The sequence below is a fragment of the Triticum aestivum genome, chromosome 3D (assembly GCF_018294505.1).
Source record: "Triticum aestivum cultivar Chinese Spring chromosome 3D, IWGSC CS RefSeq v2.1, whole genome shotgun sequence".
Lineage (NCBI taxonomy): Eukaryota > Viridiplantae > Streptophyta > Magnoliopsida > Poales > Poaceae > Triticum > Triticum aestivum.
In genome coordinates this window covers 46,259,798-46,331,886 of record NC_057802.1, presented here as the reverse complement: position 1 = coordinate 46,331,886, position 72,089 = coordinate 46,259,798, and the positions used below count along the sequence as shown (strand labels likewise).

At 44.7% G+C, this 72,089-nt stretch overlaps 2 protein-coding genes across 2 annotated transcripts; one reads left to right on the top strand and one right to left on the bottom strand.

Moving 5' to 3' along the window:
• Positions 1 to 39,456: 39,456 nt before the first annotated feature.
• Positions 39,457 to 39,984, top strand: LOC123074052 (putative cytochrome c oxidase subunit 5C-4). The gene has a single exon (XM_044497000.1). It carries the CDS (start codon positions 39,508 to 39,510, stop codon positions 39,751 to 39,753), a length of 246 nt encoding a protein of 81 aa, XP_044352935.1. The 5' UTR covers positions 39,457 to 39,507; the 3' UTR covers positions 39,754 to 39,984.
• Positions 39,985 to 40,736: 752 nt separating this feature from the next.
• Positions 40,737 to 41,798, bottom strand: LOC123074051 (uncharacterized). Its single transcript, XM_044496999.1, has one exon. The coding sequence runs from the start codon at positions 41,195 to 41,197 to the stop codon at positions 40,901 to 40,903; it is 297 nt and encodes a 98-aa protein (XP_044352934.1). The 5' UTR covers positions 41,198 to 41,798; the 3' UTR covers positions 40,737 to 40,900.
• Between the last annotated feature and the right edge of the window lie 30,291 nt (positions 41,799 to 72,089).

The window sequence follows — 72,089 nt, the reverse complement described above, 5'->3', positions numbered from 1 at the left end:
CACGGAACTGGAGGAAGAACTCAAGGCTACTCGCGAAGATTATATGGAGGAAATTGTCGTACTAGTGGAGAAGAATGACGACCTGACAAGGAAGCTAGGAGTTTTCATGGAGACCCCGCGCCAGGAGGAGAAGATGACGATTCCACTTGCCCGGAGAACTACATCATCATCGACGACACCGACTCGGATCCTGACGATAGCGATGATGACTATGTTCAGGAAGCTGGAGCAGATACCATGGAGTCTTCGACCGATCAATTTTTCTATTCGACCACCATAGCAGTAGTAGTATTCTACCATGTATATAGTATAGTCCAAGCACTTTTGTAACGATAGTTCTAGACCAATTGTATGCCCTTGTTTGATTGATTGAGTGAAATGTTTGTGTTTGTCTCATGTGCATATGGGTAGTGTTTTCCCCCTAGACCTCATTCTATTCTGTTTTCTCATCTCTTCTAAACTCAGCAGATGCCTCCGAGACGCGACAATGGATTTGCTTTCCCACCGGAGCTCACTCAGTTGATCCAGTAGAAGAATGCATTGATGTAGATACTAGTCCAGAATCAGAACCAAGGGAACAACAACAACAACCCACCACCACCACCACCAGTTGATCAATTAGCCCATTTTCTTAGGCTGAATCCGCCGATGTTCTCTAGTAGCACCGAGCCGATTGTTGCAGATGATTGGCTCCGCAAGATTGAAAGGGAGTTGACTACTGCAGGATGCACAGATGCGGAGAGAGTGCGTTTTGCCGCACATCAGCTTGATGGACCCGCAACATCATGGTGGGAGAATTTTATAGTCACTTACCCCATTGACACTGTGACATGGGACCAGTTCCAGCAGGCTTTTCGCACTGCCCATGTATCAGCAGGAGCTATGGCCATGAAGAAGCGTTAGTTTCGCAACTTACGCCAAGGAGGGCGCACTGTTGGTCAGTATGTGGATGGATTTAGTAAGCTAGCACGTTATGCCCCAGATGACGTCGCTACTGATGCAGCTAAGAAGGAGAAGTTTCTGGAAGGACTGAATGATGAGCTGAGCATGCAGTTGATGGTGGCAAATTTCAATAACTACCAGGAGTTGGTAGATCGAGCTCTCATGCTTGAAGGGAAGCAGCAACAGATTGACAGCCGCAAGAGGAAGTATGGACAAGGGAAGTATAATTCTGGAGCTCATCAGAGACCCCATTTCACCCCGAACTCGGGAGAACTTGTTCATAACCATGGAGGCCACACTCATAATGGAGGAAGTACGCACAACCATAGTGGCTCCAAGAATGGGAATGGTAATGGAGGAAGCAGCGGACAGAACCGTTCCAACCCGGCAACACCCGCCAACAAAGATCTAAGCCATGTTACTTGCTACAAGTGCCAGAAGACCGGACATTACGCCAATGAGTGTCCTGAAGCTAAGAATGGGAACGGCAATGGAAGCTCTGGGAAGAAGCCCAACCCTTTCAATAGGGGACAAGTGAACCACGTTAACGTGGAGGAGGTTGAAGCCCAACCAGATGCAGTAATAGGTAAGTTTTTGGTTAAGTCATTTACTGCAGTTGTTCTTTTCGATACTGGTGCATCGCATTCATACATATCAAGGGGATTTGTGGATAAGTATAAGTTGCCCACTGTCGGGGATCGTTGCAGAAATTAAAATTTTCTACGCATCACCAAGATCAATCTACGGAGTTTACTAGAAACGAGAGGGGAGTGCATCTTCATACCTTTGAAGATCGCGATGCGGAAGCGTTGCAAGAACGCGGTTGGAGGAGTCGTACACGTAGCGATTCAGATCGCGGCAGAATCCGATCCAAGCACCGAACAACGGTACCTCCGTGTTCAACACACGTGCAGCCCGGTGACGTCTCCCGCGCCTTGATCCAGCAAGGAGGAGGGAGAGGTTGAGGAAGAAAGCTCCAACAGCAGCATGACGGCGTGGTGGTGGTGGAGTGGCAGTTCTCCGGCAGGGCTTTGCCAAGCTCACGCGGAGGGGGAGAGGAGTTCGGGAGGGGAGGGGCTGCACCTTGGATGTGGTGCTGCTGCCCTCCCACCCCCTCTATTTATAGGGGCAAGGGAGAGGGGGGCCGGCCCCCTCCAGATGGATCTAGAGGGGGGGCGGCGTCCAAGGGGGAAGGCTTGCCCCCCAAGCCAAGGGGGGCGCCCCCTCCAGGGTTTCCCCCAACCCTAGGCGCATGGGCCCTAGGGGGGTTTGGCGCCCAGCCCACCTAGGGGCTGGTTCCCCTCTATATTCAGCCCATAGGGCCCTCCGGGGCAGGTGGACCCTCCCGGTGGACCCCCGGAACCCTTTCGGTGGTCCCGGTACAGTACTGATATACCCCCGAACACTTCCGGCGACCGAATAAGGACTTCCCATATATAAATCTTCGTCTCCGGACCATTCCGGAACTCCTCGTGACGTCCAGGATCTCATCCGGGACTCCGAACAACATTCGGTAATCACATACAAACCTTCCTTATAACCCTAGCATCATCGAACCTTAAGTGTGTAGACCCTACGGGTTCGGGAATCATGCAGACATGACCGAGACACCTCTCTAGCCAATAACCAACAGCGGGATCTGGATACCCATGTTGGCTCCCACACGTTCCACGATGATCTCATCGGATGAACCACGATGTCGAGGATTCAAGCAATCCCGTATACAATTCCCTTTGTCAATCGGTACGTTACTTGCCCGAGATTCGATCGTCGGTATCCCAATACCTCGTTCAATCTCGTTACCGGCAAGTCACTTTACTCGTTCCGTAATGCATGATTCCGTGACCAACTACTTGGTCACATTAAGCTCATTATGATGATGCATTACCGAGTGGGCCCAGAGATACCTCTCCGTCATACGGAGTGACAAATCCCAGTCTCGATCCGTGCCAACCCAACAGACACTTTCGGAGATACCTGTAGTGCACCTTTATAGCCACCCAGTTACGTTGTGACGTTTGGTACACCCAAAGCATTCCTATGGCATCCGGGAGTTGCACGATCTCATGGTCTAAGGAAATGATACTTGACATTAGAAAAGCTTTAGCAAATGAACCACACGATCTAGTGCTATGCTTAGGATTGGGTCTTGTCCATCACATCATTCTCCTAATGATGTGATCCCGTTATCAATGACATCCAATGTCCATGGTCAGGAAACCGTAACCATCTATTGATCAGCGAGCTAGTCAACTAGAGGCTCACTAGGGACATGTTGTGGTCTATGTATTCACACATGTATTGCGATTTCCGGATAACACAATTATAGCATGAACAATAGACAATTATCATGAACAAGGAAATATAATAATAACCATTTTATTATTGCCTCTAGGGCATATTCCCAACAGTCTCCCACTTGCACTAGAGTCAATAATCTAGTTACATTGTGATGAATCGAACACCCATAGAGTTCTGGTGTTGATCATGTTTAGCTCGTGGAAGAGGTTTAGTCGAGTCAATAATCTAGTTACATTGTGATGAATCGAACACCCATAGAGTTCTGGTGTTGATCATGTTTAGCTCGTGGAAGAGGTTTAGTCAACGGATCTGCGACATTCAGGTCCGTATGCACTTTACAAATATCTATGTCTCCATCTTGAACATTTTCACGAATGGAGTTGAAGCGACGCTTGATATGCCTGGTCTTCTTGTGAAACCTGGGCTCCCTGTCCAGGGCAATAGCTCCAGTGTTGTCACAGAAGAGAGTCATTGGGCCCGACGCATTGGGAATAACTCCTAGGTCGGTAATGAACTCCTTCATCCAGATTGCTTCATGCGCTGCCTCCAAGGCTGCCATGTACTCCGCTTCACATGTAGATCCCGCCACGACGCTTTGCTTGCAACTGCACAGCTGACTGCCCCACCATTCAAAATATATATGTATCTGGTTTGTGACTTAGAGTCATCCAGATCTGTGTCGAAGCTAGCGTCGACGTAACCCTTTACGACGAGCTCTTCGTCACCTCCATAAACGAGAAACATATCCTTAGTCCTTTTCAGGTACTTCAGGATATTCTTGACCGCTGTCCAGTGTTTCATGCCGGGATTACTTTGGTACCTTCTTACCAAACTTACGGCAAGGTTTACATCAGGTCTGGTACACAGCATGGCATACATAATAGACCATATGGCCGAGGCATAGGGGATGACACTCATCTTTTCTCTATCTTCTACTGTGGTCAGGCATTGAGCCGTGCTCAATCTCACACCTTGCAATACAGGCAAGAACCCCTTCTTGGACTGATCCATATTGAACTTCTTCAATATCTTGTCAAGGTACGTGCTTTGTGAAAGACCAATGAGGCGTCTCGATCTATCTCTATAGATCTTGATGCCTAATATATAAGCAGCTTCTCCAAGATCCTTCATTGAAAAACACTTATTCAAGTAGGCCTTTATGCTTTCCAAGAATTCTATATCATTTCCCATCAATAGTATGTCATCCACATATAATATGAGAAACGCTACAGAGCTCCCACTCACTTTCTTGTAAACACATGCTTCTCCATAAGTCTGCGTAAACCCAAACGCTTTGATCATCTCATCAAAGCGAATGTTCCAACTCCGAGATGCTTGCACCAGCCCATAGATTGAGCGTTGGAGCTTGCACACCTTGTCAGCATTCTTAGGATCGACAAAACCTTCTGGCTGCATCATATACAATTCTTCCTTAAGGAAACCATTAAGGAATGCCGTTTTGACGTCCATTTGCCATATCTCATAATCATAGAATGCGGCCATTGCTAACATGATTCGGATGAACTTTAGCTTCGCTACGGGTGAGAAGGTCTCATCGTAGTCAACCCCTTGAACGTGCCGATAACCCTTAGCGACAAGTCGAGCTTTATACATGGTAACATTACCATCCGCGTCCGTCTTCTTCTTAAAGATCCATTTATTTTCTATGGCTCGCCGATCATCGGGCAAGTCAGTCAAAGTCCATACTTTGTTTTCATACATGGATCCTATCTCGGATTTCATGGCTTCAAGCCATTTGTCGGAATCCGGGCCCGCCATCGCTTCTTCATAGTTCGAAGGTTCACCGTTGTCTAACAACATGATTTCCAGGACAGGGTTGCCGTACCACTCTGGTGCGGAACGTGTCCTTGTGGACCTACGAAGTTCAGTGGTAACTTGATCATGGTCGTCATCATAAACCTCCTCTCTAGTCGGTGCAGGCACCACAGAAACATTTTCTTGCGCTGCGCTACTCTCTGGTTCGAGAAGAGTCATCTCATCAAGTTCCACTTTCCTCCCACTTACTTCTTTCGAGAGAAACTCTTTCTCCAGAAAGGACCCGTTCTTGGCAATGAAGATCTTGCCTTCGGATCTGAGGTAGAAGGTATACCCAATGGTTTCCTTCGGGTATCCTATGAAGACGCATTTTTCCGATTTGGGTTCGAGCTTTTCAGGTTGAAGTTTCTTGACATAAGCATCGCATCCCCAAACTTTTAGAAACGATAGCTTAGGTTTCTTCCCAAACCATAATTCATACGGTGTCGTCTCAACGGATTTCGACGGAGCCCTATTTAAAGTGAATGCGGTAGTCTCTAAAGCATATCCCCAAAATGATAGCGGTAGGTCGGTAAGAGACATCATAGATCGCACCATGTCCAACAGAGTGCGATTACGACGTTCGGACACACCATTACGCTGAGGTGTTCCAGGCGGCGTGAGTTGTGAAACAATTCCACATTTCCTTAAGTGCGTGCCAAATTCATGACTCAAATATTCTCCCCCACGATCTGATCGTAAGAACTTTATTTTCCTATCACGATGATTCTCAACCTCACTCTGAAATTCCTTGAACTTTTCAAAGGTCTCAGACTTGCGTTTCATCAAGTAGACATACCCATATCTACTTAAGTCATCAGTGAGGGTGAGAACATAACGATAGCCACTGCGAGCCTCAACGCTCATTGGACCGCACACATCAGTATGTATGATTTCCAATAAGTTGGTTGCTCGCTCCATTGTTCCGGAGAATGGAGTCTTGGTCATTTTGCCCATCAGGCATGGTTCGCACGTGTCAAATGATTCATAATCAAGAGACTCCTAAAGTCCATCTGCATGGAGTTTCTTCATGTGTTTGACACCAATGTGACCAAGGCGGCAGTGCCACAAGTATGTGGGACTATCATTATCAACCTTACATTTCTTGGCATTCACACTATGAATATGTGTAACATCATGTTCGAGATTCATTAAGAATAAACCATTGACCAGCGGGGCATGACCATAAAACACATCTCTCATATAAATAGAACAACCATTATTCTCGGATTTAAATGAGTAGCCATCTCGCATTAAACGAGATCCAGATACAATGTTCATGCTCAAAGCTGGCACTAAATAACAATTATTGAGGTTTAAAACTAATCCCGTAGGTAAATATAGAGGTAGCGTGTCGACGGCGATCACATCGACCTTGGAACCATTTCCGACGCGCATCGTCACCTCGTTCTTCGCCAGTCTCCGCTTATTCCGCAGCTCCTGTTTTGAGTTACAAATATGAGCAACCGCACCGGTATCAAATACCCAGGAGCTACTACAAGTACTGGTAAGGTACACATCAATAACATGTATATCACATATACCTTTGGTGTTGCCGGCCTTCTTGTCCGCTAAGTACTTGGGGCAGTTCCGCTTCCAGTGACCGTTTCCCTTGCAATAAAAGCACTCAGTCTCAGGCTTGGGTCCATTCTTTGTCTTCTTCCCGGCAGCTTGCTTACCAGGCGCGGCAACTCCCTTGCCGTCTTTCTTGAAGCTCTTTTTACCCTTGCCTTTCTTGAACTTAGTGGTTTTATTCACCATCAACACTTGATGTTCCTTTTTGATCTCCACCTCCGCTGATTTCAGCATCGAATATACCTCAGGAATGGTATTTTCCATCCCCTGCATATTGAAGTTCATCACAAAGCTCTTGTAGCTAGGTGGGAGCGACTGAAGGATTCTGTCAACGACCGCGTCATCCGGGAGATTAACTCCCAGCTGAGACAAGCGGTTGTGCAACCCAGACATTTTGAGTATGTGTTCGCTGACGGAACTATTCTCCTCCATCTTACAACTGTAGAACTTGTCGGAGACTTCATATCTCTCGACCCGGGCATGAGCTTGGAAAACCATTTTTAGCTCTTGGAACATCTCATATGCTCTGTGCTGCTCGAAACGCTTTTGGAGCCCCGGTTCTAAGCTGTAAAGCATGCCGCACTGAACCAGGGAGTAATCATCAACACGTGTTTGCCAGGCGTTCATAATGTCTTGGTTTGCTGGGACGGGTGCTTCACCTAGTGGTGCTTCTAGGACATATGCTTTCTTGGCAGCTATGAGGATGATCCTCAAGTTCCGGACCCAGTCCGTATAGTTGCTACCATCGTCTTTCAGCTTGGTTTTCTCTAGGAACGCGTTGAAGTTGAGGTTGACATTAGCGTGGGCCATTTGATCTACAAGACATATTGTAAAAGTTTTAGACTAAGTTCATGATAATTAAGTTCATCTAATCAAATTATTAATGAACTCCCACTCAGACAGACATCCCTCTAGTCATCTAAGTGATACATGATCCAAGTCAACTAGGCCGTGTCCGATCATCACGTGAGACGGACTAGTCATCATCGGTGAACATCTTCATGTTGATCGTATCTGCTATACGACTCATGCTCGACCTTTCGGTCTCTTGTGTTCCGAGACCATGTATGTACATGCTAGGCTCGTCAAGTCAACCTAAGTGTATTGTGTGTGTAAATCTGGCTTACACCCGTTGTATGCGAACGTTAGAACCTATCACACCTGATCATCACGTGGTGCTTCGGAACAACGAACCTTCACAACGGTGCACAGTTAGGGGGAACACTTTCTTGAAATTTTAGCGAGGGATCATCTTATTTATGCTACCGTCGTTCTAAGCAAATAAGATGTAAAACATGATAAACATCACATGCAATCAAATAGTGACATGATATGGCCAATATCATTTTGCTCCTTTTGATCTCCATCTTCGGGGCGCCATGATCAACATCGTCACCGGCAATCTCCATCATCGTGTCTTCATGAAGTTGTCTCGCCAACTATTACTTCTACTACTATGGCTAACGGTTAGCAATAAAGTAAAGTAATTACATGACGTTCCAGTTGACACGCAGGTCATAAATAAATTAAGACAACTCCTATGGCTCCTGCCGGTTGTCATACTCATCGACATGCAAGTCGTGATTCCTATTACAAGAACATGATCAATCTCATACATCACATATATCATTCATCACATCCTTCTGGCCATATCACATCACATGACACTTGCTGCAAAAACAAGTTAGACGTCCTCTAATTGTTGTTGCAAATTTTTTACGTGGCTGCTATAGGTTTCTAGCAAGAACGTTTCTTACCTACGCCAAAATCACAATGTGATATGCCAATTTCTATTTACCCTTCATAAGGACCCTTTTCATCGAATCCGATCCGACTAAAGTGGGAGAGACAGACACCCGCTAGCCACCTTATGCAACTAGTGCATGTCAGTTGGTGGAACCTGTCTCACATAAGCGTACGTGTAAGGTCGGTCCGGGCGCTTCATCCCACGATGCCGCCGAATCAAGATAAGACTAGTAACGGCAAGTAAATTGACAAAATCGACGCCCACAACAACTTCTGTTCTACTCGTGCATAGAAACTACGCATAGACCTAGCTCATGATGCCACTGTTGGGGATCGTTGCAGAAATTAAAATTTTCTACGCATCACCAAGATCAATCTATGGAGTTTACTAGCAACGAGAGGGGAGTGCATCTTCATACCTTTGAAGATCGTGATGCGGAAGCGTTGCAAGAATGCGGTTGGAGGAGTCGTGCATGTAGCGATTCAGATCGCGGCAGAATCCGATCCAAGCACCGAACAACGGTACCTCCGCGTTCAACACACGTGCAGCCCGGTGACATCTCCCGCGCCTTGATCCGGCAAGGAGGAGGGAGAGGTTGAGGAAGAAGGCTCCAACAGCAACACAGCGACATGGTGGTGGTGGAGTGGCAGTTCTCTGGCAGGGCTTCGCCAAGCTCACGCGGAGGAGGAAAGGAGTTGGGGAGGGGAGGGGCTGCGCTTGGATGTGGTGCTGCTGCCCTCCCACCCCCCCTAGTTATAGGGGCAAGGGAGAGGGGGGCCGGCCCCCTCCAGATGGATCTAGAGGGGGGGGGGCGGCGGCCAAGGGGGAAGGCTTGCCCCCCAAGCCAAGGGGGGTGCCCCCTCCAGGGTTTCCCCCAACCCTAGGCGCATGGGCCCTAGGGGGGTTTGGTGCCCAGCCCACCTAGGGGCTGGTTCCCCTCTATATTCAGCCCATAGGGCCCTCCGGGGCAGGTGGACCCTCCCGGTGGACCCCCGGAACCCTTTCGGTGGTCCCGGTACAATACCGATATACCCCCGAACACTTCCGGCGATCGAATAAGGACTTCCCATATATAAATCTTCGTCTCCGGACCATTACAGAACTCCTCGTGACATCCGGGATCTCATCTGGGACTCCGAACAACATTCGGTAATCACATACAAACCTTCCTTATAACCCTAGCGTCATCGAACCTTAAGTGTGTAGACCCTACGGGTTCGGGAATCATGCAGACATGACCGAGACACCTCTCTAGCCAATAACCAACAGCGGGATCTGGATACCCATGTTGGCTCCCACACGTTCCACGATGATCTCATCAGATGAACCACGATGTCGAGGATTCAAGCAATCCCGTATACAATTCCCTTTGTCAATCGGTACGTTACTTGCCCGAGATTCGATCGTCGGTATCCCAATACCTCGTTCAATCTCGTTACCAGCAAGTCACTTTACTCGTTCAGTAATGCATGATCCCGTGACCAACTACTTGGTCACATTGAGCTCATTATGATGATGCATTACCGAGTGGGCCCAGAGATACCTCTCCGTCATACGAAGTGACAAATCCCAGTCTCGATCCGTGCCAACCCAACAGACACTTTCGGAGATACCTGTAGTGCACCTTTATAGCCACCCAGTTACGTTGTGACGTTTGGTACACCCAAAGCATTCCTACGGCATCCGGGAGTTGCACGATCTCATGGTATAAGGAAATGATACTTGACATTAGAAAAGCTTTAGCAAACGAACTACACGATCTAGTGCTATGCTTAGGATTGGGTCTTGTCCATCACATCATTCTCCTAATGATGTGATCCCGTTATCAATGACATCCAATGTCCATGGTCAGGAAACCGTAACCATCTATTGATCAACGAGCTAGTCAACTAGAGGCTCACTAGGGACATGTTGTGGTCTATGTATTCACACATGTATTACGATTTCCGGATAACACAATTATAGCATGAACAATAGACAATTATCATGAACAAGGAAATATATTAATAACCATTTTATTATTGCCTCTAGGGCATATTTCCAACACCCACTAGAGTTCTTAAGACACCCATGCTAGTAACCTCACCCGGAGCAGAGTATATGACAAGCCATGGATGTTTTCAGATGCCATTGACCATAGGTAGGCATGTTTTCCCCTCAAATCTGATAATTTTGGAGTCACAAGGTTTGGATGTGATTCTGGGTATGGATTGGCTATCGATGTATGGAGGAAACATCGATTGCGCCAGTAAGACGATTTTGCTCACCACCCCAGAAGGAAGAAGAATCAAGTATGTATCCCGGCATGTTCCGAATAGGACTCACGTAAATTCCTTATCAGGAGTTGTACAGGAGGAAGTACCAGTGGTGAAGGATTTTCCGGATGTATTTCCAGAAGAATTGCCAGGCATGCCACCGGATAGAGACATTGAGTTTTTTATTAAGCTTTTGCCAGGCACAGGGCCAATATCTAAGAGACCGTACAGAATGCCCGCAAAGGATTTGGAGGAAATTAAGAAGCAGATTAAGGAGTTACTGGATAAAGGTTATATTCGCCCAAGTTCGTCACCTTGGGGATCCCTAGTACTTCTAGTGGAGAAGAAGGATGGATCGTTATGGATGGTAGTTGATTATCGAGGATTGAATGAGGTGACGATCAAGAACAAGTACCCACTGCCGATGATCAATTATTTGTTTGATCAGCTGCAAGGAGCTAAAGTGTTTTCCAAGATCGATCTGCGATCAGGGTGCCACCAGCTGAAGATTCGAGAGCAGGATATACCCAAGACAGCTTTTACCACGAGGTACGGGCTATATGAGTATACAGTTATGTCTTTTGGCCTGACTAACGCACCTGCCTATTTTATGAACATGATGAACAAGGTGTTTATGGAGTTTTTGGATAAGTTCGTCGTGGTGTTCATTGATGACATTCTGGTCTACTCGAAGAATGAAGAAGAACATAAGGAACATTTGCGTTTAGTACTTGGTAAGCTCAGAGAACATCAACTATACGCCAAGTTCAGCAAGCGTGAGTTTTGGCTGAAGGAAGTTGGATTTCTTGGACATGTTATATCCGGAGAAGGAATGGCAGTAGACCCCACCAAGGTTGTCACTGTGACAAATTGGGAGTCACCCATGACAGTTGGAGAGATCCGGAGTTTTCTTGGACTCGCAGGATACTACCGGAGGTTCATTGAGAATTTCTCAAAGATTGCGAAGCCCATGATGGAGTTGTTGAAGAAGGACACTAAATTCAAATGGATTGAGGAATGTGAGGCCAGTTTTCAAGAGTTGAAGAGACGCTTGGTTACGTCACCAGTGTTGATTCTGCCAGATCAACGCAAGGATTATGAAGTGTATTGCGACGCTTCTCGTCGAGGACTTGGAGCCATACTTATGCAGGAGGGAAGAGTTGTTTCATATGCCTCACGACAACTTAAACCCCATGAGTTAAATTATGCTACGCCTGATTTGGAGTTAGCAGCCGTAGTGCATGCATTGAAGACATGGAGAGATTTTCTCATCGGAAACCATTGTGAGGTATACACGGATCACAAGAGTTTGAAGTATATCTTCACGCAGAAGGAGTTGAATCTCAGGCAGAGGAGATGGTTAGAGCTCATTAAGGATTATGATATGAGATTGCATTATCATCCCGGAAAGGCTAACGTAGTAGCCGATGCGTTGAGCCGCAAAAGTCATGTCAACACACTCATAACCGGAGAGTTACCTAAGGAGTTAGCAGAGGATCTTCGCGAGCTATGTTTGGAGATAGTTCCGAGAGGATATGTAGCAGCTTTGGAGATTCAATCTACTTTAATGGATAAGATCAGAGAAGCTCAGAAGACGGACAAGGAGATTGCCGAAATAAAGGAAAGAATGAGTAAAGGAAAGGCTAAGGGATTTCGTGAGGATGAGCACGATACCTTATGGTTTGAGGACCGCGTATATGTGCCAAATGATCAGGAGATCAGGAAGTTTATTCTGCAAGAGGCCCATGATTCGCCATATTCGATTCACCCAGGAAATACCAAGATGTATCTGGATTTGAAGGATAGTTTCTGGTGGACCGGAATGAAGAAGGATATTGCAGAGTATGTAGCAGTTTGTGATGTATGTCAGAGAGTGAAGGCAGAGCATCAGAAACCAGCAGGATTGCTACAACCATTGCCGATACCCGAAAGGAAGTGGGATAAGTTAGGCATGGATTTTATCACGGGATTACCCAGGACTCGTTCAGGCTATGACTCGATATGGGTTGTAGTCGATCGTTTGACGGAAGTAGCTCACTTCATCCCAGTGAAGACGGCTTACACCAGTGCTAAGTTGGCAAAGATATACATGACCAGGATCGTATGTCTGCATGGAGTCCCGAGGACCATTGTATCAGATAGAGGAACCCAGTTTACTTCAAAGTTTTGGAATCAGTTGCATGAAACTTTGGGAACCAGGCTAGAGTTCAGTACAACTTTTCACCTGCAGACGGATGGACAGACTAAAAGAGTCAATCAGATTCTGGAGGACATGTTGAGAGCTTGTGCGCTAGACTATGTAGGAGATATGCCCTAGAGGCAATAATAAATGTTATTGATTATCTCCCTGTTCATAATTATGTTTATGTTCCATGCTATAACTGTTGTGGTTCCCGAGCCCGTATATCCATAAAGGCTCTGGGGAGAACCCATATGCACGTGTGGAATAATAAACGGTAAAATGTATTCCTAGTCGTGCCTCTAAGACTAGCTCAAGTGTTGCATGATGATTATGGTTTCCCAATCATGGGCATGTCTATGCCAAGCAACTTTGAGGGCACAATGTCAGGAAGGACATTTGTGTTGAATCGACCCGAATTGATGTTATGCTATGAGATACATTCGTCACAAGTTAATGGTTTATAACACAGAGATAGTTAATGTTTGCATAATTCCTTAGACCATGAGAGTATCGAGTTTCTTCATGCTTGCTTCATGAACTTTGGGGTTTGTTAAACGTCATCCGTAACTGGATGGCTATTACGGCGGCTTACGGGTTCATGGAAAAGTGTGTCAAGTAACTTGATAGCTCAAGATTGGGATTTGCTCCTCCGACGATGGAGAGATATCTCTGGGCCCTCTCGGTGTTACGGTATCCATCATCGTCTGGCCAGACACTTTGTGATTTGATCACGGGGATGCAGGAACACGATAACGAGAAACGAGAACAATACCGGTAACGAGGTAACTAGCATAGTGGACAAGTTGTTGATCCACGGGAATGCCAACATGTCTCACCTCGGGTATTTGTAACATATCGCGAAGCAACAGGAATAGCACACGGCAACTGGAGGTTCACTCGAATATTTATTTGTGTGGGTATAGGGGTCAATATGGGTGTCCACGGCTCCGATGTTGATCATTGATCGGAAGGGGTTCCAGTCATGTCTATACTTCACCGAACCTATAGGGTCACACGCTTAAGGGTCATCTATCTGCTGAATACTAGACAAGGAGTCTGAGAGAAAATCACCGAAAAAGTTTCGGACACCGAAAAGTTTCGGACAGCGGAAAAGTTCCGCAGAGAGAGGTCACCGGATGAGTTTCGGTGAAACCGAAAAAGTTGTTTCGGGGTATGCCATTAAGTCAAAATGGTTTCGGCACATGCCTGATAATTCTTGGAGGGTGCCAGAATCATTCTGGAAACTTTTTGGAATTTTCAGAAATAAAAACCGAAAATGTTTCGGAGCTGCCGGTACCGCTTTGGCTGTTTTTCGCAGATGAAATTCACTAATCTGAAATTGTTTCAGAACGAATCCAAAATCATTTTAGTGGGTACTGGAATTATTCTAAGACCCACAGAAATATTTTCGGATTTAGTGGACGCGAAAAATTGTCTTCATGAATAGTGAAAACGCATTCTTGTTTGCTTTTCGCAGATGAAAATCACTAAACCGAAATTGTTTCGGAACGCGTTGAAAATTATTTTAGTGGGTACTGGAAATGTTCTGAGCCCACATAAATATTTTCAGTTCGAACGGACGCTGAAAAATGTCGTCATGAATAGTGAAAGTGCTTTTTGCTTGGCTTCTTGGAGAAGCCACCTTGAGGGCCTTTTTGGTATTTCCCCCCTTGGCTTCTTGGAGAAGCCACCCTTGGGCTTGGCCTATAAATAGGGGTGGAGGGGGCTGCCTAAAGGATCATCCCTTCTCACATACAAGTGCCATGCATGATCTGGCTTCTCTCTCCCTCCCAGCGAAATAGTTTCGTAGAGCCGAAAGGCTGTCTGGGTTCCGGTGGGAACTAGTTCTGGACGGCGAAGCCCTGCCGGATAGATGACACCGTATGTGTGCAACTCTGTAGAGAGATCGTAGTTTCGGTCTTAGTTCGTGAGTGCCTCCCGAAGGGCTGTCCGTGTGACCGTCCGAGTTTCGAAGGTCCTCCCGAAGGGCTGTCCGAGTGACCGTTCGAGTTTCGAAGGTCCTCCCGAAGGGCTGTCCGCGACACCGTCCGGGGGACTGTTCGACCGCCTCCCGGAGGGCTGTCTGAGGAGCAGATGAGGGTATACATCCTCGCGGTTGGGAGGTTGTAAATCCTAGCTGCGGGGATCTGCACCGCCGATCGTCATCGACTCTACTTCCCGCTGCGCTACGAGTCGGTAACGAAAAAGATCAAACCTTGTATGCAGTCTCCATAGTGGTCCTGGGCTGGTGCGTAGGTCAGAATATTTTTGTTTTCTGCTGCGTTACCCTACAGTGGCATCATGAGCCGTGCTATGCGTAGATGCAGGTTGCGATCTAGAATACATAGAGATGTATGGGTATTGCATAATATAATTAGGTAGTAGATGAGATCTATTGCTGAAAATTATTTATGCGGGTGACAGATGAAATCTGTTACCCGATGTTCTTGTTGCTTCCCTAGAATTTGCGTTTGCTCAATCTCGAGACAGCATGGTGGAATTTGACAAAGTTCTGGCAATCCGTGATCTTGATTGATCATGGAAGTGCTATCAGTTCTTTGGGTTCTGCCGTAGTCAAAAGAAAGATGAAATTCGCAGACGACAGGGCAATGCAGATATGATCTGCACGGGGGTCATGCGTATGACGAAGTTTAGTATGGGGTTCGAGATTTTATTGTCTCGTGCTTCATACACCCTGCAAAGTTAATCTAGCGACATGAACTATCATACTTGATGATGAACGTTGGTCGCTGCGGTTTAAGTCAAAACCTTAGAAGCCACGTAAAATAAATTTTGCATAAACCGATTAGAGGCGTCTAACTTGGTTTTGCAGGATGTGCATGTGATGTGGTATAGCAGTGCTCATACTAATTCGATTATGTATGAGATGACTATATGATGTAATTTGATTAACATGACCTGCGTGTCATGATTCGGCATGATGGCTGGAGCCATATGATTGCACTTTAATGACCTGCGTGTCAACCTTTAGTAATGCATTATTTTGTTAGCTATAGAGATAGCAATATTATCTGGTGCATCGACAAGGTGGTGGCAATCTTCGCGAAGGTGAACACCGACACGAATGCCGAAGACGAAGAAATGAAAGACTTCTCCGTCAGAAAGGGCTATACCATATCATGCTATTATGAATTGCCTGAGATGTTTATCCCTTATGATGCACCCTTCTTGATTGCGCGGTAGTCGCTTTTATTAGGGTGATCTCTCACAAAAATACCAAGTAGTTAGTGTTCTCCCAAGTGTAGCACCGTCACGGCACCTATCTTTTCGGGGTGCGCCGTGTCACACGGGTACGAACGATTAGAGAAGTGTGAGGCGGGTGAGTTGAGACCTCGCAGCGAGATCACTTGGTTGTCTTGACGTTCAGGCATGACCGTCATGAGCTCGGAACACACGCATCGAAAGATGAACAAGAGTCACATAGAGATGTGATTGGCAAGTTGGCCTACCGGTTGAGATTTTTCGTCATCAGTGGTGTTACACCAATGGCGAACAATTGAAATGTGGGTCTTGTATCACTCACAATCAATTTTGAGAGATATTGATTTGAGTGGGAGCGCACTGTTGAATTAACATGTTTAATTCTTAGTGCAATTAATTATGAACATTGTCTAAGTGTTATATGCAAAATAGTTGTAGAATAATGGCTCGCGTTTCCATCTTCCCTATTAAAATTGAATAGCTGTTAAATATCTGGTTAAAACTTTACGGTTGGTAACGTAATGTGAGGATCGTCCTCAAGAGTGCCGAGAAGGACTTTGTCCTATCGCATGCTTTCGGTATTATCCCGCTAATGCTATGGATCATACGACTCTCGTCCTTCGATCCAAAAGCTATAATTCCGTTTCAGTCAAGTGCAATATGTTTGCTTCCATGAGACCCGAACTTCGAAAGTTTGGATAGTTATGTGATAATCATGGAATCTGAAAATCATTTTCAGAGACAGACAAAAGCTAAAAGATATGAGATATCCAAAGCAATGTTTGTTTGCAAACTATTAGTAAAAGTGTTTACTATGCATTGGACTGATAAAAGAGGGATCCAGGAGAACGCCTACCATATGATGAAAGGTGAATAAAACAACAACTTAAAGAGAAAGGAAGTGTCCGAAGGGTGTTAGTAAGACTTTCACGCCTAGGAAGTCCGGGGCTAATGCCACTCTTAAGTTGGGTGCTTCTTTTGAGAGTAGGAGAAATACTAAAAGTTAAACTGTTAGAAGTATAAAGGCAAAAGGAAAGAAGACTGGAATATCCAGCTCATGTATGAATGTCATACAAGTTTTTGATGTATAGAAGGCTGGTCAAAGATATAGTTCTTGCGAATTATGGTTAAACATGTTAATCACTAATTCTTGGGTATTGTGAGTTAATCACAAAAATGCCCGCTCGATTGCATTTTGTTGCAACTCGATGTAAGAACTACTATGGCCTGAAAGACTAGCCAGGAATGAGGTTGAGATACACACATGGAACATAGTAAATGTTACTATACCTTCCATCGGTGTATTACCCATGTATTTACTTTCATAATTCATTTTAGAGTTTCACAACTCTAGCCCTTTGCATAAGGTATCTTGCAAGAAGGTTGTTCATAAGAGAACTTTTCATGTTCGGTGTTATGAATAACATAAGGGCCATACTTTCATTATGAATGAGATGTATGTTATGAATATTGATTAATACATTACCTCTGGGTTTACCTTCATAATTCATTTTAGAGTTTCATACACTCTAGCCATTGCACAATGTTTGTTGCAAAAGAGTTGTTCATAAAAACAACAATTGTTGTTAAGTATTATGAATAACATGAAGGGCCATGCTTCCATCCAAGATGGATGTATGTTATGAATATTGATGGTAATATAATACATCCATAACACTGACGCTAAATGTCGCAAGACTATGAGAATACCACACATGTGTGGCACTGTATTTGGTCACATTGGAGAAACCCGCATGGAAAAATTCCATTATGATGGATTTTGAAGTCGTTTGATTTTGAATCATCTGACACTTGCAACTTTTCTCCGAAAAGTGAAGTGACTGAAATACCGTTCACAGGCCATAAGGAACGAGCAACAAACTTATTGGTGATCATACATTTTGATGTGTGTAGTTCAATAAATGTTGTTGCAAGTAGTGGATTTATATATCTTCAGAAATGACTCAAGTAGATATATGGATATTTGCTTGATGAGACGTAAGTCTGGATCTTTTGAAATCATTCGAAAGGTTTTCAAAAATGAAGTAGAAGTTATTGTAACAAGAAAATTATGTTTCTGCAATTTGATTGCACAAAGGAATATTTGAGTTACATGTTTAGCGAATGTCTGATGAGTTGTGAAAGGGGTTTCATAACTTGCACCTCCCGGAACACCACTGCAAGTGAAAAGTCCGTGGAGATGTAATCTAACCATTTATGACATGGTAAGGTCAAAGATGACATAAATAAATTTGCCATTATCCTTTTTAAAGTGATGCTTTAGAGACTGCGGCTTTTACACTGAAAAGAGCTACATCGGGTCTGTTGAAATGAAGCCATGGTATGGTACGCCCAACCATGTTATATCTTTTCTTAACATTTGGAATATGGGGCTTGTGTAAAAGGTTACAAACCTATTCCAAATCAGACAAGTGCTACTTTGTAGGTTATACCAAAATGTTGGGTATTCCTCCCTCACTATACCGAGGCAAATAGTTTTGCCGCGAAACGGTGTGCTTTTAAAGAGAATGGTTCTTTCAAAAAGGTGAGTGGGAGAATAGTGCAACTCGACGAGATAAACAGTATCTTCATCAGATCAAAGGAAAGAGACCTTGGAAGTAATTCCAGAGTTTCCTACTGCGACTGATACGGAAGTCTCTACAATAAAATGTATGAACTTCGGTCGAACTTGCAGCTGAACCACGTAGGCAAGGCTCGTGCAAACCTCTCAGGTGCGCAAACGAGATATTGTTGTTAAACAACATTATACCTACGATACACAAGGAAGCGTTGATGGGCCCTGACTCCAGAATTGGCTAAATGCCAATACAACCCGAGTTAGTTTCCATATAAGTGATTCAAGATTAAAACCTTGATACACCTTTCGGAAGACTTAGAGTCTAACGAATATTTATGGAACTTAAAACTGATACGGATAAAAATGTTTTATCCATAAAGCTCGACTTGTTGAAATAACAAGTTCAAGAGTTGACTACGATGAGGTTGTTTTCATCGTAGCGATGCTTAAAGTCGGTTCGGGTTGAACTAGCAATTAATACATATTTCAATCATGAGATATGAAACATGGATGACAATAGGATTTCCATCTGATGGAAATGAAACCAAGGACTTGCATGTGTTACAGTCCAAGGCATTTTGTCTATCCAGAGGATGCTAGTAAGGGTGCAAACTTTAGAGTTCCAGCGATGGACAGAAGAGAGCAAAATGGAGTTGGAATCTTCGTGCTTTGATGAAATGGTCAAAGGGGTTTGACTTCATCAATGGGTAACGAAGATGCTTGTAATTCAAGAAAGTAAGTGGGAGCGTAATAATATTTCTAAAAACCTTGTGTGCTTGACACATTGTTAATTGGAAATAAATTTCTTGACACGAATTAGGACTTCATTTGAAAATAGTTTATTGATGAAGTGCTTAGGCTAAATAGCCTCAATATTAGGCATAATGATCTATGGAGATAGATTTACCTAATAGGGCTAAGCAATGAATACATATTGACAAGGTGCTAAAACCTTTTAGCATTTAAAACCGCCAGGGAGTGATTCTTGCCGGAGTCACATGGAAGAGTTTTTTGCAAGACTCGGTGTCCCAAAACACTGATGAGCAAAATACATGATGCAGATTCCACACACTTTTGTGTATGGATTAATCATGTATTCCATGGTATGTAAAACAACCAGATACGTCCGATACTCCCAAGGTGTTGCGAGTATGGATACCAAAGTGATCAAATTACTGATCATGGGACAACAGTGAAAGATGTCACAGAGTACTAGAGTAAGTACTGATGACATGGTTTTCTCGCAAGCAAGATCATGAAGAGTTCTTTGTAAAATGTTACATCGATACAGTCTTCATCTTTTCTCCATGCGATTTTCGATTTAACTTGAGGGTTTTGTGTAACACACAATGTGGTGGCACAGTTAGTTGGAATTTGTTCAAACTAGTTACTGTGGCGAATTCTATAACAAGGGCTAAGTATGTTGACGCTTTAGAAGCGACAAAGAAGATGTTGAATCATATAGTTCATTCATGAACTTAGTATGGTTCCAAGATGGCTTTTGACAATGGGACACTACTGCAGATAGTTGCTCCATAACTCAGTCTGAGGAATCCAGGTTCGACCTGTGATTCACATACATACAAAGCCAAGTCCACACAAAATATGAATTTTGTGAAAACGTGAAAACGCGAGGACATGCAAAGATACACAAGGAGCTGAAGTCGCCAGATCCGTTGGACATCAGGCTATACCACAAGCGAAGCATATTTACACCAGTGTGCCACAGGTGTGAAGTGCATTAGCATAAGCTAGATTATTGACTCTAGTGCAAGTGGGAGTCTGTAGGAGATATGCCCTAGAGGCAATAATAAATGTTATTGATTATCTCCCTGTTCATAATTATGTTTATGTTCCATGCTATAACTGTTGTGGTTCCCGAGCCCGTATATCCATAAAGGCTCTGGGGAGAACCCATATGCACGTGTGGAATAATAAACGGTAAAATGTATTCCTAGTCGTGCCTCTAAGACTAGCTCAAGTGTTGCATGATGATTATGTTTTCCCAATCATGGGCATGTCTATGCCAAGCAACTTTGAGGGCACAATGTCAGGAAGGACATTTGTGTTGAATCGACCCGAATTGATGTTATGCTATGAGATACATTCGTCACAAGTTAATGGTTTATAACACAGAGATAGTTAATGTTTGCATAATTCCTTAGACCATGAGAGTATCGAGTTTCTTCATGCTTGCTTCATGAACTTTGGGGTTTGTTAAACGTCATCCGTAACTGGATGGCTATTACGGCGGCTTACGGGTTCATGGGAAAGTGTGTCAAGTAACTTGATAGCTCAAGATTGGGATTTGCTCCTCCGACGATGGAGAGATATCTCTGGGCCCTCTCGGTGTTACGGTATCCATCATCGTCTGGCCAGACACTTTGTGATTTGATCACGGGGATGCCGGAACACGATAACGAGAAACGAGAACAATACCGGTAACGAGGTAACTAGCATAGTGGACAAGTTGTTGATCCACGGGAATGCCAACATGTCTCACCTCGGGTATTTGTAACATATCGCGAAGCAACAGGAATAGCACACGGCAACTGGAGGTTCACTCGAATATTTATTTGTGTGGGTATAGGGGTCAATATGGGTGTCCACGGCTCCGATGTTGATCATTGATCGGAAGGGGTTCCAGGTCATGTCTATACTTCACCGAACCTATAGGGTCACACGCTTAAGGGTCATCTATCTGCTGAATACTAGACAAGGAGTCTGAGAGAAAATCACCGAAAAAGTTTCGGACACCGAAAAGTTTCGGACAGCGGAAAAGTTCCGCAGAGAGAGGTCACCGGATGAGTTTCGGTGAAACCGAAAAAGTTGTTTCGGGGTATGCCATTAAGTCAAAATGGTTTCGGCACATGCCTGATAATTCTTGGAGGGTGCCAGAATCATTCTGGAAACTTTTTGGAATTTTCAGAAATAAAAACCGAAAATGTTTCGGAGCTGCCGGTACCGCTTTGGCTGTTTTTCGCAGATGAAATTCACTAATCTGAAATTGTTTCAGAACGAATCCAAAATCATTTTAGTGGGTACTGGAATTATTCTAAGACCCACAGAAATATTTTCGGATTTAGTGGACGCGAAAAATTGTCTTCATGAATAGTGAAAACGCATTCTTGTTTGCTTTTCGCAGATGAAAATCACTAAACCGAAATTGTTTCGGAACGCGTTGAAAATTATTTTAGTGGGTACTGGAAATGTTCTGAGCCCACATAAATATTTTCAGTTCGAACGGACGCTGAAAAATGTCGTCATGAATAGTGAAAGTGCTTTTTGCTTGGCTTCTTGGAGAAGCCACCTTGAGGGCCTTTTTGGTATTTCCCCCCTTGGCTTCTTGGAGAAGCCACCCTTGGGCTTGGCCTATAAATAGGGGTGGAGGGGGCTGCCTAAAGGATCATCCCTTCTCACATACAAGTGCCATGCATGATCTGGCTTCTCTCTCCCTCCCAGCGAAATAGTTTCGTAGAGCCGAAAGGCTGTCTGGGTTCCGGTGGGAACTAGTTCTGGACAGCGAAGCCCTGCCGGATGGATGACACCGTATGTGTGCAACTCTGTAGAGAGATCGTAGTTTCGGTCTTAGTTCGTGAGTGCCTCCCGAAGGGCTATCCGTGTGACCGTCCGAGTTTCGAAGGTCCTCCCGAAGGGCTGTCCGAGTGACCGTTCGAGTTTCGAAGGTCCTCCCGAAGGGCTGTCCGCGACACCGTCCGGGGGACTGTTCGACCGCCTCCCGGAGGGCTGTCTGAGGAGCAGATGAGGGTATACATCCTCGCGGTTGGGAGGTTGTAAATCCTATCTGCGGGGATCTGCACCGCCAATCGTCATCGACTCTACTTCCCGCTGCGCTACGAGTCGGTAACGAAAAAGATCAAACCTTGTATGCAGTCTCCATAGTGGTCCTGGGCTGGTGCGTAGGTCAGAATATTTTTGTTTTCTGCTGCGTTACCCTACAGACTATGGATCTAGTTGGGACGATAGTTTGCCGTATGCGGAGTTCTCATACAACAACAGCTACCAAGCTAGTTTGAAGATGGCCCCTTTCGAAGCACTGTATGAAAGGAGGTGCAGAACACCGTTGTTGTGGGACGAAGTTGGAGACCGACAGTTGTCTGGACCAGATTTGATTAAAGAGTCTGAAGAGAAGGTTAAGCTGATTCGCGATAGACTCAAGGTAGCCCAGTCCAGGCAGAAGAGCTATGCGGATTCTAAACGCAAGGAGACAGTTTACGAAGTTGGAGACAGAGTGTATCTTCGTGTATCCCCACTTCGAGGAGTAAAGCGCTTTGGAGTTAAGGGAAAGTTAGCGCCACGTTTTGTGGGACCATACAAAGTTTTGGAACGTATGGGAGAAGTTGCTTACAAGTTGGAATTACCCGAAGGATTGTCAGGAGTTCACGATGTGTTCCACGTTTCTCAGTTGAAGAAGTGCCACGCGGAGATGGTTGATATTCCTCTGAGAGATACAGTGCCGCTGGAAGCGATACAGTTGGATAGCGATTTGACCTATGAGGAGAAGCCAGTCAAGATACTCGAGTTTGCTAGCCGAGTCACACGCAGCAGAGTAATCAAGTTCTGCAAAGTTCAGTGGAGTCACCATACTGAAGATGAAGCCACCTGGGAGCGAGAGGAAGACCTACGGAAAGATCACCCACACCTATTTTCTAGCCAACCCGAATCTTGTGGGCGAGATTCATCTTAACGGGGGTAGGTTTGTAACATCCCAAATTTTCAATTTGGAATGTTATACATTAGATCATCATTGCATATCGTATTTTTTTGCATTTTGGTTGATCCTAGAAATTCTACGCAACTCAAGGACCCGCGGAGAGTATTTGGGGATTTCATTATTTTCATATTCGAATTTTTCTCGAATTTTGAAAAGAGGATCGTTTGATTTTTATTATTTTCTCTTCGAATATTTCTTTTATAAAAATAAAGAGAGAGGATAAAATGACTTCCTCAAAATAAAGAAATATCTGAGATTTAATATTAAAATCAAATAAGATTTTTATTTGGAATTTTATCACTATTTTATTTGAATTAGGAAAATATGCGTTTTTCAAAATTGCATTTTAGGCCCAAATAAATGTTCACCTTTTCCGGCCTATTTTTAGAGGACAGGGAAAATTTATTTCAGGATTTTTGGAGTCCGTTTAGTATTTCTTTCCTTTCTTTTTCTGCACGTCGGAATTATTTAAAAAAAAAGTCAAACCGACTCCGGCCGTACCCGAGCGGGACTCCGCCCGGGGGGGCTTTATAAGCCGCCGCCCCGAGCCGCCCGAGGCCCAGCCCAGCCGCACCAGCGCCCCAAACCCTAACCCACGCCGCGCCGCCGCCGCAAGCCGCCGCCATTCACCGACCCGCCGGAGGTAGTCGCCGCCGCCGCCTCGGTTTTCGCGAGAGAACCGACGTTTTTTTTCTAAACCTAGATCCGTGTTTTTTAGATCCGGTTCGGTTTATTTTTTTCGGTTTAGTTATTTAGCGAACACCCGTTCATTAGTTCGTTTTAACGAATGGTTTTCACCGTTTAGCCGCAGACAGCGAACGTTCGTTCGTTAGCCTGTTCGTCAGTTTTTCTTTTTCTCGGATTTTTCCGCGATTATTTTCGATCGCGATTTCTGATCCGATTTTCGTTCTGGTATAACTTTTCGCTCATTTATTGGAATCAGGCGATTCAAGCGCCTAGAGTTTCGTCTCGAAACCCTCCTTTTGTTTAACCAACTTAAACAAGATTTTGCTACTGTAAAATTCGACTTTAGTCCAGATTAGTAAACGAAGCTTGTTTCTTTCGCTGTTTGAGTTTTGTTGCTTTGTTTGATTTGATTCTTTTTGCAAACCGGAGTTCTTAAGTTGAACTTTCTGGTTAGATCTCTTATTTGAGTTTTACCCATGCCCTTGCTTGATTGCTTATTGTATGCTTGTTTGTTTGCGATAGAGTACCCGGAGTGCGAAGTGTGCTACTACGAGTCTCTAGGTTTCGCGGATCATCAGCAAGGCAAGTAACACTTTGATCATACCTCTTTCATACCCAGTTTTACTGCATTAGATCAATCATCAAACAATTGCATGGCTAGGATCTGAATTAAATTATGGGATTGGGAAGTAGATGAGGTAGTACCTATTCACCTGTTTATTATCAAACCCTGGGAGTTACTTCTACGTTGATTATATTGCTATGCTATGCTCGTAGACGTGGTTTGGGTTTGAGAGTATTCATGACAGATGTGAGATTGTTAATTAATGGTTAACTTAAGGTGGCAACTTAAATACATAGCTGGGTGGATATTCCCTGTATTTTTTTGGAAATCCCGGGGTACCGTGTGATTCTCCTATGGACTGCCACCCAGGCTCAAAGGGATCATAAGATTATTCATGCTAGAAACTTCCGTGTGCAACCACATGCCATTATGGGCTCTGGCATAGTTGAGTAAGTTGTGGGAAACCTTTCCATGATGGGCTAGCAGATGTAGGGGATTGTAGGTGTACCGGCCTATCTATCGGTTAAGGGGACCTCTTCGGGACTGTGTCTCGGTCATCCGTTTCTCAAACATCTTGTAGTGCGAGAAATCAAACGGAGGAGATCGAGTCTTGTGGGGAAAAGTGCACAAACCTCTGCAGAGTGTACAAACTAATCATGGTTAGCCGTGTCCCCGGTTATGGACATCTTGAGTATCTGGTTCTTGGATTATCATGTGGATCTCATCACTCTTAATTATAAAAGTTGATTGGGTTATTGATTACTTTTAATTGGGATTGAGATGGGGTTTACCATTCTCAATGTTTAACAACCACCATGATAGTTAAATAAAATATATTCCTTTGTCGTAGGGAAAAATTGGCTTTTCGCAAAACATATTAACCATATAGCCTCCACCAGCCATATATGCATGTAGTGATAGCTTTATTCTGTTCATTACTCTCTTGTGTTACATTGCCAGCATATTCCATGTGCTGACCCGTTTTCGGGCTGCAACGTATCATGTTGCAGACTTTTCAGACGACGAGTAAGGAGCCTTAGGTCGTGGTCTTTCACTCAGTGATGCCGTTGGAGTTGATGGACTCACTTTATCTTCCAAGCCTTCCGCTGTTATCGTATTAGATGGCCTTAAGCCATATTTATTGTAAGAAGTTCTCTTTTGAGACATTCGATGTAATAAGTGTGTGATTGCTACTCTGTTATAAATCCTTCAAGTACTGTGCGTGTTAGCATTACCGATCCAGGGATGACACTGATGCACAGAGATCAGACTGTTTGAGGTCTGGTCGCTACAAATACCTTGTGCGCTATCAAACGTCACAACGTAACTGGGTGATCATAAAGATACTCTACAGGTATCTCCGAAGGTGTTGAGTTGGCATAGATCAAGATTAGGATTTGTCACTCCAAGTATCGGAGAAGTATCTCTGGGCCCTCTCGGTAATACACATCATAAGCTTGCAAGCAAACGACTAAGGAGTTAGTCACGAGGTGATGTATTACGGAACGAGTAAAGAGACTTGCCGGTAACGAGATTTAACTAGGTATGAAGATACTAATACGTCTCCAACGTATCTATAATTTTTGATTGCTCCATGCTATATTATCTACTGTTTTTGGACATTATTGGGCTTTATTATTCACTTTTATATTATTTTTGGGACTAACCTATTAGCCGGAGGCCCAGCCCAGAATTGCTGGTTTTGCCTATTTCAGAGTTTCGCAGAAAAGGAATATCAAACGGAGTCCAAACGGAATGAAACCTTCGGGAACGTGATTTTCAGAACGAACAAGATCCAGGAGACTTGGACCCTACGTCAAGAAATAAAAGAAGAGGCCACGAGGTAGGGGGGCGCGCCTACCCCCCCAGGGCGCGCCCTCCACCCTCGTGGGCCCCCTGTTGCTCCACCGATGTACTCCTTCCTCCTATATATACCTACGTACCCCCAAACGATCAGATACGGAGCCAAAAACCTAATTCCACCGCCGCAACCTTCTGTACCCACGAGATCCCATCTTGGGGCCTGTTCCGGAGCTCCGCCGGAGAGGTCATCAATCACGGAGGGCTTCTACATCATCACCATAGCCCCTCCGATGAAGTGTGAGTAGTTTACCTCAGACCTTCGGGTCCATAGTTATTAGCTAGATGGCTTCTTCTCTCTTTTTGGATCTCAATACAATGTTCTCCCCCTCTCTCGTGGAGATCTATTCGATGTAATCTTCTTTTGCGGTGTGTTTGTTGAGACCGATGAATTGTGGGTTTATGATCAAGTTTATCTATGAACAATATTTGAATCTTCTGAATTCTTTTATGTATGATTGGTTATCTTTGCAAGTCTCTTCGAATTATCAGTTTGGTTTGGCCTACTAGATTGATCTTTCTTGCAATGGGAGAAGTGCTTAGCTTTGGGTTCAATCTTGCGGTGTCCTTTCCCAGTGACAGTAGGGGCAGCAAGGCACGTATTGTATTGTTGCCATCGAGGATAACAAGATGGGTTTTTTATCATATTGCATGAATTTATCCCTCTACATCATGTCATCTTGCTTAAGGCGTTACTCTGTTTTATGAACTTAATACTCTAGATGCATGCTGGATAGCGGTCGATGAGTGGAGTAATAGTAGTAGATGCAGGCAGGAGTCGGTCTACTTGTCTCGGACGTGATGCCTATATACATGATCATACCTAGATATTCTCATAACTATGCTCAATTCTGTCAATTGCTCAACAGTAATTTGTTCACCCACCGTAGAATACTTATGCTCATGAGAGAAGCCACTAGTGAAACCTATGGCCCCCGGGTCTATCTTCATCATATTAATCTTCCAACACTTAGTTATTTCCTTTGCTTTTTACTTTGCTTTTATTTTACTTTGCATCTTTATCACAAAAATACCAAAAATATTATCCTATCATATCTATCAGATCTCACTCTCGTAAGTGACCGTGTAGGGATTGACAACCCCTTATCGCGTTGGTTGCGAGGATTTATTTGTTTTGTGTAGGTGCGAGGGACTCGCGCGTAGCCTCCTACTGGATTGATACCTTGGTTCTCAAAAACTGAGGGAAATACTTACGCTACTTTGCTGCATCACCCTTTCCTCTTCAAGGGAAAACCAACGCAGTGCTCAAGAGGTAGCAAGAAGGATTTCTGGCGCCGTTGCCGGGGAGGTCTACGCAAAAGTCAACATACCAAGTACCCATCACAATCCCTTATCTCCCGCATTACATTATTTGCCATTTGCCTCTCGTTTTCCTCTCCCCCACTTCACCCTTGCCGTTTTATTCGCCCTCTCTTTTCCGTTTGCCTCTTTTTCGCCCTGCTTTTGTTTGCTCGTGTGTTGGATTGCTTGTTTGTCACGATGGCTCAAGATAATACCAAATTATGTGACTTTACCAATACCAACAATAATGATTTCCTTAGCACTCCGATTGCTCCTCTTACCGATACTGAATCTTGTGAAATCAATGCTGCTTTGTTGAATCTTGTCATGAAAGATCAATTCGCCGGCCTTCCTAGTGAAGATGCCGCTACTCATCTAAATAGCTTCGTTGATTTGTGTGATATGCAAAAGAAGAAAGATGTTGATAATGATATTGTTAAATTGAAGCTATTTCCTTTTTCGCTTAGAGATCGTGCTAAAGCTTGGTTTTCGTCTTTGCCTAAAAATAGTATTGATTCATGGAATAAGTGCAAAGATGCTTTTATCTCTAAGTATTTTCCTCCCGCTAAGATCATCTCTCTTAGAAACGATATTATGAATTTTAAGCAACTTGATCATGAACATGTTGCACAAGCTTGGGAGAGGATGAAATTAATGATACGTAATTGCCCTACTCATGGTTTGAATTTGTGGATGATTATACAAAAAATTTATGCCGGATTGAATTTTGCTTCTAGAAATCTTTTAGATTCGGCCGCGGGAGGCACTTTTATGGAAATCACTTTAGGAGAAGCTACTAAACTCCTAGATAATATTATGGTTAATTATTCTCAATGGCACACTGAAAGATCTACTAATAAAAAAGTGCATGCGATAGAAGAAATTAATGTTTTGAGTGGAAAGATGGATGAACTTATGAAATTATTTGCTACTAAGAGTGTTTCTTCTGATCCTAATGATATGCCTTTGTCTACTTTGATTGAGAATAATAATGAATCTATGGATGTGAATTTTGTTGGTAGGAATAATTTTGGTAACAACGCGTATAGAGGAAACTTTAATCCTAGGCCTTATCCTAGCAATTCCTCTAATAATTATGGTAATTCCTACAACAACTCTTATGGAAATTTTAATAAGATGCCCTCTGAATTTGAGACTAGTGTTAAAGAGTTTATGAATTCACAAAAGAATTTCAATGCTTTGCTTGAAGAGAAATTGCTTAAAGTTGATGAATTGGCTAGGAACGTTGATAGAATTTCTCTTGATGTTGATTCTTTAAAACTTAGATCTATTCCTCCTAAGCATGATATCAATGAGTCTCTCAAAGCCATGAGAATTTCCATTGATGAGTGCAAAGAAAGAACCGCTAGGATGCGTGCTAAGAAAGATTGCTTTATAAAAGCGTGTTCTTCAATTTCTATGAAAATAAAGATGAAGATCTAAAAGTTATTGATGTGTCCCCTATTAAATCTTGTTTTGCAATATGAATCTTGATAATGATGGGACTGAATATGATCCACCTTTACCTAGAAGGCGTTCCAAAAATTCGGAGTTTTTAGATCTTGATGCTAAAATTGATAAAAGTGGGATTGAAGAAATCAAAACGTTAGATATTAATAACCCACTATTTTGGATTTCAAGGAATTTAATTATGATAATTGCTCTTTGATAGATTGTATTTCCTTGTTGCAATCCGTGCTAAATTCTCCTCATGCTTATAGTCAAAATAAAGCCTTTACCAAACATATCGTTGATGCTTGATGCAATCTTATGAAGAAAAACTTGAGTTGGAAGTTTCTATCCCTAGAAAACTTTATGATGAGTGGGAACCTACTATTAAAATTAAGATTAAGGATCATGAGTTCTATGCTTTATGTGATTTGGGTGCTAGTGTTTCCACGATTCCCAAAACTTTGTGCGATTTGCTAGATTTCCGTGATTTTGATGATTGCTCTCTAAACTTGCACCTTGCGGATTCCACTATTAAGAAACCTATGGGAAGAATTAATGATGTTCTTATTGTTGCAAATAGGAACTATGTGCCCGTAGATTTTATTGTTCTTGATATAGATTGCAATCCTTCATGTCCTATTATTCTTGGTAGACCTTTCCTTAGAACGATTGGTGCAATTATTGATATGAAGGAAGGGAATATTAGATTCCAATTTCCATTAAAGAAAGGCATGGAACACTTCCCTAGGAAGAAAATAAAATTACCATATGAATCTATCATGAGAGCCACTTATGGATTGCCTACCAAAGATGGCAATACCTAGATCTATCCTTGCTTTTATGCCTAGCTAGGGGCGTTAAACGATAGCGCTTGTTGGGAGGCAACCCAATTTTATTTTTAGTTTTTTTTGCTTTTTGCTTCTGTTTAGGAATAAATATTTGTTCTAGCCTCTGGTTAGATGTGTTTTTATGTTTTAATTAGTGTTTGTGCCAAGTTAAACCTATAGGATCTTCTTGGATGATAGTTATTTGATCTTGCTGTAATTTCCAGAAACTTTCTGTTCACGAAAATAATTGTTAAAAATCACCAGAACGTGATAAAATATTGATTCCAATTGCTGCTGATCAATAAACAAATTTCTAGGTCGTCCTATTTTGGCTGATTTTTTGGAGTTCCAGAAGTTTGCGTTAGTTACAGATTACTACAGACTGTTCTGTTTTTGACAGATTCTGTTTTTCGTGTGTTGTTTGCTTATTTTGATGAATCTATGGCTAGTAAAATAGTTTATAAACCATAGAGAAGTTGGAATACAGTAGGTTTAACACCAATATAAATAAAGAATGAGTTCATTACAGTACCTTGAAGTGGTCTTTTGTTTTCTTTCGCTAACGGAGCTCACGAGATTTTCTGTTGAGTTTTGTGTTGTGAAGTTTTCAAGTTTTGGGTGAAAGATTTGATGGATTATGGAACAAGGAGTGGACAAGAGCCTAAGCTTGGGGATGCCCATGGCACCCCCAAGATAATCTAAGGACACCAAAAAGCCAAAGCTTGGGGATGCCCCGGAAGGCATCCCCTCTTTCGTCTACTTCCATCGGTAACTTTACTTGGAGCTATATTTTTATTCACCACATGATATGTGTTTTGCTTGGAGCGTCTTGTATGATTTGAGTCTTTGATTTTTAGTTTACCACAATCATCCTTGCTGTACACACCTTTTGAGAGAGCCATACATGATTTGGAATTTGTTAGGATACTCTACGTGCTTCGCTTATATCTTTTGAGTTATATAGTTTTGCTCTAGTGCTTCACTTATATCTTTTAGAGCACGGTGGTGGATTTGTTTTATAGAAACTATTGATCTCTCATGCTTCACTTAGATTATTTTGAGAGTCTTAAATAGCATGGTAATTTGCTTAAATAATCCTAATATGCTTGGTATTCAAGATTAGTAAAAACTTTCTTATGAGTGTGTTGAATACTAAGAAAAGTTTGATGCTTGATAATTTTTTTGAGATATAAAGATTGTGATATTAGAGTCATGCTAGTTGAGTAGCTGTGAATTTGAGAGATACTTGTGTAAAAGTTTGTGATTCCCGTAGCATGCACATATGGTGAATCGTTATGTGATGAAATCGGAGCATAATTTATTTATTGATTGTCTTCCTTATGAGTGGCGGTCGGGATGAGCGATGGTCTTTTCCTACCAATCTATCCCCCTAGGAGCATGCGCGTAATACTTTGCTTTGATAACTTGTAGATTTTTGCAATAAGTATATGAGTTCTTTATGACTAATGTTGAGTCCATGGATTATACACACTCTTCTTTCTCCCACTATTGCTAGCCTCTCTAATACCGCACAATTTTCGCCGGTATTATACACCCACCATAAACCTTCCTCAAAACAGCCACCATACCTACCTATGATGGCATTTTCATAGCCATTCCGAGATATATTGCCATGCAACTTTCCACCGTTCCGTTTATTATGACACGCTCCATCATTGTCATATTGCTTTGCATGATCATGTAGTTGACATCGTATTTGTGGCAAAGCCACCGTTCATAATTCTTTCATACATGTCACTCTTGATTCATTGCATATCCCGGTACACCGCCGGAGGCATTCATATAGAGTCATATTTTGTTCTAAGTATCGAGTTGTAATTGTTGAGTTGTAAGAAAATAAAAGTGTGATGATCTTCATTTTTAGAGCATTGTCCCAAGTGAGGAAAAGGATGATGGAGACTATGATTCCCCCACAAGTCGGGATGAGACTCCGGACGAAAAAAAAAGAGGCCATAAAAAAGGGAAAAGGCCCAAATAAAAAAAATGAGAGAAAAAGAGAGAAGGGACAATGTTACTATCCTTTTACCACACTTGTGCTTCAAAGTAGCACCATGATCTTCATGATAGAGAGTCTCTCATTTTGTCACTTCATATACTAGTGGGAATTTTTCATTATAGAACTTGGCTTGTATATTCCAATGATGGGCTTCCTCAACATGCCCTAGGTCTTCGTGAGCAAGCGAGTTGGATGCACACCCACTTAGTTTCTTTTGTTGAGCTTTCATATACTTATAGCTCTAGTGCATCCGTTGCATGGCAATCCCTACTCACTCACATTGATATCTATTGATGGGCATCTCCATAGCCCGTTGATACGCCTAGTTGATGTGAGACTATCTTCTCCCTTTTTGTCTTCTCCACAACCACCATTCTATTCCACATATAGTGCTATGTCCATGGCTCACGCTCATGTATTGCGTGAAGATTGAAAAAGTTTGAGAATGTCAAAAGTATGAAACAATTGCTTGGCTTGTCATAGTGGTGAAGATAGAGCATAGCCAGACTATATGATTTTGTAGGGATAACTTTCTTTGGCCATGTTATTTTGAGAAGACATAATTGCTTTGTTAGTATGCTTGAAGTATTATTATTTTTAGGTCGATATTAAACTTTTGTCTTGAATCTTTCGGATCTGAATATTCATACCACAATTAAGAAGAATTACATTGAAATTATGCCAAGTAGCACTCCGCATCAAAAATTCTGTTTTTATCATTTACCTACTCGAGGACGAGCAGGAATTAAGCCTGGGGATGCCTGATACGTCTCCAACGTATCTATAATTTCTGATTGCTCCATGCTATATTATCTACTGTTTTTGGACATTATTGGGCTTTATTATTCACTTTTATATTATTTTTGGGACTAACCTATTAGCCGGAGGCCCAGCCCAGAATTGCTGTTTTTTGCCTATTTCGGAGTTTCGCAGAAAAGGAATATCAAACGGAGTCCAAACGGAATGAAACCTTCGGGAACATGATTTTCAGAACGAACAAGATCCAGGAGACTTGGACCCTACGTCAAGAAACAAAAGAGGAGGCCACGAGGTAGGGGGCGCGCCTACCCCCCCCAGGGCGCGCCCTCCACCCTCGTGGGCCCCCTGTTGCTCCACCGATGTACTCCTTCCTCCTATATATACCTACGTACCCCCAAATGATCAGATACGGAGCCAAAAACCTAATTCCACCGCCGCAACCTTCTGTACCCACGAGATCCCATCTTGGGGCCTGTTCCGGAGCTCCGCCGGAGGGGGCATCGATCACGGAGGGCTTCTACATCAACACCATAGCCCCTCCGATGAAGTGTGAGTAGTTTACCTCAGACCTTCGGGTCCATAGTTATTAGCTAGATGGCTTCTTCTCTCTTTTTGGATCTCAATACAATGTTCTCCCCCTCTCTCGTGGAGATCTATTCGATGTAATCTTCTTTTGCGGTGTGTTTGTTGAGACCGATGAATTGTGGGTTTATGATCAAGTTTATCTATGAACAATATTTGAATCTTCTGAATTCTTTTATGTATGATTGGTTATCTTTGCAAGTCTCTTCGAATTATCAGTTTGGTTTGGCCTACTAGATTGATCTTTCTTGCAATGGGAGAAGTGCTTAGCTTTGGGTTCAATCTTGCGGTGTCCTTTCCCAGTGACAGTAGGGGCAGCAAGGCACGTATTGTATTGTTGCCATCGAGGATAACAAGATGGGTTTTTTTATCATATTGCATGAATTTATCCCTCTACATCATGTCATCTTTCTTAAGGCGTTACTCTGTTTTTATGAACTTAATACTCTAGATGCATGCTGGATAGCGGTCGATGAGTGGAGTAATAGTAGTAGATGCAGGCAGGAGTCGGTCTACTTGTCTCGGACGTGATGCCTATATACATGATCATACCTAGATATTCTCATAACTATGCTCAATTCTGTCAATTGCTCAACAGTAATTTGTTCACCCACCGTAGAATACTTATGCTCATGAGAGAAGCCACTAGTGAAACCTATGGCCCTCGGGTCTATCTTCGTCATATTAATCTTCCAACACTTAGTTATTTCTTTGCTTTTATTTTACTTTGCATCTTTATCACAAAAATACCAAAAATATTATCCTATCATATCTATCAGATCTCACTCTCGTAAGTGACCGTGTAGGAATTGACAACCCCTTATCGCGTTGGTTGCGAGGATTTATTTGTTTTGTGTAGGTGCGAGGGACTCGCGCGTAGCCTCCTACTGGATTGATACCTTGGTTCTCAAAAACTGAGGGAAATACTTACGCTACTTTGCTGCATCACACTTTCCTCTTCAAGGGAAAACCAACGCAGTGCTCAAGAGGTAGCAGATACCGACGATCGAATCTCGGGCAAGTAACATACTGATGGACAAAGGGAATTACGTATGTTGTCATAAGGTTCGACCGATAAAGATCTTCGTAGAATATGTAGGAGCCAATATGGGCATCCAAGTTCCGCTATTGGTTATTGACCAGAGAGGTGTCTCGGTCATTTCTACATAGTTCCCGAACCCGTAGGGTCCGCACGTTTAACGTTCGTTGACGATATTGTATTATATGAGTTATGTATGTTGGTGACCGAATGTTGTTCGGAGTCCCGGATGCGATCACAGACGTGACGAGGAGCTCCGGAATGGTCCGGAGGTAAAGATTAATATATAGGATGATATGGTTAGGCCAAGGGGTTAAGCCCACTGGGCTTTAGGTCGGTGCAAAAGGAGTTTTGCGGAGGCCGGGGGCCAAACGCCGGAGACCCTGGCGTCTGGCCCTGGGCCAAACGCCGAGGCCCTTTCAATGCAGTTTTCTTTTCCCATTTTTATGCTCATCCGCATGGACCGATCAATGCAGTTTTCTTTTCCCATTTTTCGATTGTTCTGTTCTGCTCCTTATTTCAATTCATTCTCCTTTTCTTCTTTTTCTTTTCTTTATTTTTTCCTTTCCTTTTCCCTTTTTCAGTTTCTTTTTAATTTCTCTCTCTTCAGTTTTATTTTTTGTTTTACCCTATTTATTTTCTATCTTATTTTATTCTTTTTTATTTCCAACTTTCATTTTAAAAAGAAATGTGAAAACTTGTAAATATGAAGTTTTGACCTGAACATACATTGAAATTTTTTTTATAATACATTATGAACAATTTTTCAAATTACATGAACAATTTTTTGCATGTGGGTGAGTATTTTTATTTTTCTTACATGACCAAAAGGTTTTTTTTTTAAATATGGGTTTATTTAAAACTAAAAAAATGAAAATACAAGTGAAATTAAAATCAGCAAAGAAAAAACCAAAGGGGCCAAACCAGCGAATCCCGAAGCCTAATTAACTACTTTGATTTATCACTAAAATAACTGGCGATCTACGGTACTGCCCGACCCATGGTTGCATGTCGTGGGCGAGCTCCCTTCCTCCGGTTGACAAGAGACATAGCCCAAACACCCCGATCCTTGGGCACGATCTTCAGTTGCGCTAGAAATGGTTTGGGTGGGTTGATGTTGAAAGACCCTGTGTGGGCACGTCGATCCGGTGTGATAAGGATGATATCTTCCTCTTGGATGCGTCCACCTTGATCAAGATTCGCAATGGTTGCAAGGTGAGTTGCTAGTCTGATCGCTGATTAGGAGATCAATCACTTTGGTTCAATATTTCGGACCTCTTCCGTTCAAGCTCAAATAAGAAGAATCCCGTTGCAGATGCCCTCACAAACCAGTAGTGGATGAAAGGATTTCACCGTATCACTAATGAAGTTAGTTACGGTAATATTTTTCGTGTGGTGTCGGCTACAGAACATCACTCTTTTGTGCAATGAAGAAGAATCCATCTCTCGGAACTGGACTACTTAAAATATATCTCTACGAAGATATTATGAGATAAGTTGCATTATATAGATCTCTACCATGATATTTAAGAGTACTAAAATATCACACACAAATATTTATGTGTACACAATATTATTTTTACACTTGTTACTATTAATTCAAAAAGAACCTTTTTACACATATTTAAATTTAGTAAAAGCCAAAAATTCCAGCGACAAATGTATATTATGAATGTATATCAACGAAAAATGTTAGTAAAATTTCGCAACCATGTCTACTAAGTAATAAAAAGTATACTTATTAAAATGTAGTATGTTTTTTAAATGTATATAAGTTTAGTACAAAAACAGTTATTTTAGTTTGCTACGGAAAAAAATGTGTTTGGACCGGACACAGTCTTAGAAAACTCATAAGTAAGCACACTACAAGCCTCCATCCTCGAATAATAATTCAACTTCAAAAACATAGGCCAGAATAAAATATGGAATAGGCATAGAACAGAACATTTTCTAAATCTTTGAACAAAATTTGAATCCTGTAACTTTATATTGCATGTATCGGATAATATTTAAATTCTAATAGCACTTTATAATGTCTTATATTTATCGATTGCAACCTCTACTGCTTAAACACCTAGTTAAATGATTCAATAGTCTGGGTGTGTCCTGGTGTCACCTCCATGGACCCTACCAAGCACACCCATGCAATCTGAAGTTGATAGGTTGACATCATGCAACGTCAACAAGAGTTGGTAATCCTCGGCAGGTATCTTGCGGTGCGAGCAGTAGTACCTAACACGCTCCAGTTGTTTCATCAGTGGATGTGTATGCTCCGCAACAAAGCAAGTCACGTTCCATCTCTCCTGCCTAAGCCTAACAATCATATGCGCCTTACAATCATGACGAAGCATCATGTTCTTCTGATGTGTTCTTGTTACATCCATTCCAGTGATAGGCTTCCTGCTGGAGTTGCTTTTTTCTGTTGCAGTGCTCTCTGTTGCACACACTCAAAGACCCTTTTGATCATTATTGCATATCCTCTTTCTTCTGGCCCCTCTTCTGGTTGCACTTTGAAGAAGATATATGTGTTCCGAACCCAACTTGAAGGCATGGTCATTATAGAATTTCTGGGCATCCTCAATTGTGTCAAACACCATGCCAACATAGGGTGGTAGTGGTTGCGATGAAACATCTCCATCATCTGAATCATCTTACATCGCATCATCAGCATGCAACAAACCATCTGAACCTTCACCACCATCAACAGAAAAGTTCCGTTGGACATAGCTCTCTTCCCCTTCAGTCCCGGCTTCCTACAAATGAGGCACATGATTTGTATAAATAGAGAGGTGTTGTGCAACAGTCATTTTTCCTCTACATGGAATCAAACAGTTCTTTATGTTGTTTCAGAAATTCAGGTACACAGATATATCTATCAACAGATTTTCTGTCATGTTTCGACACATTATGGCAAAAAAAAAAGTTTGATTCAGAGGGAGAAGAAGCGGCAGAAATTAGAACAGAAATATCATTTGATTCGTCAATCTTTAAAAAAAAAGATAAGAAGCAAAGTTTCTCCCTTGAGTTTGAGTGAAAAAACGAAAATGCGAGAAAAATTGCAATCCGGGTCAATTAACAGGCAGCTTTTTATGCCTGAAATCAGCTACATTAGACACATATTTTCACTCACTGTGGCTTTTTCTCGCATAAGCATACACAATAAAAATGGTATCAGAGGCATTTGTAATATGAGTGTTTTATTTTCATCAAATAGGTTGATAAACATCAAGTAACAATCATGGGATAATGCAACTAAAAAATAGAGGGGAACATGTTTTAGAGACACAAGAAGCAGACGAGGGGGGCGGGGGGTTTGCCTTGTTTGCACCACACACATGAAACAAAATGAATTCTACCTCTTTTTTGGTACATAGGGTTTCATGTGTTTCAGCGATGCACACGTGTTCAGTTTTCAGAGACAGGAACTCACCCAACTCCCCTAATGCGATGTGTTTGAAGGAGCTTCAGGAAACATCATGGGAGGGGGGAGGGGGTTGTGAACCAGGATGAGACTCCGGCTCACGGCGGAAGCCCCTCCCGGCGGCGGTCGGAGCTGGGAAGGGTTGCCGCGGTTGTTCTCGAAGCAAGGCCCCTTGGCGAGGTTGATCTGCGTCGGATCCAATCATCTGCCGCGCGATATGGTGCGCCATGATGCTGCGGAGAGGCGCCCTAGAAGGATTACTTGTCCCCGCCCACCGGCGGCAGTTGATTTTGCAATGGTTGGGGGCGGCGTGTCGGGACGGTGGACAGGGGATCTGTTTCTGAAACAGAGCCGTTGTTGTGGGAAGTAAATAGGGGTCACTCGGACGCGGTTGTTACATCTGACGACCGTTAGCGTGCTGATCCAATGGAGCTCGATGTGGCGGATGGTTCTAACACATCCGCCGGCCGACGCGTAGCGCCACCCTTTAATAAACTAGAATAAAAGGGAGGAGTAAATTATTTTTTGTTAGACATGGAGGAGTAGTTTTTTTTTGGACAAGGAGGAGAAAATTAGTTGAAGCTTGAACCGTTTCCTTGGCCGGCCCATTTAAAGCCCTGCGCGCGGACAAACGGGTGCATACCCCTCCCTGCGCGATGGGCCGGCCCATTTATCCATATTATTCTGTTTCAGAACGGCAAAAAACTGCCGCAGGTGACACTCGAACTTCCGCCCTCTGCCTTTTAGCTTAGCTGCGCTAGCCAACTTCGCAACTACGTTGCTTTGATTCGTGAGATCCTTTTTCTTTTATTGTATCTACTTTTCTTTTTCTTTAATTTTTTATTTCCACGTTTTCTTTTTCTTATTCCTTATTCCTTTCGTTTTCCTAAATGCACGATTTAAAAAACACAGTGAACTTTTTTCCAATTCGTGAACTTTTTATTCAAAATCGATGAACGTTTTTTAAAATTCAATGAATTTTTTTGTGAACTTTCTAATTCGTAAACTCGATGAACTTTTTTTAAAATTTAATGAACTTTTTTCAACTTTGATGAACTTTTTTCAAATTCGGTGAACTTTTATTCGATGAACGTTTTTGAATTTCGATGAACTTTTTTCAAATCAAACTTTTTTCAAACTTCATGAAATATTTTTTCAAATTCGTGAACTATTTTTAAACTCAATGAACTTTTTCAAATTTGATGACATTTTTTCCTATTCGATGAACTGTTTTTAAATTTTTCACTTTTCTGAATCAATGAACTTTTTACAAATTTCTGTACTTTTCTGAATTCAAGAACCGGAGGCTGAGTTGATCGAGCGAACGAACAGAAGCTAAAAGGAAACGAAGCGAGGGAGCGATCTTATAATGGGCCGGCCCATGAAGGTGCCTGCGTGGGCGCCGCTTGCTCCAAGTGGCGCTTAAGGCGCTGTCGAGGAGGTCTTGTGACGGCGCCGCTTGGGAGAGCGCAACGCACGCGTGGCGCGAGCTCGCCACGCGCCCGCCACCTCGGCCGACACGGCGCCTCCACCCGTCCACCGCAGGGCTGCCGCGCTCGGTTCCTCTTCATCAAAAGCATCTTACTCTGACACTTTGCTCCAAAGCGGCTACGCACGAGAAGAGGGAGGTAGGTGCCATCTGCCATGTCGACGACGGCGCACAAGGTGGCGACGCAGGCGGCGTCGGCGGCGGGGGCGAGAATGAAGGGTCGGCGGCCGCCGAGCGTGGTGAGGGAGATCGTGTACGGGATGAGCCTGGGGCTCTTCGCGGGGTACCTGTGGAAGCTGCACCACTGGAGCAACCAGCGCCGCACCCGCGAGTTCTACGCCCTGCTCGACGAGGGCAGGATCACCGTCGTCGTTGACGAGCCGGCCGGAGCCAAGGATTAGCCCCATCCATAGTTTCACCTACCTACTAGGAGAGGTATTTTCAGCCCGTGCTTCCACAGATCAGTAGGACAGCAGCGGTTTGGCTTGTTTTGTTTAGCTAGCTAGCTAGCTCAGCTCTGTTCTTTTCTTCCTCGTGTCACTCTGTAATGTGTACTGCACTGCAGCTCTGCTGCCTGCCTTTGTCTCGTTGCCGATCGAAGAGAATAAACCGATGCGTGTCATTCATCAGTAGAGGCTGCAGAATTAGTGTTCGCTTGTGACACAATTAGTGTTGGGTGTTTCTGTTTTCCTTTGGTTGGAGTATTTGGATTGCTTGCGGCGCACTTTCGGCAGGGGGTCGACGATGGCTGATTCTAAGACACCATGATTGTGAGGTAGGACAGGCATGGAGAATGTCAGTCAGGGTCTTCGGATGTTTCCTCGCTGATATCATTGGCTTTCATTCCGTTTCTTCTCACCACAAGAGACAACAGCAGAAAGGGAAACACTTAGACTAACTGTTGTGTCACTCAGCTGATCATGGCCAGTGTGATCTTGATTTACAGCTCGATTAGTTTGTTCCTAGCATGTACTACTATTGAGGTATCGTGAAATTGTTTATGGTAATCGTATACAGGCTTATGGTAGCGTGCTCATTTTATGAAGAGAAACTAAAGCAATTGATTTGTTCCTTGCACACGATAACGTGTGGTGTGACAATGCATGGAATCGATGGCTGAGCAGTACCCATCGTGAGAGTAGAGAGGAGATCGAACTCGGTTAGTCGCGAGAAATGAGCACTTCTTGTTTGAAGAACAAGAGAATACAGAGTTCTGGTTATTTTTTGGCAACATTTTGGCTCCTTGTAGGAAATGAGAAGGAAATTTTCGACGGCTTCAGAGTTGCGAACAAAGGCAGGAACAATTCATTCAGGCACCAATACGGTCTCCTGAACTTAACAGACGATAAGTCTTTTGTGCGGTATGTACGGGAAACATGCAAGCTGAAGAATCGATACGTATATAGTACTAGTATATTATTGTAGTATACATTATCGCCTGTAATCAATCATACGAAGAAGCTGCCACTGAGGCAATAGCAGAGGAGAGCAGAGAACATCGTCGAATTCATACATGCATCGGCGACGGCGAGCAGGAACGGCGACGGCTCATCGTAGGTTGTGCAGCGGGTTGGACCCGGACGGCGCCATCCTCTTGTCGTCGCCGAACCCGCCTACGCCGGCGCCATTCCGGTTCCTCGCGGCGGCCAGAGCAGCGCCCTCCGACGTCTTGACGTGCGCCGAGCCGGCGACGACGCTCGCTCTCCTGGCGGCGGCTGCTGGCCGTGCCGACGAGGGCGGCGGCGCGACGACGTGGCCGAGGAAGGAGCCGGCCCTGAGCGCCAGCGGGACGAGCGAGAGCAGCGCGAGGATCTTGACGCAGCACCTGACGACGCCGCCGCCCATGCCTCCTGGTTCACCTGGGAAAAGGTGTCTAGCTGCTAGCTAGGAAGGAACGAGTGATGGACGGGACAGGGGAGGAGGAGGCGAAGAGGAGATAACGGTGGTGAGGCTGCGTTTGACGGGATGGGTGGAAGAAAGGGAGGCGGCGGTAGGAGAGAGGTCGAAGTAGAGTGGCGACCGGCGTCGTCCCTGGAGCTGGAGCCTGGAGGGGTGCGCGCGTGTAGGCAGGCAGACAATGGCGTGGCGTGTAGGATGATACGGTACGAGTATGGCTAGCTTGGGTGGTGCGTGCGGCGTAATGATCCATGGGCAATGATGGATGGACGGGCGGGAGCGGGACGGCCAACGAACCGGGATGAGGGGACGGCACGGGGGAACCGTGGACGATCGATCGCGCGAGCGACCCTGATTTGACACGAGACGGGAGCGTGGACAAAAAGGCGCAATCAGTGCGCGCTCTCCACAGTGCCCAGCGCGTCCGCCCGGCACCCATGATGCACGCTGCCGCGCTTCGCCGGCCGGCAGGGCTGGCGCAGCCGCCTCTGCCCGCGCCCGGCGCCTCACCGGCCAGGCCAGCGCTCGACCTCGGACCAACCCGTCGTCTCCGATCTCCGATGAATCCTCCCCCCGCCGTGTGTCTCACGCATGCACGCTCAGGTCAGGGTGATCACTGCAGCCGGGCGACCGACAGTCCGGCGACAAGCAAAGGCACGGCAGAAGAAGGAAAGGCCGCGAACAGTGTCAGAGCACAGTTGACGCGATACGTGCGACACGATCGATCGTCTGCTGGAGTGCTAGTGGCGCTAGCTCGCACCCGCACCCGCGCCCAGCGGTTGGCAACTCTTGGTTGGTTGCGTCGACGACGAGCAGAGGCGAGGAAGGCTGCTTTAAGGGACAGGACACTCCGGTTGAATCGGCAACCCGGCATCGATCGGTTCCATCACACTGTCTCTCTCCGAAGCTTTTTCGCCGAGCACCCTCCCTTCGGGCTCCGGCTGCAAGTCCCCACAGCCGGAGGTACCGCTTACTCACCACACCTGCAGTGCTGCCCATGCATGCATTCCATCAGGCATCAGAACCTAGCACAACAGTTCGAAACAGTACTTACAAAAACGCACAGAGACAGCCTACAGAAAAACTGTGCTCGTAGTAACATTGTAGACACTTTGGTTCCAGAATTTGTATCTATAATGCCTAAATATATTTTTTTGCGGGTCATATAATACCTACATCGTTGATCCCACTAAAGCTAATTCTCTCAAAAATGCAGCCCTCCACGTCACCAAATGTGCCATATCGTCATCCACTAAAACTATTTTACAGCACATGCATTCCCCAATTTAATTGTTCAATTCCTAATGGTGCATTGTACATGCATACTTTTTGTTCACACACAATTACTTCTGAAAGCAACAGCTTTTGATTCAAGTCATTTCATTCATACAAAAAATATATTCAAAATTAATCTTTAAAATCCACCGGCATCGCGTGGGGAAATCACCTAGTTTTACAGATAGTGCAGCACCTTCTTTGTGCATTGCAAGGCAAAACAGAATGAAGCAAAAAGATCCGTTTCGGCCTCTCAACCATTCCGTCAGTTTCGGCCCAGGATCAAGAACTGGCTGATGCCAATGCTCTAGCCCTAGTCTTGACTTCAGATCCTCTGCCTACTGCTTCTGGTGTGGAGCGGGTCACTGATACGGAGTCCAGCAAGAAACAACGTACATCAGACCCTCGATCGGCGGATCCGGCGGCGGCTGCGAGGCAGCCCCGCCAGACGCAATGAGTATCATCTGCTGGAACCGTCGAGGCCTGGGGTCGGACTCGACAGTTGGCGAGCTTCGCTGGCTTGTGAAGCTCTACCGACCCTCCCTCCTCTTTCTTTCAGAGACAAAGAGGAGGGATTCGAGAGTTAGAAATTTCTTGTGGTCTTTGGGTTATTCGGGCTGTTTTGCTGTCAGCAACGAGGGGCTCAGTGGTGGCCTCGCTCTCTTCTGGACACATACGGCGGTAGTGACGGTTAGGGCTGCCAACAAGCGGTGTATTGATGTCAAGGTCCAGCTGGATGAGGGTGCACCTTGGCGGGCTTCTTTTGTCTATGGGGAACCAAGGAGAGAGGATAGAGTTCACTTTTGGGAACTCCTTCGACGCATGCAACCTTCCTCGACGGGTCCTTGGATTTGTTGTGGTGACTTTAATGAAGTTCTTATTCAGGATGAACACTGTGGTCCTAGGGACCGGCTGGACTCACAGATGGCTGCGTTTCGGGATTGTTTGATGGATTGTGGGTTATCTGATTTGGGTTACTCGGGTCCGAAATTCACTTGTTGCAATAAGCAAGACCCCAACAGCAATGTCAGATGTCGGTTGGACCATGCAGTGGCTAACAGTGCCTTCACCAGTCTTTTTAAAGATTGTGGTGTGGAGAATGTCATTGCCACTACTTCTGATCATTACCCAATTCTGATTTATCTGGATCGTGTTTCCCAACAGCGCCACTTGGCACCGGTACATCAAGGTTTTAGATTCGAAGCGATGTGGCTGTGAGCGGCTGATTATAAAGAGACCCTCGAGCAAGCGTGGTCTGCTGGTAGAGATGGCCTTTCTTCTTTGAGCTCGACATGGGAAAATTTGAAAAATGTGGCTGGCTCTCTGTCTTCCTGGAGCAAGGAAATTTTTGGCTCCATTCGCAAGAACATTGAAAAGATGGAGCGCCGTCTGGCTTCTATTAGGGCTTCTCCACCTTCCCCAACATCTTTATCAGAGGAAAGGCACATTGAGAGTCAACTATGCGAGCTGTTTGAACGGGAGGAAATTATGGAACAGCAACGCTCACGGGTGGATTGGCTAAAGTCAGGAGATTGTAATACTAAGTTCTTCCAGGCCAGAGCGTCGGCTAGACGGAGAACTAACATGATCCACTCGCTTCTCCGGGAGGATGGTTCAGCTTGCAACTCTCAAGGGCAGATCAAGGGTATGGTGCAGTCCTACTATGAAGACCTCTTCACGTCGGAACCACGCCCGGCTGCTGATGAGGTTTTACAAGCTATTCCAAACAAGGTGTGTAGTGAGATGAATGCTGATCTGTGCAAGCCTTATTCTAATGATGAAATCAAGACGGCGTTGTTTCAGATGGGACCAACCAAGGCCCCCGGTCCTGACGGGTTTCCTGCTCTCTTTTACCAGACACATTGGAACTTCTTGGGGGACGACATCTGTCAGGCGGTTCGTGGTTTCTTGGAAGGGAGTCCGATTCCGGAAGGTTTTTGTGATTCGGTCATCGTTCTGATTCCGAAGACTGTCAAGCCCAAACACTTGAAGAACTTCCGTCCTATCAGCCTTTGCTCTGTGCTCTATAAAATCGCATCCAAAGTCTTAGCTAACCGGTTGAAGGCCATTTTGCCTGTGGTGGTGTCTGAGACTCAGAGTGCTTTTGTCCCCGGTAGGTTGATCACGGATAATACTCTGATTGCGTATGAATGCCTACACACTATCAGGAAACAACGAGTGAAGAAACCTTTCTTTGCACTCAAGATCGACATGATGAAGGCCTATGATCGTGTGGAATGGAGCTATCTCCATCGGTGCTTGACTAAGCTGGGTTTTGCTTCTTCCTGGATTGAAACTGTTATGCGATGTGTGACTAATGTTTGGTATGCGGTCAGAGTGAATGGGGAGCTTACACAATCGGTGATTCCATCTCGTGGTATTCGGCAAGGGGCCCCGATCAGCCCTTATCTCTTTCTCTTATGCACCGAAGGTCTATCTAGTCTGATATTCCAAAAGGAGGCTTGTGGCGAGCTACATGGGATTCGAAACGGTCGTCATGGCCCGCCTATCTCACACCTCCTGTTCGCGGATGATAGCATTTTCTTTGCTAAGAGTGATCCTCAGAGTGTGGCATCTTTGGAGGCGACGCTCAGTTCATATTATGCGTGTTCGGGGCAAGCAATCAATAGAGACAAGTCTGCGGTGTTCTTTGGTAATCACTGTCCTGCTGAGGTCAAGGATCGTGTGAAAAATCAGTTGGGTATAAGCAATGAGACGTTTCATGGCTCTTACTTGGGTATGCCAACGGAGGTGGGCAGCTCTCCTACAAGAACTTTCAAGTTTCTGACGGATAAAGCGTGGCAGAATATCTTTGGCTGGTCGGACCAGCCTATGTCCAGGGCAGGGACTGAGACTTTACTAAAATCCAAGACTCAAGCGATTCCCACATTCATCTCAAGTTGTTTTCGCTTGCCGGTTGCGATATGCGAGAAGTTCCGGCAGATTGTGTCTGATCGATGGTGGGGTCGTGAGGATGGTAAGAAGATGCATTGGCGCTCCTGGGACTGGCTGTCCACACCAAAATCGCTCGGAGGCATGGGTTTCGGGGATTTGGCGCTCTTTAACCAGGCGATGCTCAATAAACAGGGATGGCGTCTCCTGACTGAACCAGGATCGCTGTGTGCGCAGGTCTTAAAAGGGAGGTATTTTCCTTCCAGTGACTTTTGGAATGCATCTGCTCCCCGCTCGGCCTCTGCCACTTGGCAGGCCATTCTCCATGGTCATGAACTGCTTAAACAGGGAGTGCAATGGGGGCTTGGGGATGGAAGGAGCACCCATATACTCAATGATCACTGGATCCCTTCTACTCCTCCGGCATTACTGCAGCCCGTGGCTCCAATCCCTGCTTCGGCTACTGTTCGTTGTTTGTTTGATGAGGAAAATGAATGCTGGAACGAGGAAACTGTGAGAGCCTTCTTCCCTGATGAGGTGGCAAATGATATCCTCAGAATTCATATCAACTGGGAGGGAGGGCCGGATTTTTCTTGGTGGCCTTTCACCAAGTTTGGAGAGTATACTGTCCGTTCGGCCTATAACATGGCCAGGACGAGTCGTTTCTTGTCTGACTGTAATGTAAACGGCAGGGGACAATCCTCGAGTTGGCCATTGGAGGAAAGAATGTGGAAGAAATTGTGGAATGTTCAGGCTCCAAACAAGATGAAAATTGTGCTCTGGAGGCTGGCTCGCGACTGCCTGCCTTCGGGTGAACAAATGCAGCGGCGTCAGATCCCGCCGAGGACAGACTGCTTTTTCTGTGGTCGTCCGGAAAGCATCGAACATGCGCTACTATTTTTTGTTCATGCCTGGGCAGTTTGGGATGAGATCAAGTCTGCTTTTGGGATCAGATTGTGCAGTTCATCTTTCAGCTCTCCCAAGCAGTGGTTGTTCGACTTGCTAGCGCGAGGCTCCGATCGAGACATATCCATCATAACGGTTGCTGTGTGGCACATCTGGGAAGCCAGGAATTCTGCCCGGAATGAGCCTGAGGCTCCTCCTCCGAAACGCACAGCAGCGAGGGCGCGGGCTTACATGGAGATGATCTTACAGCACCTCTTCAAACCTGGACTTGCAGCTTCTCACGTGACACCGGCTTCTAGCTTTGGGTGGTCTCCTCCTCAAGGTACACTGCTTCTATCTTCAGATGTCGCAGTCGCCTTGGAGCAGAACTCGTCGGCGTCGGGTGTTGTGGTGCAGGACCACACCGGCCAGTGTGTGGCGGCGGCCACTGAACCTTTACCTGGAGTCTCTTCCCCGGAACTGGCTGAAGCGCTGGCTCTCCGCCGGGCAGCTCTGTTGGCTTGTCAGGAGAATTACACGCATGTGATTGATACGTCCATTTTGCATCATGTTTTTATATCGATATTTATTGCATTATGGGCTGTTATTACACATTATGTCGCAATACTTATCCCTATTCTATCTTATTTTACAAGGTTTACACAAAGAGGGAGAATGCCGGCAGCTGGAATTCTGAGCTGGAAAAGGAGCAACTATTAGAGACCTCTTCTGCACAACTCCAAAAGTCCTGAAACTTCACGAAGGCACTTTTTGGAATTAATAAAAAACAATGGCGAAAGAATCAACCAGAGGGGGGCCACACCCTGTCCACGAGGGTGGAGGGCGCGCCCAACCCCCCTGGGCGTGCCCTCCTGCCTCGTGGGCCACCTGGCAGGCCTCTGATGCCCATCTTTTGCTATATGAAGTCTTTCGCCCTGGAAAAAATCAGAGGAAGCTTTCGGGACGAAGCGCCGCCGTCTCGAGGCGGAACCTGGGCAGAACCAATCTAGGGCTCCGGCGGAGCTGTTCTGCCGGGGAAACATCCCTCCGGGAGGGGGAAATCATCACCATCGATCCTCTCAGCGGGAGGGGGTCAATCTCCATCAACATCTTCACCAGCACCATCTCCTCTCAAACCCTAGTTCATCTCTTGTATCCGATCTTTGTCTCAAAACCTCAGATTGGTACCTCTGGGTTGCTAGTAGTGTTGATTACTCGTTGTAGTTGATGCTAGTTGGTTTATTTGGTGGAAGATCGTATGTTCAGATCCTTTATGCATATTAATACCCCTCTGATTATGAACATGAATATGATTTGTGAGTAGTTACCTTTGTTCCTGAGGACATGGGAGATGTATTGCTATAAGTAGTCATGTAAATTTGGTATTCGTTCGATATTTTGATGAGATGTATGTTGTCTTTCCTCTAGTGGTGTTATGTGAACGTCGACTACATGACACTTCACCATTATTTGGGCCTAGGGGAAGGCATTGGGAAGTAATAAGTAGATGATGGGTTGCTAGAGTGACAGAAGCTTAAACCCTAGTTTATGCGTTGCTTCGTAAGGGGCTGATTTGGATCCATATGTTTCATGCTATGGTTAGGTTTACCTTAATACTTCTTTTGTAGTTGTGGATGCTTGCAAGAGGGGTTAATCATAAGTGGGATGCTTGTCCAAGGAAGGGCAGTACCCAAGCACCGGTCCACCCACATATCAAATTATCAAAGTAACGAACGCGAATCATATGAGCGTGATGAAAACTAGCTTGACGATAATTCCCATGTGTCCTCGGGAGCGCTTTCCTTTATATAAGAGTTTGTCCAGGCTTGTATTTTGCTACAAAAAGGATTGGGCCACCTTGCTGCACCTTGTTTACTTTTGTTACTTCTTACCCGTTACAAATTACCTTATCACAGAACTATCTGTTACCGATAATTACAGTGCTTGCAGAGAATACCTTACTGAAAACTGCTTGTCATTTCCTTCTGCTCCTCGTTGGGTTCGACACTCTTACTTATCGAAAAGACTACGATAGATCCCCTATACTTGTGGGTCATCAAGACTCTTTTCTGGCACCGTTGCCGGGGAGTGAAGCGCCTTTGGTAAGGAAAAACTTATATAGTGTGCTGAAATTTACTGTCACTTGTTACTATAGAAAGTAATCCTTTGAGGGGCTTGTTCGGGGTATCTTCACCCCGACCAGTAGAGCAAAGAGTTGCTCCTCAACCTGCTGAACCTACTGAAAATGTTTACTTTGAAATTCCTTCGGGTATGATAGAGAAACTGCTAGCTAATCCTTTTACAGGAGATGGAACATTGCATCCCGATTTACACCTAATATATGTGGATGAAGTTTGTGGATTATTTAAGCTTGCAGGTATGCCCGAGGATGTTATCAAGAAGAAGGTCTTCCCTTTATCTTTAAAGGGAAAGGCATTGACATGGTTCAGGCTATGCGATGATATTGGATCATGGAACTACAACAGATTGAAATTGGAATTTCATCAGAAGTTTTATCCTCTGCATCAGGTTCATCATGATCATAATTATATATATAATTTTTGGCCTCGCGAAGGAGAAAGCATCGCTCAAGCTTGGGGGAGGCTTAAGTCAATGTTATATTCATGCCCCAATCATGAGCTCTCAAGAGAAATTATTATTCAAAAATTTTATGCTCGGCTTTCTCTCAATAATCGCTCCATGCTCGATACTTATTGTATTGGTTCTTTTATTATGAAGACTATTGAATTCTGATACGTCTCCAACGTATCTACATTTCCAAACACTTTTGCCCTTGTATTGGACTCTAACTTGCATGATTTGAATGGAACTAACCCGAACTGATGCTGTTTTCAGCAGAATTGCCATGGTGTTATTTTTGTGCAGAAATAAAAGTTCTCAGAATGACCTGAAACTTCACGGAGGAAACTTTTGGAATTAATAAAAAATACTGGCAAAAGAATCAAGGCCAGGGGGCCCACACCCTGTCCACGAGGGTGGGGGCGCGCCTACCCCCCTGGGCGTGCCCCCTGCCTCGTGGGCCCCCTGGTGCTCCACCGACCTCAACTCCAACTCTATATATCCATGTTTGGGGAGAAAAAAACCGGAGAGAAGGATTCATCGCATTTTACGATACAGAGCCGCCGCCAAGCCCTAAACTCTCTCGGGAGGGCTGATTTGGAGTCCGTTCGGGGCTCCGGAGAGGGGAATCCATAGTCGTCGTCATCATCAACCATCCTCCATCACCAACTTCATGATGCTCACCGCCGTGTGTGGGTAATTCCATAGTGGGCTTGCTGGACGGTGATGGGTTGGATGAGATTTATCATGTAATCGAGTTAGTTTTGTTAGGGTTTGATCCCTAGTATCCATTATGTTCTGAGATTGATGTTGCTATGACTTTGCTATGCTTAATGCTTGTCACTAGGGCCTGAGTGCCATGATTTGAGATCTGAACCTATATGTTTTCATGAATATATGTGAGTTCTTGATCCTATCTTGCAAGTCATTAGCCACCTACTATGTGTTATGATCCAACAACCCCGAAGTGACAATAATCGCGACCACTCCCGGTGATGACCGTAGTTTGAGGAGTTCATGTATTCACTAAGTGTTAATGCTTTGGTCCGGTACTCTATTAAAAGGAGGCCTTAATATCCCTTAGTTTCCAATAGGACCCCGCTGCCACGGGAGGGTAGGACAAAAGATGTCATGCAAGTTCTTTTCCATAAGAACGTATGACTATATTTGGAATACATGCCTACATTACATTGATGAATTGGAGCTAGTTCTGTGTCACCCTATGTTATAACTATTGCATGATGAACCGCATCCGACATAACTATCCATCACTGATCCAATGCCTACGAGCTTTTCACATATTGATCTTTGCTTAGTTACTTTTTCGTTGCCACTGTTACAATTACTACAAAACTGCTACTGTTACCTTTGCCACTGTTATCGTTACTTCCATATTACTTTGCTACTAAATACTTTGCTACAGATAAGTTATCCAGGTGTGGTTGAATTGACAACTCAACTGCTAATACTTGAGAATATTCTTTCACTACAGGAATCAGCTATTTTGCCGTCTGCCACGGCGGACGGCAAATGCATGAACGGCGGACGGCAAAAGGCTCCGGCAAAGTAGGCTACGGTAAACAGCTACTTTGCCGTCTGCTTCCTGGCGGCTGACGGCAAAGGCCCTTTGCCGTCTGCCGCGGACGGCAAAGAGAGCGGACGGCAATAATTGTGCTCTCAGTCCGTTAAGTGGCTAACGGCAGGCCTTTGCCGTCCGCCGCGGACGGCAAACTTTCTAGTGCCTTTGCCGTCTGCCAGCGGACGGCAAACTTTCTAGTGTCTTTGTCGTCCGCCGTATGATGTCATCTACACGTCACTACATGGCAGGCCTTTGCCGTCCGCCGCTGACGGCAAACTCGTTTACTCTTTGCCGTCTGCCACTGTAGGCAAACTGACCAAATGGGTCAGCTCCCAGGAAGCACAGCTGGATGCCACGTGTCTTCTTTGCCGTCCGCGGCAGACGGCAAAGAGCCCGTTGCCGTCGGTGGCAGACGGCAAAGAGCCTGCATATTGGCTCTTTTTTCTGTTTTTATTAAATCCAACAATTTTCACAGCAAATATATATGACATATATAGATATATTTCACAGGCATTCATATCACAAAATTCCATCCATAAACAAAGTTCCTTCATACATAAACAAAGTTCCATCCATAAACAAAGTTCCTTCATACATAAACAAAGTTCCTTCATACATAAACAAAGTTCCATTCATATCACAAAGAGCCTTCATACATAAACACAGTTCCATCCATACATAAACAGGAAGACTAGAACAAGAAGAGTAGCATCCATGAAGTGACTGAAATCTGCAAAATGGCAAAATAAGAAAGTTACAAATAGGTGACTAGAACAAGAAGAGTAGAACAAGAAGAAGACTAGAACAAGAAGAGTAGAACAAGAAGAAGACTAGAACAAGAAGAGTATGTCATTTATGAGCTAACTTACGTGAAATGGATCATATATGAGCTAACTAAGTTGAAATGGGTCGTTTATGAGCTAGCTAAGGTGAAATGGATCATTTATGAGCTAACTTAGTTGAAATGGGTCGTTTATGAGCTAACTAAGGTCAAATGGATCGTTTTTTAGGTAACTAAGGTGAAATGGATCATTTTTTTAGCTAACTTAGGTGAAATGGATCATTTATGAGCTAACATAGTTGAAATGGATCGTTTTTAGCTAACTTAGGTGAAATGGATCATTTATGAGCTAATTTAGTTGAAATGGATCTTTTTGAGCTAACTTAGGTGAAATGGACCATTTAAGAGCTAATTTAGGTGAAATGGATCATTTTTTAGCTAACTTGGTGAAATGGATCATTTATGAGCTAAATTAGTTGAAATGGATCGTTTATGAGATAACCTAGGTAAGATGGGTCATTTTGGAGTTAACCTAGGTGAAATGGGTCATTTTAAAGCTAACGTAGGTAAAATGGATCATTTAGGAGCTAATCTAGGTAAAATGGGTCATTTTTGAGCTAACTTGGATGAACTGGATCATTTATAAGCTAACCTAGGTAAAATGGGTCATTTTAGAGCTAACTTAGGTAAAATGGATCGTCTATGATCTAACTAAGCTAATTATGCAATTTTTGACATAAGTAAGCTAAGTACAGATCGTTTTAGAGCTAACTTAGGTAAAATGGATGGTTTTGGAGGTCAGTAAGCTTATTAAGTCATTTTGGAGGAGAAGAAGCTAAGTCTAGGTCATTATGGTAAGCATTGGAGGAAATAAAGCGAAGTCTAGGTCTTTATGCATGTGTTAAGCAAAACACTAGATAAACTTACCAAGATCCAGGAGGTGTAGGAGCGGGCTGGCTCGTGTCGGTAGCTGGAGAAGGATCGTGCGATGCTTGTCTGGAGTTACGCTGCACCAAAGATCATTTCCAATGTCTTGTTAGCATGATGACACTCAAATGTTAAGACTAGCAAGTAATGTCCATTCAAATAAAACTCACCGTGGTCCCAGGAGCAATCACTGGCATCGGCGGAGCGGTCTGACCTGTCTTCTCGCACACAGACTGCACATTTGGTTTTGACGACTCAGTCATACTAGTTAGTAATGAGACAAACACTACATGAATGTTTTGGCTAATCTGCAGAAGAAACTTACCACAAGGAGCTCGTACATGGCCCTTGCCTGCATGTCATTCCGTGCCCTCTCCTCCTCCATCATCTTTGTCGTCCTCTCCTCCAACTCCCGCTGCCTCTCCGCCGCCTCCGCCAGAAGTTTCTCCGTTCTATCTCTCTCACTCTGTATAGCAGCCTGCAACACCACTCACATGACCATTTGTAATCATTGATGGAAGCGCACACAATGTAATGGAGAAAGATAACTGAGTACGTATCACTAACCTTGATGGCGAGTTGCACTGGCCGTTCACGAGGCCTTATCTCAGGAGCGGAGCTCGACTGGCGCGCCTTGATCTCCGGGAGAGTGCTAGGACAACGGATAAGTCCATCTCCAATGGCTATGGAGCCATGGGACCTCCCGCCACCAGATATCATCACCAGCTCTGGATCAATGGGACCCTGGCTCGGGTTAAATTCCTCCCCTTTCCTCGCCTTCCCCTCATCTCTATATCTCACGAGCTTGTTGTGGGAGGAGATGTTGGTGAAGTTGTTTGCATCATCGAGGTCAGACTGAGAGAAAGCCTTGACTTTCTTGAAAGAGGCAGTGTGGGCCATGGCATACAGGTCGTACACCTCTGGCACCTTATCCACCTTATTGTGGCGTGCCTGAAAGAGAGAAACAATGTAAATTAGTAATTAAAGGGCTCAAGCTAGCATGATGAATGAATTGCATGAATCATGAAGCAAACCACATACCCAGTTGCGCCCGAACTGATATAAGTTGGAGCTGCCTTGATGGTGTGGCACACCTTCCATTTGGGCACGTTTGTCCTTGGCCTCGTTGTGGAGGGCTAGCCATTCTTTTGAGCACCACTCATTGACCAACACCTCCCAACAATCCATCCGATCCGCACACCATCTCGGAGGCGCCTAAGTTAGCAAATAGAAACTTGAGCGCTACGGCTAAGAATTACTAAATGAAGGAACTTAAGTAGAAGGCCTTAAGAATTACCTTCATGTACTGCTCCTTACTCAGGAACTTATCACGGCACGCCGGCTTGGTCTTCTTGATACCACACAAGGCGTAGTAGTCTCGAACAGCCTGCACCCGAGCCTCGTGCCGTAAGTTCTGGAGTAGGCGCTTGCAGACGTTCTCGATAACATGTGCCGCGTCCTCCTCGTATCCCTCCTCACACCTGTAGAATGTCTGCAATCAAATGAGACAATATTGATTAGTACAATTAATAACTAGCTAGTTGAAGATTTTTAAATGTGTAAAGGAGAAATTACCCAGAACTTTCTGATCACCATGTCTGCCCTCGTGTCGCACACGACACCGTCGATAATCTCATCCGGCGGGGCCGGGGCAGCCACGTAGTGCTGCTAGCTCAATCCAAGCTCTGGAAGCCGACCCTCACCAGGCAACATGACAAACCCCGGGAAGTTTTGCCGGCAAAGAACTACAAGGACGGAGTTGGGCCGGCGGATACTATGATGGTGGTCCCAACCCCTGCAGCATGACAAGGCCAACGCATTAGTTATTTGAAGAAACGTGAATGCAGAAGGTGTTGGGGAACGTAGCAGAAATTCAAAATTTTCTACGCATCACCAAGATCAATCTATGGAGTTCACTAGCAACGAGAGGGAAGGAGTGTATCTACATACCCTTGTAGATCGCGAGCGGAAGCGTTCAAGAGAACGGGGTTGATGGAGTCGTACTCGTCGTGATCCAAATCACCGATGATCCTAGCGCCGAACGGACGGCACCTCCGCGTTCAACACACGTACGGAGCAGTGACGTCTCCTCCTTCTTGATCCAGCAAGGGGGGAGGAGAGGTTGATGGAGATCCAGCAGCACGACGGCGTGGTGGTGGAAGTAGCGGGATCCCGGCAGGGCTTCGCCAAGCGCAAGCGGGGAGGAAGAGGTGTCACGGGAGGGAGAGGGAGGCGCCAGGGCTTAGATGTTGCTGCCCTCCCTTCCCCCCACTATATATAGGGCCAAGGGAGAGGGGGGGCGCAGCCTTGGCCCTTCCTCCAAGGAAGGGTGCGGCCAGGGAGGAGTCCTCCCCCCCAAGGCATCTCGGAGGTGCCTTCCCCCTTTAGGACTCTCCCTTTTCCTTATCTCTTGGCGCATGGGCCTCTTGGTGTTGGGAATCGTAGCATAATTTAAAATTTTCCTACGCTCACCAAGATGCATCTATGGAGTCTACTAGCAACGAGGGGAAAGGAGTGCATCTACATACCCTTGTAGATCGCGAGCGGAAGCGTTCCAATGAACGTGGATGACGGAGTCGTACTCGCCGTGATCCAAATCACCGATGACCGAGTGCCGAACGGACGGCACCTCCGCGTTCAACACACGTACGGTGCAGCGACGTCTCCTCCTTCTTGATCCAGCAAGGGGGAAGGAGAGGTTGATGGAGATCCAACAGCACGACGGCGTGGTGGTGGATGTAGCGGGTCTCCGGCAGGGCTTCGCCAAGCTTCTGCGAGAGAGAGAGAGGTGTTGCAGGGGAGGAGGGAGGCGCCCAAGGCTTAGATGTTGCTGCCCTCCCTTCCCCCACTATATATAGGGCCAAGGGAGAGCGGGGGCGCAGCCTTGCCCCTTCCTCCAAGGAAGGGTGCGGCCAGGGGGGAGTCCTTCCCCCCCAAGGCACCTCGGAGGTGCCTTCCCCCTTTAGGACTCTCCCTTTTTTCTTATCTCTTGCGCATGGGCCTCTTGGGGCTGGTGCCCTTGGTCCATATAGGCCAAGGCGCACCCCTTACAGCCCATGTGGCCCCCCGGGGCTGGTGGACCCCCGGACCCCTTTCGGCACTCCCGGTACAATACCGATAAAGCGCGAAACTTTTCCGGCGACCAAAATAAGACTTCCCATATATAAATCTTTACCTCCGGACCATTCCGGAACCTCTCGTGACGTCCGGGATCTCATCCGGGACTCCGAACAACTTTCGGGTTTCCGCATACATATATCTCTACAACCCTAGCGTCACCGGACCTTAAGTGTGTAGACCCTACGGGTTCGGGAGACATGCAGACATGACCGAGACGCCTCTCCGGTCAATAACCAACAGCGGGATCTGGATACCCATGTTGGCTCCCACATGTTCCACGATGATATCATCGGATGAACCACGGTGTCGAGGATTCAATCAATCCGTATGCAATTCCCTTTGTCAATCGGTATGTTACTTGCCCGAGATTCGATCGTCGGTATCCCAATACCTTGTTCAATCTCGTTACCGGCAAGTCTCTTTACTCGTACCGCAATGCATGATCCCGTGACTAACGCCTTAGTCACATTGAGCTCATTATGATGATGCATTACCGAGTGGGCCCAGAGATACCTCTCCGTCACACGGAGTGACAAATCCCAGTCTCGATCCGTGCCAACCCAACAGACACTTTCGGAGATACCCGTAATGCACCTTTATAGTCACCCAGTTACGTTGTGACGTTTGGCACACCCAAAGCACTCCTACGGTATCCGGGAGTTGCACGATCTCATGGTCTAAGGAAAAGATACTTGACATTGGAAAAGCTCTAGCAAACGAAACTACACGATCTTTTATGCTATGCTTAAGTTGGGTCTTGTCCATCACATCATTCTCCTAATGATGTGATCCCGTTATCAATGACATCCAATGTCCATAGTCAGGAAACCATGACTATCTGTTGATCAACGAGCTAGTCAACTAGAGGCTTACTAGGGACAGGTTGTGGTCTATGTATTCACACATGTATTACGATTTCCGGACAATACAATTATAGCATGAATAATAGACAATTACCATGAACAAAGAAATATAATAATAACCATTTATTATTGCCTCTAGGGCATATTTCCAACAGTCTCCCACTTGCACTAGAGTCAATAATCTAGTTCACATCACCATGTGATTAACACTCACTGGTCACATCACCATGTGACCAACATCTAAAGAGTTTACTAGAGTCAACGATCTAGTTCACATCACTATGTGATTATCACTCAATGTGTTCTGGTTTGGTCATGTTATGCTTGTGAGAGAGGTTATTAGTCAACGGGTCTGAACCTTTCAGAACCGTGTGCTTTACGAATATCTATGTCATCTTGTGGATGCTACCACGCGCTATTTGGAGCCATTTCAAATAATTGCTCTACTATACGAATCCGGTTTACTACTCAGAGTCATCCGGATTAGTGTCAAAGTTCGCATCGACGTAACCCTTTACGACGAACTCCTTTCCACCTCCATAATCGAGAAAATTCCTTAATCCACTAGGTGCTAAGGATAAGTTCGACCGCTGTCATGAGATCCTTTCCCGGATCACCATTGTACCCTCTTGACCAACTCATGGCAAGGCACACTACATGTGCGGTACACAGCATAGCATACTATAGAGCCTATGTCTAAAGCATAGGGGACGACCTTCGTCCTTTCTCTATCTTCTGCTGTGGTCAGGTCTTGAGTCTCACTCAATACTCACACCTTGTAACACAGCCAAGAACTCCTTCTTTGCTGATCTATTTTGAACTCTTTCAAAATCATGTCAAGGTGTGCTGTCTTTTGAAAGTATCATCAGGCGTCTTGATCTATCTCTATGGATCTTGATGCCCAATATGTAAGTAGCTTTATCCAGGTCTTCCTTTGAAAAACTCCTTTCAAACAACCCTTTATGCTTTCCAGAAATTTTACATCATTTCGGATCATCAATATGTCATTCACATATACTTATCAGAAATGTTGTAGCGCTCCCACTCACTTTATTGTAAATACAAGTTTCTAACAAACTTTGTATAAACCCAAAAACTTTGATCACCCCATCAAAGCGTATATTCTGACTCCGAGATGCTTGCTCTGATCCATGGAAGGATCGCTGGAGCTAGCATACCTTTTAGCATCCTTAGGATCGACAAAACCTTTCTGATTGTATCACATACAACCTTTCCTTACGAAAACTGGTAAGGAAACTTGTTTTGACATCCATCTGCCAGATTTCATAAATGTAGCTAATGCTAACATGATTCCGACGGACCTAAGCATCGCTACGGATGAGAAAAACTCATCGTAGTCAACTCCTTGAACTTGTGAAAATACTCTTTGCCACAAGTCGAGCTTCATAGACGGTAACATTACCGTCCATGTCCGTCTTCTTCTTAAAGATCCATTTATCTCAATGGCTTGCCGATCATCGGGCAAGTTCACCAAAGTCCATGCTTTGTTCTGATACATGGATTCTATCTCGGATTTCATGGCCTCGAGCCATTCGTCGGAATATGGGCCTACCATCGCTTCTCCATAGCTCGTAGGTTCATTGTTGTCTAGCAACATGACTTCCAAGACAGGATCACGCATTACTCTGAAGTAGTGCGCATCCTCGTCATCCTACGAGGTTTGGTAGTGACTTGATCCGAAGTTTCATGATCACTATCATAAGCTTCCACTTCAATTGGTGTAGGTGCCACAGGAACAACTTCCTGTGCCCTGCTACACACTAGTTGAAGCGACGGTTCAATAACCTTATCAAGTCTCCACCATCCTCCCACTCAATTCTTTCGAGAGAAACTTTTCCTCGAGAAAGGACTCGTTTCTAGAAGCAATTACTTTTGCTTCCAGATAGGAGGTATACCCAACTGTTTTTGGGTATTCTATGAAGATGCATTTATCCGCTTTGGGTTCGAGCTTATCAGCCTGAAACTTTTTCACATAAGCATCGCAGCCCCAAACTTTTAAGAAACGACAACTTAGGTTTCTATAAACGGTGTCGTCTCAACGGAATTGCGTGGTGCCCCTTTTAAAGTGAATGCGGTTGTCTCTAATGCCTAACCCATAAATGATAGTGGTAATTTGATAAGAAACATCATGGTATGCACCATATCCAATAGGGTGCAGTTATGATGTTCGGACACACCATCACACTATGGTGTTCCAGGCGGTATTAATTGTGAAACACTTTCCACAATGTCTCAATTGTGTGCCAAACTCGTATCTCAGATACTCATCTCTATGATCATATCACAGACATTTTATCCTCTTGTCACGACGATCTTCAACTTCACTCTGAAATTGCTTGAACCTTTCAATAATTCAGACTAGTGTTTCATCAAGTAAATACACTCAGCATCTACTCAAATCATCTGTGAAGTAAGAACATAACGATATCCACTGCATGCCTCAGCATTCATTGGACTGCATACATCAAAATGTATTACTTCCAATAAATTGCTCTCTTGTTCCATCTCACTGAAAACGAGGCCTTTCAGTCATCTTGCCCATGTGGTATGATTTGCATGTCTCAAGTGATTCATAATCAAGTGAGTCCAAACGATCCATCTGTATGGAGTTTCTTCATGCATATATACCAATAGACATGGTTCGCATGTCTCAATCTTTTCAAAAATGAGTGAGTCCAAAGATCCACCTACATGGAGCTTCTTCATGCGTTCTACACCAATATGACTCAAGTGGCAGTGCCACAAGTATGTGGTACTATCATTACTATCTTATATCTTTTGGCATGAACATGTGTATCACTACGATCGAGATTCATTTTAGGTGCAAGACCATTGAAGGTATTATTCAAATAAACAGAGTAACCATTATTCTCCTTAAATGAATAACCGTTTTGCGGTAAACATAATCCAATCATGTTCAGCGCAACCACCAAATCTCGATGGTAGAGGGAGCATGCGATGCTTGATCACATCAACCTTGGAAACACTTCCAACACATATCGTCATCTCACCTTTAGCTAGTCTCCATTTATTCCGCAGCTTTTATTTCGAGTTACTAACACTTAGCAACCGAACCAGTATCTAATACCCTGGTGCTGCTAGGAGTACTAGTAAAGTACACATTCATATAACGTATATCCAATATACTTTGTCGACCTTGCCTGCCTTCTCATCTACCAAGTATCTAGGGTAGTACTGCTTCAGTGACCGTTCCTCTCATTACAGAAGCACTTAGTCTCGGGTTTGGGTTCAACCTTGGGATTCTTCACTAGAGCAGCAAACGACTTGCTGTTTCATGAAGTATCCCTTTTGCCCTTGCCCTTCTTAAACTAGTGGTTTTACTAACCATCAACAATTGATGCTCCTTCTTGATTTCTACTCTCGCGGTGTCAAACATCGCGAATAGCTCAAGGATCATCATAACTATCCTTGATATGTTATAGTTCATCACGAAGCTCTACTAGCTTGGTGGCAGTGACTATGGAGAACTATCACTATCTCATCTGGGAGATTAACTCCCACTCGATTCAAGCGATTGTGGCACTCAGACAATCTGAGCACACGCTCAACGATTGAGCTTTTCTCCCTTAGTTTGCAGGCTTAAGAAACTTGTCAGAGGTCTCATACCTCTTGACGTGGGCACTAGTCTGAAATCCCAATTTCAGTCTTCGGAACATCTCACATGTTCTGCGACGTTTCAGAAACGTCTTTGGTGCCACAATTCTAAACCGCACCGAACTATCACGTAGTTATCAAAACGTGTATGTCAGATGTTTTGTAACATCTACAGACGACGCTGAGGTTCAGCACACCGAGCGGTGCATTAAGGACATAAGCCTTCTGTGCAGCAATGAGGACAATCCTCAGTTTACGGACCCAGTCCGCATAATTGCTACTACCAACTTTCAACTAAATTTTCTCTAGGAACATATCTTAACCAGTAGAACTAAAGCGCAAGCCATGACATAATTTGCAAATACTTTTTGACTATGTTCATGATAATGAAGTTCATCTGATTATGAACTCCCACTCAGATAGACATCCCTCTAGTCATCTAAGTGAAACATGATCCGAGTTCAACTAGGCCGTGTCCGATCATCACGTGAGACGGACTAGTCAAGATCGGTGAACATCTCCATGTTGATCGTATCTTCTATACGACTCATGCTCGACCTTTCGGTCCTCCGTGTTCCGAGGCCATGTCTGTACATGCTAGGCTCGTCAAGTCAACCTAAGTGTATTGCGTGTGTTCCGAGGCCATGTCTGTACATGCTAGGCTCGTCAACACCCGTTGTATTCGAACGTAAGAATCTATCACACCCGATCATCACGTGGTGCTTCGAAACGACGAACCTTCGCAACGGTGCACAGTTAGGGTGAACACTTTCTTGAAATTATTATAAGGGATCATCCTACTTGCTACCGTCGTTCTAAGCAAATAAGATGCAAAAACATGATAAACATCACATGCAATCAAATAGTGACATGATATGGCCAATATCATCATGCTCCTTTGATCTCCATCTTCGGGGCACCATGATCATCTTTGTCACCGGCATGACACCATGATCTCCATCATCATGATCTCCATCATTGTGTCTTCATGAAGTTGTCACGCCAACGATTACTTCTACTTCTATGGCCAACTCGTTTAGCAACAAAGTAAAGTAATTTACATGGCGTTATTCAATGACTCGCAGGTCATGCAAAATAATAAAGACAACTCCTATGGCTCCTGCCGGTTGTCATACTCATCGACATGCAAGTCGTGATTCCTATTACAAGAATATGATCAATCTCATACATCACATATATCATTCATCACATCTTCTGGCCATATCACATCACATAGCACTTGCTGCAAAAACAAGTTAGACGTCCTCTAATTGTTGTTGCAAGTTTTTACGTGGTTTGTAGGTTTCTAGCAAGAACGTTTCTTACCTACGTATGACCACAACGTGATTTGCCAATTTCTATTTACCCTTCATAAGGACCCTTTTCATCGAATCTGTTCCGACTAAAGTAGGAGAGACAGACACCCGCTAGCCACCTTATGCATCTAGTGCATGTCAGTCGGTGGAACCTGTCTCACGTAAGAGTACGTGTAAGGTCGGTCCGGGCCGCTTCATCCTACAATGCCGCCGAAACAAGAAAAGACTAGTAGCGGCAAGAAGAATTGGCAAACTCAACGCCCACAACTACTTTGTGTTCTACTCGTGCATAGTAACTACGCATAGACCTGGCTCATGATGCCACTGTTGGGAATCGTAGCATAATTTAAAATTTTCCTACGCTCACCAAGATGCATCTATGGAGTCTACTAGCAACGAGGGGAAAGGAGTGCATCTACATACCCTTGTAGATCGCGAGCGGAAGCGTTCCAATGAACGTGGATGACGGAGTCGTACTCGCCGTGATCCAAATCACCGATGACCGAGTGCCGAACGGACGGCACCTCCGCGTTCAACACACGTACGGTGCAGCGACGTCTCCTCCTTCTTGATCCAGCAAGGGGGGAGGAGAGGTTGATGGAGATCCAACAGCACGACGGCGTGGTGGTGGATGTAGCGGGTCTCCGGCAGGGCTTCGCCAAGCTTCTGCGAGAGAGAGAGAGAGGTGTTGCAGGGGAGGAGGGAGGCGCCCAAGGCTTAGATGTTGCTGCCCTCCCTTCCCCCCACTATATATAGGGCCAAGGGAGAGGGGGGCGCAGCCTTGCCCCTTCCTCCAAGGAAGGGTGCGGCCAGGGGGGAGTCCTTCCCCCCCAAGGCACCTCGGAGGTGCCTTCCCCCTTTAGGACTCTCCCTTTTTTCTTATCTCTTGCGCATGGGCCTCTTGGGGCTGGTGCCCTTGGCCCATATAGGCCAAGGCGCACCCCTTACAGCCCATGTGGCCCCCCCGGGGCTGGTGGACCCCCTTGGTGGACCCCCGGACCCCTTTCGGCACTCCCGGTACAATACCGATAAAGCGCGAAACTTTTCCGGCGACCAAAATAAGACTTCCCATATATAAATCTTTACCTCCGGACCATTCCGGAACCTCTCGTGACGTCCGGGATCTCATCCGGGACTCCGAACAACTTTCGGGTTTCCGCATACATATATCTCTACAACCCTAGCGTCACCGGACCTTAAGTGTGTAGACCCTACGGGTTCGGGAGACATGCAGACATGACCGAGACGCCTCTCCGGTCAATAACCAACAGCGGGATCTGGATACCCATGTTGGCTCCCACATGTTCCACGATGATATCATCGGATGAACCACGGTGTCGAGGATTCAATCAATCCGTATGCAATTCCCTTTGTCAATCGGTATGTTACTTGCCCGAGATTCGATCGTCGGTATCCCAATACCTTGTTCAATCTCGTTACCGGCAAGTCTCTTTACTCGTACCGCAATGCATGATCCCGTGACTAACGCCTTAGTCACATTGAGCTCATTATGATGATGCATTACCGAGTGGGCCCAGAGATACCTCTCCGTCACACGGAGTGACAAATCCCAGTCTCGATCCGTGCCAACCCAACAGACACTTTCGGAGATACCCGTAATGCACCTTTATAGTCACCCAGTTACGTTGTGACGTTTGGCACACCCAAAGCACTCCTACGGTATCCGGGAGTTGCACGATCTCATGGTCTAAGGAAAAGACACTTGACATTGGAAAAGCTCTAGCAAACGAAACTACACGATCTTTTATGCTATGCTTAAGTTGGGTCTTGTCCATCACATCATTCTCCTAATGATGTGATCCCGTTATCAATGACATCCAATGTCCATAGTCAGGAAACCATGACTATCTGTTGATCAACGAGCTAGTCAACTAGAGGCTTACTAGGGACAGGTTGTGGTCTATGTATTCACACATGTATTACGATTTCCGGACAATACAATTATAGCATGAATAATAGACAATTACCATGAACAAAGAAATATAATAATAACCATTTATTATTGCCTCTAGGGCATATTTCCAACACTTGGGGCTGGTGCCCTTGGCCCATATAGGCCAAGGCGCACCCCCTACAGCCCATGTGGCCCCCCAGGGCTGGTGAACCCCCTTGGTGGACCCCCGGACCCCTTTCTGCACTCCCGGTACAATACCGATAAAGTGCGAAACTTTTCCGGCGACCAAAACAAGACTTCCCATATATAAATCTTTACCTCCGGACCATTTCGAAACTCCTCGTGACGTCCGGGATCTCATCCGGGACTCCGAACAACTTTTGGGTTACCGCATACTAATATCTCTACAACCCTAGCGTCACCGAACCTTAAGTGTGTAGACCCTACGGGTTCGGGAACCATGCAGACATGACCGAGACGTTCTCCGGCCAATAACCAACAGCGGGATCTGGATACCCATGTTGGCTCCCACATGTTCCATGATGATCTCATCGGATGAACCACGATGTCGAGGATTCAATCAATCCCGTATACAATTCCCTTTGTCTATCGGTATGTTACTTGCCCGAGATTCGATCGTCGGTATCCCTATACCTTGTTCAATCTCGTTACCGGCAAGTCTCTTTACTCGTTCCGTAACTCACATCATCCCGTGATCAACTCCTTGGTCACATTGTGCACATTATGATGATGTCCTACCGAGTGGGCCCAGAGATACCTCTCCGTTTACATGGAGTGACAAATCCCAGTCTCGATTCGTGCCAACCCAACAGACACTTTCGGAGATACCTGTAGTGCACCTTTATAGCCACCCAGTTACGTTGTGACGTCTGGTACACCCAAAGCATTCCTACGGTATTCGGGAGTTGCACAATCTCATGGTCTAAGGAAATGATACTTGACATTAGAAAAGCTCTGAGCAAACAAACTATAAAATCTTGTGCTAGGCTTAGGATTGGGTCTTGTCCATCACATCATTCTCCTAATGATGTGATCCCGTTATCAATGACATCCAATGTCCATGGTCAGGAAACCGTAACCATCTATTGATCAACGAGCTAGTCTCCTAGAGGCTTACTAGGGACATGGTGTTGTCTATGTATCCACACATGTATCTGAGTTTCCTATCAATACAATTCTAGCATGGATAATAAACGATTATCATGAACAAGGAAATATAATAATAACCAATTTATTATTGCCTCTAGGGCATATTTCCAACAGTCTCCCACTTGCACTAGAGTCAATAATCTAGTCCACATCACGATGTGATTAACACTCATAGGTCACATCACCATGTGACCAACATCCAAAGAGTTTACTAGAGTCAACAATCTAGTTCACATCACTATGTGATTAACACTCAATGAGTTCTGGTTTGATCATGTTATGCTTGTGAGAGAGGTTATTTGTCAACGGGTCTGAACCTTTCAGATCCGTGTGTGCTTTACGAATATCTATGTCATCTTGTGGATGCTACCACGCGCTATTTGGAGCCATTTCAAATAAGTGCTCTACTATACGAATCCGGTTTACTACTCAGAGTCATCCGGATTAGTGTCAAAGTTCGCATCGACGTAACCCTTTACGACGAACTCCTTTTCACCTCCATAATCGAGAAAATTCCTTAGTCCACTAGATACTAAGGATAATCTTGACCGCTGTCACGTGATCCATTCCCGGATCACTATTGTACCCCTTGACCAACTCAAGGCAAGGCACACTTCATGTGCGGTACACAGCATAGCATACTGTAGAGCCTACGTCTGAAGCATAGGGGACGACCTTCGTCCTTTCTCTCTCTTCTGCTGTGGTCAGGTCTTGAGTCTTACTCAATACTCACACCTTGTAGCACAGCCAAGAACTCCTTCTTTGCTAATCTATTTTGAACTCTTTCAAAAACATGTCAAGGTGTGCGTTCTTTGAAAGTATCATCGGGCGTCTTGATCTATCTCTATAGATCTTGATGCCCAATATGTAAGCAGCTTTATCCAGGTCTTCCTTTGAAAAACTCCTTTCAAACAACCCTTTATGCTTTCCAGAAATTCTACATCATTTCGGATCAACAGTATGTCATTCACATATACTTATCAGAAATGTTGTAGCGCTCCCACTCACTTTATTGTAAATACAAGTTTCTAACAAACTTTGTATAAACCCAAAAACTTTGATCACTCCATCAAAGCGTATATTCTGACTCCGAGATGCTTGCTCTAGTCCATGGAAGGATCGCTGGAGCTAGCATACCTTTTAGCATCCTTAGGATCAACAAAACCTTTCTGATTGTATCACATACAACCTTTCCTTACGAAAACTGGTAAGGAAACTTGTTTTGACATCCATCTGCCAGATTTCATAAATGCAGCTAATGCTAACATGATTCCGACGGACTTAAGCATCGCTACGGATGAGAAAATCTCATCGTAGTCAACTCCTTGAACTTGTGAAAATACTCTTTGCCACAAGTCGAGCTTCATAGACGGTAACATTACCGTCCATGTCCGTCTTCTTCTTAAAGATCCATTTATCTCAATGGCTTGCCGATCATCGGGCAAGTTCACCAAAGTCCATGCTTTGTTCTGATACATGGATCCTATCTCGGATTTCATGGCTTCTAACCATTTGTCGGAATATGGGCCCACCATCGCTTCTCCATAGCTCGTAGGTTCATTGTTGTCTAGCAACATGACTTCCAAGACAGGATCACGTGCCACTCTGAAGTAGCAAGCATCCTCGTCGTCCTACGAGGTTTTTGGTAGTGACTTGATCCGAAGTTTCATGATCACTATCATGAGCTTCCACTTCAATTGGTGTAGGTGCCACAGGAACAACTTCCTGTGCCCTGCTACACACTAGTTGAAGTGTCGGTGCAATAACCTTATCAAGTCTCCACCATCCTCCCACTCAATTCTTTCGAGAGAAACTTTTCCTCGAGAAAGGAACTGTTTCTAGAAGCAATTACCTTTGCTTCCAGATCTGAAATAGGAGGTATACCCAACTGTTTTTTTGGGTATTCTATGAAGACGCATTTATCCGCTTTGGGTTCGAGCTTATCAGCCTGAAACTTTTTCACATAAGCATCACAGCCCCAAACTTTTAAGAAACGACAACTTAGGTTTCTCTAAATGGTGTCGTCTCAACGGAATTGCGTGGTGCCCTATTTAAAGTGAATGCGGTTGTCTCTAATGCTTAACCCATAAACGATAGTGGTAATTCGATAAGAGACATCATGGTATGCACCATATCCAATAGGGTGCAGTTATGATGTTCGGACACACCATCACATTATGGTGTTCCAGGCGGTATTAATTGTGAAACACTTTCCACAATGTCTTAATTGTGTGCCAAACTCGTAACTCAGATACTCATCTCTATGATCATATCACAGACACTTTATCCTCTTGTCACGACGATCTTCAACTTCACTCTGAAATTACTTGAACCTTTCAATAATTCAGACTAGTGTTTCATCAAGTAAATACACTCAGCATCTACTCAAATCATCTGTGAAGTAAGAACATAACGATATCCACTGCATGCCTCAGCACTCATTGGACTGCATACATCAAAATGTATTACTTCCAATAAGTTGCTCTCTTGTTCCATCTTACTGAAAAACGAGGACTTTCAGTCATCTTGCCCATGTGGTATGATTTGCATGTCTCAAGTGATTCGAAATCAAGTGAGTCCAAACGATCCATCTGCATGGAGTTTCTTCATGCATATATACCAATAGACATGGTTCGCATGCCTCAATCTTTTCAAAAACGACTGAGTCCAAAGATCCATCTACATGGAGCTTCTTCATGCGTTCTATACCAATATGACTCAAATGGCAGTGCCACAAGTGTGTGGAACTATCATTACTATTTTATATCTTTTGGCACGAACATGTGTATTACTACGATCGAGATGTTGAGGAACGTAGCAGAAATTCAAAATTTTCTACGCATCACCAAGATCAATCTATGGAGTAATCTAGCAACGAGGGGAAGGGGAGTGCATTTACATACCCTTGTAGATCGCGAGCGGAAGCGTTCAAGAGAACGGGGTTGATGGAGTCGTACTCGTCGTGATCCAAATCACCGATGATCCTAGCGCCGAACGGACGGCACCTCCGCGTTCAACACACGTACGGAGCAGCGACGTCTCCTCGTTCTTGATCCAGCAAGGGGGAGGAGAGGTTGATGGAGATCCAGCAGCACGACGGCGTGGTGGTGGAAGTAGCGGGGATCCCGGTAGGGCTTCGCCAAGCACTAACGGGAGGGAGAGGTGTCACGGGAGGGAGAGGGAGGCGCCAGGGGCTAGGATATTGCTGCCCTCCCTCCCCCCCACTATATATAGGGCCAAGGGAGAGGGGGGGCGCAGCCTTGGCCCTTCCTCCAAGGAAGGGTGCGGCCAGGGAGGAGTCCTTCCTCCCCAAGGCACCTCGGAGGTGCCTTCCCCCTTTAGGACTCTCCGTTTTTCTTATCTCTTGGCGCATGGGCCTCTTGGGGCTGGTGCCCTTGGCCCATATAGGCCAAGGCGCACCCCCTACAGCCCATGTGGCCCCCCCCCCCCGGGGCTGGTGGACCCCCGGACCCCTTTCGGCACTCCCGGTACAATACCGATAAAGTGCGAAACTTTTCCGGCGACCAAAACAAGACTTCCCATATATAAATCTTTACCTCCGGACCATTCCGGAACTCCTCGTGACGTCCGGGATCTCATCCGGGACTCCGAACAACTTTCGGGTTACCGCATACTAATATCTCTACAACCCTAGCGTCACCGAACCTTAAGTGTGTAGACCCTACGGGTTCGGGAGACACGCAGACATGACCGAGACGACTCTCCGGTCAATAACCAACAGCGGGATCTGGATACCCATGTTGGCTCCCACATGCTCCTCGATGATCTCATCGGATGAACCACGATGTCGAGGATTCAATCAATCCCGTATACAATTCCCTTTGTCTATCGGTATGTTACTTGCCCGAGATTCGATCGTCGGTATCCCGATACCTTGTTCAATCTCGTTACCGGCAAGTCTCTTTACTCGTTCCGTAACTCACATCATCCCGTGATCAACTCCTTGGTCACATTGTGCACATTATGATGATGTCCTACCGAGTGGGCCCAGAGATACCTCTCCGTTTACACGGAGTGACAAATCCCAGTCTCGATTCGTGCCAACCCAACAGACACTTTCGGAGATACCTGTAGTGCACCTTTATAGCCACCCAGTTACGTTGTGACGTTTGGTACACCCAAAGCATTCCTACGGTATCCGGGAGTTGCACAATCTCATGGTCTAAGGAAATGATACTTGACATTAGAAAAGCTCTGAGCAAACGAACTACACGATCTTGTGCTAGGCTTAGGATTGGGTCTTGTCCATCACATCATTCTCCTAATGATGTGATCCCGTTATCAACGACATCCAATGTCCATGGTCAGGAAACCGTAACCATCTATTGATCAACGAGCTAGTCAACTAGAGGCTTACTAGGGACATGGTGTTGTCTATGTATCCACACATGTATCTGAGTTTCCTATCAATACAATTCTAGCATGGATAATAAACGATTATCATGAACAAGGAAATATAATAATAACCAATTTATTATTGCCTCTAGGGCATATTTCCAACAGTCTCCCACTTGCACTAGAGTCAATAATCTAGTTCACATCACCATGTGATTAACACTCATAGGTCACATCACCATGTGACCAACATCCAAAGAGTTTACTAGAGTCAACAATCTAGTTCACATCACTATGTGATTAACACTCAATGAGTTCTGGTTTGATCATGTTATGCTTGTGAGAGAGGTTATTAGTCAACGGGTCTGAACCTTTCAGATCCGTGTGTGCTTTACGAATATCTATGTCATCTTGTGGATGCTACCACGCGCTACTTGGAGCCATTTCAAATAATTGCTCTACTATACGAATCCGGTTTACTACTCAGAGTCATCCGGATTAGTGTCAAAGTTCGCATCGACGTAACCCTTTACGACGAACTCCTTTTCACCTCCATAATCGAGAAAATTCCTTAGTCCACTAGATACTAAGGATAAGTTCGACCGCTGTCATGTGATCCATTCCCGGATCACTATTGTACCCCTTGACCAACTCATGGCAAGGCACACTTCATGTGCGGTACACAGCATAGCATACTGTAGAGCCTACGTCTGAAGCATAGGGGACGACCTTCGTCCTTTCTCTCTCTTCTGCTGTGGTCAGGTCTTGAGTCTTACTCAATACTCACACCTTGTAACACAGCCAAGAACTCCTTCTTTGCTGATCTATTTTGAACTCTTTCAAAATCATGTCAAGGTGTGCGTTCTTTGAAAGTATCATCGGGCGTCTTGATCTATCTCTATAGATCTTGATGCCCAATATGTAAGCAGCTTTTATCCAGGTCTTCCTTTGAAAAACTCCTTTCAAACAACCCTTTATGCTTTCCAGAAATTTTACATCATTTCGGATCAACAATATGTCATTCACATATACTTATCAGAAATGTTGTAGCGCTCCCACTCACTTTATTGTAAATACAAGTTTCTAACAAACTTTGTATAAACCCAAAAACTTTGATCACTCCATCAAAGCGTATATTCTGACTCCGAGATGCTTGCTCTAGTCCATGGAAGGATCGCTGGAGCTAGCATACCTTTTAGCATCCTTAGGATCGACAAAACCTTTCTGATTGTATCACATACAACCTTTCCTTACGAAAACTGGTAAGGAAACTTGTTTTGACATCCATCTGCCAGATTTCATAAATGCAGCTAATGCTAACATGATTCCGACGGACTTAAGCATCGCTACGGATGAGAAAATCTCATCGTAGTCAACTCCTTGAACTTGTGGAAATACTCTTTGCCACAAGTCGAGCTTCATAGACGGTAACATTACCGTCCACGTCCGTCTTCTTCTCAAAGATCCATTTATCTCGGATTTCATGGCTTCTAACCATTTGTCGGAATATGGGCCCACCATCGCTTCTCCATAGCTCGTAGGTTCAGTATTGTCCAACAACATGATATCTCAGACAGGATCACGTACCACTCTGAAGTAGCACGCATCCTCGTCGTCCTACGAGGTTTGGTAGTGACTTGATCCGAAGTTTCATGATCACTATCATAAGCTTCCACTTCAATTGGTGTAGGTGCCACAGGAACAACTTCCTGTGCCCTGCTACACACTAGTTGAAGTGACGGTTCAATAACCTTATCAAGTCTCCACCATCCTCCCACTCAATTCTTTCGAGAGAAACTTTTCCTCGAGAAAGGACTCGTTTCTAGAAGCAATTACTTTTGCTTCCAGATCTGAAATAGGAGGTATACCCAACTGTTTTGGGTATTCTATGAAGATGCATTTATCCGCTTTGGGTTCGAGCTTATCAGCCTGAAACTTTTTCACATAAGCGTCGCAGCCCCAAACTTTTAAGAAACGACAACTTAGGTTTCTCTAAACGGTGTCGTCTCAACGGAATTGCGTGGTGCCCCTTTTAAAGTGAATGCGGTTGTCTCTAATGCCTAACCCATAAACGATAGTGGTAATTCGATAAGAAACATCATGGTATGCACCATATCCAATAGGGTGCAGTTATGATGTTCGGACACACCATCACACTATGGTGTTCCAGGCGGTATTAATTGTGAAACACTTTCCACAATGTCTTAATTGTGTGCCAAACTCGTAACTCAGATACTCATCTCTATGATCATATCACAGACATTTTATCCTCTTGTCACGACGATCTTCAACTTCACTCTGAAATTACTTGAACCTTTCAATAATTCAGACTTGTGTTTCATCAAGTAAATACACTCAGCATCTACTCAAATCATCTGTGAAGTAAGAACATAACGATATCCACTGCATGCCTCAGCACTCATTGGACTGCATACATCAAAATGTATTACTTCCAATAAGTTGCTCTCTTGTTCCATCTTACTGAAAACGAGGCCTTTCAGTCATCTTGCCCATGTGGTATGATTTGCATGTCTCAAGTGATTCAAAATCAAGTGAGTCCAAACGATCCATCTGCATGGAGTTTCTTCATGCATATATACCAATAGACATGGTTCGCATGTCTCAATCTTTTCAAAAACGACTGAGTCCAAAATCCATCTACATGGAGCTTCTTCATGCGTTCTATACCAATATGACTCAAATGGCAGTGCCACAAGTATGTGGTACTATCATTACTATTTTATATCTTTTGGCACGAACATGTGTATCACTGCGATCGAGATTCATTTTAGGTGCAAGACCATTGAAGGTATTATTCAAATAAACAGAGTAACCATTATTCTCCTTAAATGAATAACCGTATTGCGATAAACATAATCCAATCATGCTCAACGCAAACACCAAATCTCGATGGTAGAGGGAGCATGCGATGCTTGATCACATCAACCTTGGAAACACTTCCAACACACATCGTCATCTCACCTTTAGCCAGTCTCCATTTATTCCGCAGCTTTTATTTCGAGTTACTAACACTTAGCAACCGAACCGGTATCTAATACCCTGGTGCTGCTAGGAGTACTAGTAAAGTACACATTCATATAATGTATATCCAATATACTTCTGTCGACCTTGCCTGCCTTCTCATCTACCAAGTATCTAGGGTAGTCTGCTTCAGTGACCGTTCCCCTCATTACAGAAGCACTTAGTCTCGGGTTTGGGTTCAACCTTGGGATTCTTCACTAGAGCAGCAAACGACTTGCTGTTTCATGAAGTATCCCTTTTGCCCTTGCCCTTCTAGAAACTAGTGGTTTTACTAACCATCAACAATTGATGCTCCTTCTTGATTTCTACTTCGCGGTGTCAAACATCGCGAATAGCTCAAGGATCATCATAACTATCCCTGATATGTTATAGTTCATCACGAAGCTCTACTAGCTTGGTGGCAGTGACTATGGAGAACCATCACTATCTCATCTGGGAGATTAACTCCCACTCGATTCAAGCGATTGTGGTACTCAGACAATCTGAGCACATGCTCAACGATTG

Coding starts and splice junctions, on each gene's coding strand:
- LOC123074052 (XM_044497000.1), top strand. CDS start 39,508: ATGTCGACGACGGCGCACAAGGTGGCGACGCAGGCGGCGTCGGCGGCG.
- LOC123074051 (XM_044496999.1), bottom strand. CDS start 41,197: ATGGGCGGCGGCGTCGTCAGGTGCTGCGTCAAGATCCTCGCGCTGCTC.